General features: G+C 44.4%; 1 protein-coding gene across 3 annotated transcripts; it reads left to right on the plus strand.

Annotated features, from left to right (window-relative positions):
- Positions 1-6,560: 6,560 nt before the first annotated feature.
- mpz (myelin protein zero) lies at positions 6,561-59,143 on the plus strand. 3 transcript variants are annotated; one of them, XM_034183188.1, is made up of 6 exons: positions 6,561-6,712; positions 8,835-9,001; positions 25,638-25,851; positions 26,336-26,465; positions 26,860-26,902; positions 55,444-55,513. In XM_034183188.1, the coding sequence occupies exons 1-6, from the start codon at positions 6,667-6,669 to the stop codon at positions 55,483-55,485; spliced, it is 642 nt and encodes a 213-aa protein (XP_034039079.1). In that variant the 5' UTR covers positions 6,561-6,666; the 3' UTR covers positions 55,486-55,513. The 3 variants fall into 3 exon arrangements, with proteins under 3 accessions (XP_034039079.1, XP_034039080.1, XP_034039078.1); XM_034183189.1 differs by lacking the exon at positions 55,444-55,513 and adding an exon at positions 58,884-59,143 and having other exon boundaries at positions 6,562-6,712; XM_034183187.1 differs by lacking the exon at positions 55,444-55,513 and adding an exon at positions 55,760-55,854 and having other exon boundaries at positions 6,562-6,712.
- Positions 59,144-72,089: the final 12,946 nt, after the last annotated feature.

Raw genomic sequence — 72,089 nt, forward strand, 5'->3', positions numbered from 1 at the left:
CACCCCCCTCCAGGTCTCACTGTCGCCACCCACGTGAGCATAGAAATCCCCCAGGAGAACAATGGAGTCGTCATACATGTCGGAGCACTATCTAGTACCCCTCCCAGGGACTCCAAGAAGGTTGGGTACTCTGCACTGCCGCTCGGCCCGTAGACCGAGACAACAGTGAGAGACCTGTCCCCGACACAAAGGCGTAGGGACGCAACCCTCTCGTTCACTGGAGTGAACTCCAACACATGGCGACTGAGCTGGGGAGCAATAAGCAATGCGACCCCTGCTTTCCACCTCTCCCCGTCGGCAACGCCAGAAAAATGAAGCGTCCAGCCCCTTTCCAGGAGTTGGGTACCAGAACCCAAGCTGTGCGTGGAGGTGAGCCCGACTATTTCTAGTCGGTATCGCTCAACCTCCCGCACAAGCTCAGGCTCCTTCCCCCCCCCCCAGCGAGGTGACATTCCACGTCCCAACAGCCAGGGGCTGTGAGCATGGACCGGGCCGCCGGGCCACCCGCCCTCGACCGCCACCCAGTCCTCTCTGCACCTGACCCCCATGGCCCCCTTTGCAGGTGGTGAACCCACAGGAGGCTTTTAAGGTTTTAGTGTTGTGGCTGGGGTGCCTGGCTGGCTTTTGTTTCTGTCTTCTGTTTTCTGTCTTTTGTTTTTCCTTCCAGGTGGCATGCGTTCAGGACTGAGTGGCTGTGTGGCTGAGTTATTAGGACCTCACCCTGATCACCTGAGGCTGGTCATGTGCAGCTCGTCAGGACTCACAGCTGTGGTGCATTTATATGGATTGGGGCATGGTTGCATTTAAGTCTGGAGTACACAGTGTGTATTTGCCAGAGACTCGACCTTGTGACCAGATGGGTGAGATCGATGTTTAGAGAACCATCTCATCATCATGGACGCAGAGACCGTACCAGGTTTGATGCCATGGTCTGTGAAAGAGGAGGGGGTGAGGTCTCATGCTCGTCAGCACACTTCCTGAGGTACTTTAGGTTTTGTGACTAACATGAGTACAGTCAGTAGATGTGGTGTCCCTCACACCTTATTATATTGAGCTGTTATGTTAGTCGTTTAATCAGCTTCCACTGCAGTGGAGAATTGAACTGGGTGTTCCATGCCTGCAGGGTGGGAAGCTGATTGGTGATTAAGCCAGGAAGTGTTTGCTGTTTATGTACACCTTTGAGTGGTCTCTCTGTGTGTGGAGTGGTGGACTCACATGATGGTTTCTTCTTTCACAGACTCGGTTGGTCGCGGCCACCTGGGGGGTGTCGGCGGGGTCCTTGGGTACGAACTGTTCTGGCTCCGGACCGTTTGTGCTGCTGGGAGTGCACCGTTCTTCCACCTCGCCAGACCGCGCACTTATTTGTTTAGCACTCACTGTTATGTCATTAAATTCTGTTATCCTTTGAACCGTGCTCTGTTTCCTTTATGCTGGGTCCTACTTCAAACTCTGGTCGGTTCTCCGACTGCGTCCGACACATAACATTTAGTGTGGACATGCTGTGTCCAGGTGCATTATGGGTGATGGGGGGGTGTGTGATTGTTTTGGCAAGTCTTCCAGGTCTCTACTGCCATCTACTGGCCAATAGTGTTCATGGCAGTATTGGCTCTGAAGCTGGGCTGATATTTTCAATCACTGTACTCTGTTCCAGCTCAAACTGTACCACAGAACTGCATGGTGTAAAAGTTCAGAGTGCACGACTTATGTTCTCACACACATTGTATGTTCAAAAACCACATGTCGGATTTGTGTTTCCAGAAGCAAAACGTAAACAGAAGCTTTTTTTTCAAACTTAATTTACAAAAACTCTCGATGGGAGACATCAAAGTTTAAAAAAAAAACATTACAAGACAGGTCTGCGGTTTTTGCACAGGGACAGTGTGAGAGTTTGGGCGCTTGTAGCTCTACAGCAGCAGGATACCCTCACGACATCCGACCAGAATATCAAACAGGTTTGATTTTCATGTGACCATACGATCGCCGATCAGGAGGTGGTCGCGAGATGTTAAACTCGTTACTCCATGTATACTAAACGATGCAGGACATGCGATTAACCTGAAACCCAAAACTAAACCCAAAACTCACACAGGCACCAGTAGATCATGGCAGTGTTCTATTTATTTTGACACCGGTTATATCAGACGGTTATCTAATTACAACTTGGCTTTTTTTTTTTAGAAAATGCCTTTTTTTACAACTAAAAAATGGCATATTTTACAAAAGCACATTTATCTGTAAACACCAACACACGACACACCTCACATTAATGTATTGGTTTACATAGAATGAATCATCCAATCAGTGTTACCGGTGGCACATTTTACCCAGAATGCAATCTGTCTGTGTTTGTTACAAAACTTCAGAATTAGTGCATTATTCAACATTTAAAGATATATGTTATATTTTAAGTTTGTACAAATGACAGAATTGACATTAATGGAGTTATTCTATCAGTATTTATTTTATTTATACACCAAACCATAACTCAGCACTGCTTTATTTTCCAAGACCTCCGCCTGATGGCAGCACTGTGATTGAGTAGAGTTGAGCTTTGTGGCTTCTCCCAGTTGCGTTTCTGCTGGAAGCCATGTAGTAAACTGGAGCTTCCAGCAGGGGGCAGGATGCTCAAAGACAGAAGTGCTGACTCGTTGTTTGGGTCTGTTGTTGCTTTTGATGCTTCCAAAAGCGATCGCGGTGTTAAAACTCAAAATCAGCTTGTTAGTAGTTGCAAGTGTACCGGAGACAATACTGGAGATGATCGGTTATCTGTAACTTCTGTTACATTTTTGGGTGGTTTATCGTTTTATCTTTATCGAAGATAACTTTTCAGTTATCTGATTATCTGTTATCGAAGTTAATTTTTTGGTTATCTGTGCCCACCACTGCCTAGATTTGAGGTTTTGGTGAAAGAAACTTTTGTATTTCTTCATAACTGATGTAAATAAAATCCAAGACATATTGTTCATGTTTCCATCCCCTGACTTGTGTAAAGAAAACCAGCAATAAAACTGATTATTATTTACAGGTTTTATCAAGTTTTAGAGATTTGCTTTCAGCTTGATTTTGAGGAAGATAATTTTAGAAATTTTTATTCTTTATATTTTTGTATTTCTTGTATTTAAAATGGCATAAACAAATTAAAATGTGTCCCAATACTTTTGGAGGGCACAGTATCCTAACCTTCTGATGAGTGCCAAATGAGTGTGGTATTATTACTGTTTAGTTTAAGAAGGTTTAAATTTCACTGTTGCTGCACTTTGTGTCAAATCATAGTCATATTGTATATACTGATATGACAATATTGCGATATGATAATTTGACCATATTGTGCAGCCCGACTGTCAACTAGGTAAAAATGTTAAATATTAATTTACATCTACGTTAAAAAAAATGCTTCAATTGGAAGGGGGTTAAGAGGGCTTGCTCCCCCCCAGAAGCTGGAAGGTTTTAGTCATGCTAATGCTCCTCTGAAGCATTTGCTCAAAAAAAGTCTGAAGGACCTAAACAAGGTGGTGTGATGCTGAAGAGCTTCACTCGTTCATGTCTGTAACATATACATGTTAATAATAACAATGATGCATTTTATTTATATAGCACTTTACACAGTGCTAAACGACACTTTACAGAAGAGAGAAAATAAAGAACAAATCAATTGTGTTTATAGAAGACTCAAAAAAAAAAAAAAATGAACAAGAATATAAACTCAAACCTTCACTGTGCCTTGTGACTGGTCCAAGATGGTGGCCGCATTTCTTGCACCTCAGCAACCAATGCAGCATCTACGCTTTATAATGTCTATGGTTACAGCCATCAATGAAACCACGCCCACTACACAAAAATCACAATCAGTATCATCACCTAAGGTTTAAAACACATACGGAATTCCTCCTGAATTTTAATTTTCTCTTTGTCTCACTGTATAAAGCTGTAATCAGCCAATAAAAACAGGGAACTCGTTCCGTGTGCAGCTGATCAGTGATACACACAAAAAACAATGCAAACAAACAGTCGTTCAACTCATTGCTTGTATGCCTGAGCAGCCCATACTGCAATTAAGGGTGATGGGGGGCTGGAGCCTATCCCAGCAGTCACAGGATGTGAGGCAGGTTCACCCTGGACAGGACGCCAGTCTGTCACAGGGTCACATACAGACAAACAAACACATTCACACCTACGGACAGTTTAAAGTTTCCAGTCCATCTAACCTGCATGTCTCTGGATGTGGGAGGAAGCCAGAGCCCCCAGAGGGAACCCACACAAACACTGTGAGAACATGCAAAGTCCACACAGAAAGGCCACAGGTGGGAATCAATCCCATGACCTTGTTGCTGTGAGGTAACAGTGCTAACCACTATTCCACTGTGCCACCTGCTGATATATATAGGACATAAATATTTCATAATCTATTGTGACAAATGTAAATGAGACTTGATAATTTACATTTGAAACATGAATTATATGACAAATAACTATAAATCAACAACCAACCAACGTACATCACACTCCCGTTATGCTACTTTCCCATGGATTGGCCATTTTTGTGTCACACCATAAATGTATCTATCTTGGCCCTGCCTAGCTGGTGGCATAGCGACCACTTGTCTCTTCTCGCTGTAAAACTCTGATTGAAAATGAATAGTTGCTTTGCTTCTGTCTCTTGTAGCTTATGGGACCAAGGGGCGATGGGGTCCCAGCCATGCTTTGCATTGTCAGCAATGTTGTCAGAGCGCCCTCTGCTGTACGAGCTATGGAATGACACTATTTCCAACTAACAAAGTGTTTTTCAGAATTGTTTAGTTGGGAGTGTAAAAGTTTTAATACCAGCAAAAATACTACTGATATTTATATGTTTGTGAAAGGCTCATATCAGCCGATATTACTGGCCAAGTGGCATATTAGTTGGGCTCTAGTTAGGTTTTTTAAACTGGCTTTCTCTCATTTGGAATGACTGGCTTTCTCTCATTTGAGATGCACTGAAAACCATTTTTCCACTTTCTGTATAAAAGTAACTAACTGTTCTTTGTCACATGTGTCACTGCAATTGAATTAAAATGATTTGTCACGTATTTCTCATCAGACCCGTTTACTCCGTTTACTCGTCTGGAAATGGACCTGCAACGGACAGAACCAAGCTGCTGTGAGGGGGCGGGTCTCAGATATGGATGTTGTTAACATATGTCACAGAAGTCTAAAACGAGCTGTTGCAGGTCTGTTTTCGTCAAAATAGAGGGTTTTGCACAGCCAAAAAATGTGAAGCTTTGAGGCTGTTTAACATGAAATGACAAATCTGTTTCAAAAGAAAAGGTAAATAAAAAACATTTTGTGCTCTTGGACCCCTTTCAACATGTAGTTCATACCTGAAAACCCTCTGAGTGTGACCGAATTCTGCACCAACACAGTGATGTGAAGAAGTTCTGGGTCACATTTAGCGTATTAAACCTGCACTTTCTGTTTCGACAGACTGTTGTTGACTCGTGTTCAGTTCAGTGTGAACATCATGAATCATGCAGGAACATTTTCACATTGCTGTACTTTGGATTCCCCGGAGGATCTGCATCGTGACGGATGTTTCACATGATGAGCTGAAAAACTGATTCCAGCTTGTGTGTTTTGCAAAAGCTGGCAGAGCGCCGCACGCCATTAATTTGTGCACGTATTCGCAGCTCTGCTGCCAGCGGCTAAATGGATGCATATTTATGTCGTATGACGGGTGACAAAATGATGGAATGAGGCCTCCGGACGCTTTTTGCCCGTCTGCTCGCTCTCTGCTCGTGTCTGTCCTCATATCAACTCGTCTACGTGCTGCAGGTCTCTCCCTAGTCCTCTCGCTGTCCGTGCTGGCGGGTGGCGAGGAGTGGGTGCTGCACGCTCAATATGCAGCTTTGTTTGGGAAGGTGGAGAAAGAACCGCGGAGGAAGAAAGCGCCATTGACAGACGAGCGAACAGCAGTCAGCCCCGTCCCCCTCGCTCTCCTTTGTCTCTGAGTCCTCGTCGTCAGCAAATGACAGGAATCTGGACAGAGGGAGGACTCAGAGAAAGAGAGAGTGAGAGAGAATAGTCGGGCCTTTGTTTCAACCGCTGACCTCTGACCTTGAGCGAAGGTGCAGAGTGAGGAGGAGACGGCCTGATCTCGCTGTCCCCCACCTGCTCCCTCACCATATTTCCACATAATCAGCGATAACGCGCAGATGGTCATGATTCCTGTCACACATCTTCACGTGCGTCCACACGCCAAGTGTTCATTAGCATTTTCTCTCAGCTCGCGTTGTGCGATCTGACGCATCCGTTGCGGGATGCACTTTGCAAATTTGCCCCAAGTCGCCTGTTGTTTCGCTAAATTAATTTGTTGTCTCCTGTACAGTGCAGGTGTCCCTCTCCTGCTTCCACTTCAGAAGATAATGTGTGTCATTTATTTAAATGAGCAGAGAGGAGAGGAGAGGAGGGGACAGGAGAGGAGAGGAGAGGAGGAATGGGCTGAGCCGGGGGGCCTGGGGCGAGGGGTGTGGTCGGGTATAAACCAGTGGACAGAGGCTGTCCTCTTGTTGTCCTGTCCTGAAGCCGTCTGTCCCGGTGTCCTGCAGCCTCCAGTCTTTCTTTCTGCTCGGTCCAGAGTGGCACTCCGGCGCTCCGGCAGCATCACTCACTGGGAGCTCTGTGAAAGAAACCATGCTGATGTTTTTGGTGCTGGCATCGGTCGTCCTCCTGGGAATAGGTAAAAAAAAAACAACCATCCAGCCAACTGAACTAAACGCTCTTTGAACTGGTCTCGGTGTTTGTCTTGATGAGGTCTGAATAAAAGCCGTTCTGGTGTCTTCGCACTGATGTGGCGTTAAACAAGGACAGGAAGTGATGGACCTGATAATTAAAGGGGTCAGTCGGCTTAGTGCTGAATTAATCGCTTTATCATTACATTACTACACTTTCTTCTACTTCTCTCCACTAAATTGCAGTTTTTAGCTGTTGCTGCACTAACGGTGTCTTAATTAATCCAAAAAAACAATAACACTCCTGCAGGGAAACACTTCATCTTTACTTCCACCTCAGGCAGACAACAGGTGACCAAAGCTCCGCCTCTCGTCCCCTCAGTCGACATTTACAGTTCTGTCAGATTTTTAATTAAAAATGTCCAACGTGATTGCATTGACAGTTTTTTTTTTTTTTTTTCTTTGCGCGGGCTGGCGGTAAGGCCCTGAAACTAACCAAACCTTCTTCCACACCTGGACCTCTCAAGTGCATTTCTACAAAGTAAATATTGATTAGATTTTTGAAATTTATTTATTCAGATTTTTTCTGTTGATCATTAAATATTTTTCAAGCATAAACTGCACACACGATTAAGCCAGCGAAATCCATATTAATGGAGAAAACTGTGTTCCCCTTTGACTCTGAGAAGCTGAGCATTGTGACTTCCGTATTAACCCCAACATTTTCCTGTGCGCACGTCTGAATCGATCACACTAAATGTGCACGTGGGTGCACAGATGAAGTGTTTCTGTTGCACTTTAAAGGGATGAACCTGAAACAGAGATGACACTGGTGCTTTGTGGACCTTCTGACTGCAGATGGGAAGCGTTTGTGACTTGACTTCTGCAGACTGACGGTGGAGGTCAAAAGTCATGTGACCTGCCTGGTGTGGCTGTGTTTAATTTATCTAAAAAAGCAGAAGATGGATTTGGATGAGACTTTGTGGACAGATGGTCATGAAAGAGATGATTTAATGTTGATATTTCTCAGAATGTGTGTCAGTTTTATTTCCCTTCTCTTTTTTTTTAACATTGAGATTTTCCTTTGATGCCTTTTGTTTTTTTTTTAAATGTGCTTGCTTTATGACATCACAAAACTGTGCTGAATAAAGTAAGTCAGGCTGCATTTTGAAGTAGTAATGTCTTTGGACATCCTGCGTGCATGGGCCTGTGTGTGTGTGTGTGTGTGTGTGTGTGTGTGTGTGTGTGTGTGTGTGTGTGTGTGTGTGTGTGTGTGTGTGTGTGTGTGTGTGTGTGTGCGTGCGCTCGCTTTGTGTGCCCCTCGAGTTTCCACACCAGTTTGCAACAGTGTGTTTGTGTCCGTCTGTCTGGAGCTAGATCTCAACCAGTATGATGTTAGTACTGAACCCTGACTTGATGTCAGTCATATCATCATATGGTAACGTCAAAACTGAAACGGCTTTTTTAAAGAAGAGTTTGGTTTTTCTGTCAAATCTCAGCAGTAATTTGATGGATTCCTTCACATTTGTTGTGATATTCTCTCTGCTGTCATTATCATACGTATGACAGTGAACACATGGTCCTAAAACATTTAAATGTTTCACAGTGAAAATTATAAGGTTGTGGGATCACTTCCCACCTGGTCCTTTCTGTGTGGAGTTTGCCTGTTCTCCCCGTGTTTGTGTGCGTTCCCTCCGGTGCTCCAACTTCCTTCCACATCCAAAGACATTCGGGTTAGATGGACTGGACACTTTAAATTGTCTGTGAGTGAGCGTGTGAATGTGTTTGTTTGTCTGTGTGTGTCCCTGTGATGGACAGGCGTCCTGTCCAGAGTCAGCCCTGCCTCTCACCCAGTGACAGCTGGGAAAGGTTCCAGCGCCCTGTGACCTTTAACTGGAATAAGCCGGGATAGAAAATGGATGGATGGGTTTGCTGCGCCCTACTGGTTCTATGGGGCACGACATTTGGCACCCCTTACTGGATGTTTGATTCAGCTTCATAGTTCATGGCCCTCAAATATTTAGGCTTTTAAAAAGTTTGAAACACAAAATATTCTCGGTAACAATCACAGACTGATTGTGGACCGATACTGATTATATCTAACCTTCTTCTTCTTCTTTTTAATCTCAGTGTCTGAGCGTTCCCAGGCCATTGTGATTTACACCGGCTGGGAACGCCACGCCCTGGTGGGCTCTGATGTCCGGCTGTCCTGCTCATTCTTCTCTTGGCGTTGGACCTCAGAGGATGTGACCTTCTCCTGGACATACAGGCCTGATGGCTCCCGGGACACCATCTCTGTAATACAAACACACACAACTCAAAGGACTTCAAGAACTCAAGAATCTCTGATTGTACACACACACACACACACACACACACACACACACACACACACACACACACACACACACACACACACACACACACACACACACACACACACACACACACACACATATATATACAACCCCAATTCCAATGAAGCTGGGACACAGAATATGATTAGCAAATCCTCTTCAACCTATATTCAGTTGAATACACCACAAAGACAAGATATTTAATGTTCAAACTGATAAACTTTATTGTTTTTGTGCAAATATTTGCTCATTTTGAAATGGATGCCTGCAACACGTTTCAAAAAAGCTGGGACGGGGCAACAAAAAACTGGGAAAGTTGATGAATGCTCAAAGAACACCTGTTTGGAACATTCCACAAGTGAACAGGTTAATTGGAAAGAGGCGAGTGTCATGATTTGGTATAAAAGAAGCATCACCAAAAGGCTCAGCCATTCACGAGGAAAGATGGGGTGAGGATCAGCACTTTGTGAACAACTGCGTGAAAAAAAATAGTCCAACAGTTTAAGAACAATGTTTCTCAATGTTCAATTACAAGCAATTTAGGGATTCCATCATCTACAGTCCATAATATAATCAGAAGATTCAGAGAATCTGGAGAACTTTCTACACGTAAGCGGCAAGGCCGAAAACCAACATTGAATGTCCGTGACCTTCGATCCCTCAGGGGGCACTGCATTAAATACTGACATCATTGTGTAAAGGATCTTACCGCATGGCTCAGGAACACTGCAGAAAACCATTGTCAGTTAACACATTTCATCGCTACATCTACAAGTACAAGTTAAAACTCTACCATGAAAAGTGAAAGTCAAACATCAACAACATCAAGAAACACCGCCGCCTTCTCTGGGCCCGAGCTCGTTTGAAATGGACAGACACAAAGTGGAAAAGTGTGCTGTGGTCTGATGAGTCCACATTTCAAATTGTTTTTGGAAATCATGGATGTCGTGTCCTCTGGACAAAAGAGGAAAAAGACCATCCAGATTGTTACCAGCGCAAAGTTCAAAAGCCAGCATCTGTGATGGTGTGGGGGTGTGTTAGTGCCCATGGCATGGACAACTTACACACCTGTGATGGTATGGGGGTGTGTTAGTGCCCATGACATGGACAACTTACACACCTGTGATGGTGTGGGGGTGTGTTAGTGCCCATGACATGGACAACTTACACACCTGTGATGGTATGGGGGTGTGTTAGTGCCCATGACATGGACAACTTACACATCTGTGATGGTATGGGGGTGTGTTAGTGCCCATGGCATGGACAACTTACACACCTGTGATGGTATGGGGGTGTGTTAGTGCCCATGACATGGACAACTTACACACCTGTGATGGTATGGGGGTGTGTTAGTGCCCATGGCATGGACAACTTACACATCTGTGATGGCACCATCAATGCTGAAAGGTACATCCAGGTTTTGGAGCAACACATGCTGCCATCCAAGCAACGTCTTTTTCAGGGACGTCCCTGCTTATTTCAACAAGACGATGCCAAGCCACATTCTGCACGTGTTCCAACAGCGTGACTTCGTAGTAAAAGAGTGCGGGTACTAGACTGGCCTGCTTGCAGTCCAGACCTGTCGCCCATTGAAAATGTGTGGCGCATTATGAAGCCCAAAATACGACAACAGAGACCCCGGACTGTTGAACAACTGAAGTCATACATCAAGCAAGAATGGGAAAGAATTCCACCTACAAAGCTTCAACAATTAGTGTCCTCAGTTCCCAAACGCTTATTGAGTGTTGTTAGAAGGAAAGGTGATGTAACACAGTGGGAAACATACCACTGTCCCAGTTTTTTGAAACATGTTGCAGGCATCCATTTCAAAATGAGCAAATATTTGCACAAAAACAATAACGTTTATCAGTTTGAACATTAAATATCTTGTCTTTGTGGTGTATTCAATTGAATATAGGTTGAAGAGGATTTGAAAATCATTGTATTCTGTTTTTATTTACATTTTACACAACGTCCCAACTTCACTGGAATTGGGGTTGTAAGTATATATATATATATATATATATATATATATATATATATATATATATATATATATATATATCTCCATCCATTTTCTTCCGCTTTATCCAGAGTCGGGTCGCGGGGGCAGCAGCTCAAGCAAAGCCGCCCAGACCTCCCAATCCACACACACCTCCCCCAGCTCCTCCGGCGGAACCCCAAGGAGTTCCCAAGCCAGCCAAGAGACGTAGTCCCTCCAGCATGTCCTGGGTCTTCCCCGGGGCCTCCTCCCGATGGGACATGCCCAGAACACCTCTCCAGCGATGCGTCCAGGGGGCATCCGGAAAAGATGCCCGAGCCACCTCAACTGGCTCCTTTCGATGTGGAGGAGCAGCGGCTCGACTCTGAGCTCCTCCCGAGTGACTGAGCTCCTCACCCTATCTCTAAGGGAGTGCCCAGCCACCCTGCGGAGGAAACTCATCTCGGCCGCTTGTACTCGCGATCTCGTTCTTTCGGTCATGAGCCAAATCTCATGACCATAGGTGAGGATCGGAACGTAGATCGATCGGTAAATCGAGAGCTTTGCCCCCCTACTCAGCTCTCTCTTCACCACAACGGTCCGATACAGCGACCGCATCACTGCAGACACTGCACCGATCCGTCTGTCGATCTCACGCTCCATCTGTCCCTCACTCGTAAACAAGACCCCGAGATACTTAAACTCCTCCACTTGAGGCAAGGACACTCCACCAACCTGAACAGGGTATATCAATCAATCAACTTTTTTCTTATATAGCGCCAAATCACAACAAACAGTTGCCCCAAGGCGCTCCATATTGCAAGGCAAGGCCATACAATAACCATGAAAAACCCCAACGGTCAAAACGACCCCCTATGAGCAAGCACTTGGCCACAGTGGGAAGGAAAAACTCCCTTTTAACAGGAAGAAACCTCCAGCAGAACCAGGCTCAGGGAGGGGCAGTCTTCTGCTGAGACTGGTTGGGGCTGAGGGAGAGAACCAGGAAAAAGACATGCTGTGGAGGGGAGCAGAGATCAATCACTAATGATTAAATGCAGAGTGATGCATACGGAGCAAAAAAGAAAGAAACAGTGCATCATGGGAACCCCCCCACAGTCTACGTCTAAAGCAACATAACCAAGGGATGGTCCAGGGTCACCCGATCCAGCCCTAACTATAAGCCTTAGCGAAAAGGAAAGTTTTAAGCCTAATCTTAAAAGTAGAGAGGGTATCTGTCTCCCTGATCTGAATTGGGAGCTGGTTCCACATATATATATATATATATATATATATATATATATATATATACACACATACATACAGTAGTGTTCAGAATAATAGTAGTGCTATGTGACTAAAAAGATTAATCCAGGTTTTGAGTATATTTCTTATTGTTACATGGGAAACAAGGTACCAGTAGATTCAGTAGATTCTCACAAATCCAACAAGACCAAGCATTCATGATATGCACATTCTTAAGGCTATGAAATTGGGCTATTAGTTAAAAAAAAAGTAGAAAAGGGGGTGTTCACAATAATAGTAGCATCTGCTGTTGATGCTACAAACTCAAAACTATTATGTTCAAACTGCTTTTTTTAGCAATCCTGTGAATCACTAAACTAGTATTTAGTTGTATAACCACAGTTTTTCATGATTTCTTCACATCTGCGAGGCATTAATTTTGTTGGTTTGGAACCAAGATTTTGCTGGTTTACTAGTGTGCTTGGGGTCATTGTCTTGTTGAAACACCCATTTCAAGGGCATGTCCTCTTCATCATAAGGCAACATGACCTCTTCAAGTATTTTGACATATCCAAACTGATCCATGATACCTGGTATGTGATATATAGGCCCAACACCATAGTAGGAGAAACATGCCCATATCATGATGCTTGCACCACCATGCTTCACTGTCTTCACTGTGAACTGTGGCTTGAATTCAGAGTTTGGGGGTCGTCTCACAAACTGTCTGCGGCCCTTGGACCCAAAAAGAACAATTTTACTCTCATCAGTCCACAAAATATTCCTCCATTTCTCTTTAGGCCAGTTGATGTGTTCTTTGGCAAATTGTAACCTCTTCTGCACGTGTTTTATTTAACAGAGGGACTTTGCGGGGGATTCTTGCAAATAAATTAGCTTCACACAGGCGTCTTCTAACTGTCACAGCACTTACAGGTAACTCCAGACTGTCTTTGATCATCCTGGAGCTGATCAATGGCTGAGCCTTTGCCATTCTGGTTATTCTTCTGTCCATTTTGATGGTTGTTTTCCATTTTCTTCCACGCGTCTGTTTTTTTTTTGTTTTGTTTTTTTGTCCATTTTAAAGCATTGGAGATCATTGTAGATGAACAGCCTATAATTTTTTGTTTTCCTCAGGCTTTCAAAGAGAAAAGCATGTTCAACAGGTGCTGGCTTCATCCTTAAATAGGGGACACCTGATTCACACCTGTTTGTTCCACAAAATTGACGAACTCACTGACTGAATGCCACACTACTATTATTGTGAACACCCCCTTTTCTACTTTTTTTTTTTTTTACTAATAGTCCAATTTCATAGCCTTAAGAGTGTGCATATCATGAATGCTTGGTCTTGTTGGATTTGTGAGAATCTACTAAATCTACTGGTACCTTGTTTCCCATGTAACAATAAGAAATATACTCAAAACCTGGATTAATCTTTTTAGTCACATAGCACTACTATTATTCTGAACACTACTGTATGTACACACATATACACATACGTGTGTGTGTGTGTATATATATTTGATATTTGTGAGTCGGCTCGATCTTTTTCCCACTTGTCACGTGTCTGCTCGCCCTGCGAGCTGCGCTGAAGTCCATGCCGACCTCCGAGGTGCTTCTCGTGTGCGACCACTAGCTGGGCGCTTTGGATTGAAACCCACACTCACTGACAGTGGTGCCACCTGCTGTCACAAAATACTGATTTCACCATCATCACACTCCAGCAGATAGAAGTAATGTAAAACCCTGGTTGGTAGCAGACCAGGCAGATGCAGTTGTCCACTTTCATTTTGAATTTTTAATGTATGGACGCATTAAGAAATGAAGCATAACCCACTGAGAGCTCGGTTCTTAATTTTCCACTTGAACTGAATCTATGTAAATCACTGACATTTAATCTGACAAATGCAGAGCCCAGATTATCGCCCACGGTGATGATACTTGGAGTTTGCCCTCAGAAAGTTTCTCTTCGTCTGCTGCTCTTTCATTTCACTCTCCCTGCCCCTATCGTTCCTCCGATCTCTCTAATCTCTCCATCTTCCCATCCTGACTGCGCCTCCCTCCTTCCACCTCCTTTAATCTCCTCCTCTCCAGCCTCCTTTGTCCCTCCCCTCCGTTCTCATTATCTCCTCCCTTCACCTCCAGCTCTGCCCTCAGTTTCAAACCAGATTTCTCATCTTATCTTCTGTGCCCACTTTCTTTGCCCACATCGACAGATTTCCACTTTCACACCTAAATCTTTTTCATCGAGCAGTTGTCATTTAAAATCTCACCTTTGATTTCAGAGACGTTGGCAGTGTGTCAAAGGTCACGTGTGATTTCATTGCTCGTTCTGAAGCGCAAAAATCTACACTTGGATCTGAAAGTTTAGATAGAAGTTTTTAATAACATTTTAAGTCATTTTCGTTCCTTTCACTTCCTCCTCTTTGCTGGATTTGACCCCAGATCATCTCTGTTGGTGCTGAACGTGCCATCTGTTCAGCCGGTGTCCTCTCCTTCAGTCGCGTACGCTCCACACACTGACGGCTGCTTCATGAATTTGACTTCTTTTTTTGGGGGGGCTTGTGTATATTTTCAAAATATTGATGTTTGAGCCTCTCAAGGCAGCTCATAAAGAAGTCATTAAAAAAAAAAAAAAAAAAAAAAGACTTCAATGAAAAGTTTGAATTTACACCAAGCTGCTACATTTTAAAGTGAAATGAGGATTTGATTTGACTCTTGTAAATTGGAGCTTTACTATGCAAGCTGGAGATCTCAAATCAGACATCTTCAGCTGAGGAAGATTATTTTTCTCCACACCAAATTATTTATGGTCCTTCTTAAATTTGCAAGTTGAGTCATAGCTACCATATAATTCAGAGTATAAACTGCATTTGTCAAAAATGCATCATGAAGCAGAAACTGCACCGGAGTCAAAGCTGCATTTATTTTTGAAACATATATGTTGGACGAATTCAAGAAGAAACATTATGTAACAATCTGGGAAGACCAGTGAATCACATGCTAACCTGAGGAACACAGGCGAAATATCTTTAACACTGTGTTTCTGTGACTTCTGTACACAGAATGACAGAAACATCCCTATGATATATACGTTATAAGTCTTAGCACCTCCCAAAGTAGCTAAAACAAGAAAAGCAAGTTATTGTCTGGAAAATAGAAGCTGGAATATAGAATGTAAAAACATGGCAAATCACTGAAAATGACAAACTGAAAAATAATTTCACACACAACTGCTATACAAGATCACACTTTTCCCAAATCACAGTCAGTATCTCAAAACCTATAAAAGCTAGCAAATGATGTTTCAGGTGTAACTTATCTAAACAGCCACATGGTGGCACTATACAAACTCATACCATGTCATCCTTACACAGGAAGTTATTTTTGATGTTTGACGTGTAAATCAAATCAAATCAATTTTATTTATATAGCGCCAAATCACAACAAACAGTTGCCCAAGGCGCTTTATATTGTAAGGCAAGGCCATACAATAATTACGGAAAAACCCCAACGGTCAAAACGACCCCCTGTGAGCAAGCACTTGCCAACAGTGTGAAGGAAAAACTCCCTTTTAACAGGAAGAAACCTACAGCAGAACCAGGCTCAGGGAGGGGCAGACTTCTGCTGGGACTGGTTGGGGCTGAGGGAGAGAACCAGGAAAAAGACATGCTGTGGAGGGGAGCAGAGATCGATCACTAATGATTAAATGCAGAGTGGTGCATACAGAGCAAAAAGAGAAAGAAACACTCAGTGCATCATGGGAACCCCCCATCAGTCTAAGTCTATAGCAGCATAACTAAGGGATGGTTCAGGGTCACCTGATCCAGCCCTAACTATAAGCTTTAGCAAAAAGGAAAGTTTTAAGCCTAATCTTAAAAGTAGAGAGGGTGTCTGTCTCCCTGATCTGAATTGGGAGCTGGTTCCACAGGAGAGGAGCCTGAAAGCTGAAGGCTCTGCCTCCCATTCTACTCTTACAAACCCTAGGAACTACAAGTAAGCCTGCAGTCTGAGAGCGAAGCGCTCTATTGGGGTGATATGGTACTACGAGGTCCCTAAGATAAGATGGGACCTGATTATTCAAAACCTTATAAGTAAGAAGAAGAATTTTAAATTCTATTCTAGAATTAACAGGAAGCCAATGAAGAGAGGCCAATATGGGTGAGATATGCTCTCTCCTTCTAGTCCCCGTCAGTACTCTAGCTGCAGCATTTTGAATTAACTGAAGGCTTTTCAGGGAACTTTTAGGACAACCTGATAATAATGAATTACAATAGTCCAGCCTAGAGGAAATAAATGCATGAATTAGTTTTTCAGCATCACTCTGAGACAAGACATTTCTAATTTTAGAGATATTGCGCAAATGCAAAAAAGCAGTCCTACATATTTGTTTAATATGTGCATTGAATGACATATCCTGATCAAAAATGACTCCAAGATTTCTCACAGTATTACTAGAGGTCAGGGTAATGCCATCCAGAGTAAGGATCTGGTTAGACACCATGTTTCTAAGATTTGTGGGGCCAAGTACAATAACTTCAGTTTTATCTGAGTTTAAAAGCAGGAAATTAGAGGTCATCCATGTCTTTATGTCTGTAAGACAACCCTGCAGTTTAACTAATTTTAGTGCAGTTTAGTTAATTGGTGTGTGTCCTCTGGCTTCATGGATAGATAAAGCTGGGTATCATCTGCGTAACAATGAAAATTTAAGCAATGGCGTCTAATAATACTGCCTAAGGGAAGCATGTATAAAGTGAATAAAATTGGTCCTAGCACAGAACCTTGTGGAACTCCATAATTAACCTTAGTCTGAAGAAGATTCCCCATTTACATGAACAAACTGTAATCTATTAGATAAATATGATTCAAACCACCGCAGCGCAGTGCCTTTAATACGTATGGCATGCTCTAATCTCTGTAATAAAATTTTATGGTCAACAGTATCAAAAGCAGCACTGAGGTCTAACAGAACAAGCACAGAGATGAGTCCACTGTCTGAGGCCATAAGAAGATCATTTGTAACCTTCACTAATGCTGTTTCTGTACTATGATGAATTCTGAAATCTGACTGAAACTCTTCAAATCGACCATTCCTCTGCAGATGATCAGTTAGCTGTTTTACAACTACCCTTTCAAGAATCTTTGAGAGAAAAGGAAGGTTGGAGATTGGCCTATAATTAGCTAAGATAGCTGGGTCAAGTGATGGCTTTTTAAGTAATGGTTTAATTACTGCCACCTTAAAAGCCTGTGGTACATAGCCAACTAATAAAGATAGATTGATCATATTTAAGATTGAAGCATTAATTAATGGTAGGGCTTCCTTGAGCAGCCTGGTAGGAATGGGGTCTAATAGACATGTTGATGGTTTGGAGGAAGTAACTAATGAAAATAACTCAGACAGAACAATCGGAGAGAAAGAGTCTAACCAAATACCGGCATCACTGAAAGCAGCCAAAGATAACGATATGTCTTTGGGATGGTTATGAGTAATTTTTTCTCTAATAGTTAGAATTTTATTAGCAAAGAAAGTCATGAAGTCATTACTAGTTAAAGTTAAAAGAATACTCGGCTCAATAGAGCTCTGACTCTTTGTCAGCCTGGCTACAGTGCTGAAAAGAAACCTGGGGTTGTTATTATTTTCTTCAATTAGTGATGAGTAGTAAGATGTCCTAGCTTTACGGAGGGCTTTTTTTTTATAGAGCAACAGACTCTTTTTCCAGGCTAAATGAAGATCTTATAAATTAGTGAGACGCCATTTCCTCTCCAACTTACGGGTTATCTGCTTTAAGCTGCGAGTTTGTGAGTTATACCATGGAGTCAGGCACTTCTGATTTAAGGCTCTCTTTTTCAGAGGAGCTACAGCATCCAAAGTTGTTCTCAATGAGGATATAAAACTATTGACGAGATAATCTATCTCACTCACAGAATTTAGGTAGCTACTCTGCACTGTGTTGGTACATGCCATTAGAGAACATAAAGAAGGAATCATATCCTTAAACCTAGTCACAGCGCTTTCTGAAAGACTTCTACTGTAATGAAACTTATTCCCCACTACTGGGTAGTCCATCAGAGTAAATGTAAATGTTATTAAGAAATGATCAGACAGAAGGGGGTTTTCAGGGAATACTGTTAAGTCTTCAATTTCCATACCATAAGCCAGAACAAGATCTAAGGTATGATTAAAGTGGTGGGTGGACTCATTTACATTTTGAGCAAAGCCAATTGAGTCTAATAATAGATTAAATGCAGCCACATGGGGTGTGCAGCCAGTACATTCTGAGTGCCGGTCCCAAGCCCGGATAAATGAGGAGGGTTGCGTCAGGAAGGGCATCCGGCGTAAAACAAGCCAACCCAACTATGCAGACTCAGAATCGAATTCCCATACCGGATCGGTCGCGGCCCGGGTTAACAACGTCCGCCACCGGTGCTATTGCCCAACAGGGTGCCGGTGGAAATTGGGCTACCGCTGGGTGAAGACGACGAAGAAGAGGAGGAAAACGTTGCCACGAACAGCGGGAGAAGAAGAAAACTAGAAGGGTGGAAATGAGAGTAGGGACTTTGAATGTTGGTAGTATGACTGGTAAAGGGAGAGAGCTGGCTGATATGATGGACAGGAGAAAGGTAGACATATTGTGTGTGCAAGAGACCAAGTGGAAGGGAAGTAAGAGCAGGAGCATCGGCGGTGGGTACAAGTTGTTGTACCATGGTGAGGACAGGAAGAGAAATGGTGTTGGGGTCATTTGGCTGCTCAAGGAAGCCCTACCATTATTTAATGCTTCGATCTTAAATATGATCAATCTATCTTTGTTAGTTGGCTATGTACCACAGGCTTTTAAGGTGGCAGTAATTAAACCATTACTTAAAAAGCCATCACTTGACCCAGCTATCTTAGCTAATTATAGGCCAATCTCCAACCTTCCTTTTCTCTCAAAAATTCTTGAAAGGGTAGTTGTAAAACAGCTAACTGATCATCTGCAGAGGAATGGTCTATTTGAAGAGTTTCAGTCAGGTTTTAGAATTCATCATAGTACAGAAACAGCATTAGTGAAGGTTACAAATGATCTTCTTATGGCCTCGGACAGTGGACTCATCTCTGTGCTTGTTCTGTTGGACCTCAGTGCTGCTTTTGATACTGTTGATCATAAAATTTTATTACAGAGATTAGAGCATGCCGTAGGTATTAAAGGCACTGCGCTGCGGTGGTTTGAATCATATTTGTCTAATAGATTACAGTTTGTTCATGTAAATGGGGAATCTTCTTCACAGACTAAAGTTAATTATGGAGTTCCACAGGGTTCTGTGCTAGGACCAATTTTATTCACTTTATACATGCTTCCCTTAGGCAGTATTATTAGACGGTATTGCTTAAATTTTCATTGTTACGCAGATGATACCCAGCTTTATCTATCCATGAAGCCAGAGGACACACACCAATTAGCTAAACTGCAGGATTGTCTTACAGACATAAAGACATGGATGACCTCTAATTTCCTGCTTTTAAACTCAGATAAAACTGAAGTTATTGTACTTGGCCCCACAAATCTTAGAAACATGGTGTCTAACCAGATCCTTACTCTGGATGGCATTACCCTGACCTCTAGTAATACTGTGAGAAATCTTGGAGTCATTTTTGATCAGGATATGTCATTCAAAGCGCATATTAAACAAATATGTAGGACTGCTTTTTTGCATTTACGCAATATCTCTAAAATTAGAAAGGTCTTGTCTCAGAGTGATGCTGAAAAACTAATTCATGCATTTATTTCCTCTAGGCTGGACTATTGTAATTCATTATTATCAGGTTGTCCTAAAAGTTCCCTAAAAAGCCTTCAGTTAATTCAAAATGTTGCAGCTAGAGTACTGACGGGGACTAGAAGGAGAGAGCATATCTCACCCATATTGGCCTCTCTTCATTGGCTTCCTGTTAATTCTAGAATAGAATTTAAAATTCTTCTTCTTACTTATAAGGTTTTGAATAATCAGGTCCCATCTTATCTTAGGGACCTCGTAGTACCATATCACCCCATTAGAGCGCTTCGCTCTCAGACTGCAGGCTTACTTGTAGTTCCTAGGGTTTGTAAGAGTAGAATGGGAGGCAGAGCCTTCAGCTTTCAGGCTCCTCTCCTGTGGAACCAGCTCCCAATTCAGATCAGGGAGACAGACACCCTCTCTACTTTTAAGATTAGGCTTAAAACTTTCCTTTTTGCTAAAGCTTATAGTTAGGGCTGGATCAGGTGACCCTGAACCATCCCTTAGTTATGCTGCTATAGACGTAGACTGCTGGGGGGTTCCCATGATGCACTGTTTCTTTCTCTTTTTGCTCTGTATGCACCACTCTGCATTTAATCATTAGTGATCGATCTCTGCTCCCCTCCACAGCATGTCTTTTTCCCGTTTTTTTTTTTTTTTTTTTCCCTCAGCCCCAACCAGTCCCAGCAGAAGACTGCCCCTCCCTGAGCCTGGTTCTGCTGGAGGTTTCTTCCTGTTAAAAGGGAGTTTTTCCTTCCCACTGTAGCCAAGTGCTTGGTCACAGGGGGTCATTTTGACCGTTGGGGTTTTACATAATTGTTGTATGGCCTTGCCTTACAATATAAAGCGCCTTGGGGCAACTGTTTGTTGTGATTTGGCGCTATATAAAAAAAAAATTGATTGATTGATTGATTGATTGATTGATTGATTTTAAAGGAAGAGTATGTTAAAAGTGTGTTGGAGGTTAAGCGAGTGTCTGACAGGGTGATGAGTGTGAAGTTGGAAATTGAAGGGGTGATGATGAATATCATCAGTGCATATGCCCCACAGGTAGGTTGTGAGATGAAGGACAAAGAAGATTTCTGGAGTGTGTTAGATGAGGTGGTGGAGAGTGAACCCAAGCATGAAAGAGTGGTGATAGGAGCAGACTTCAATGGGCATGTTGGTGAAGGGAACAGAGGTGATGAGGAAGTAATGGGTAGATATGGTATCAAGGATAGGAATGTGGAAGGACAGATGATAGTTGATTTTGCAAAAAGGATGGAAATGGCTGTGGTGAATACCTACTTTAAGAAAAGGGAGGAGCACAGGGTAACATATAAGAGTGGAGGAAGGTGCACACAGGTGGACTACATTCTTTATAGGAGATGCAAGCTAAAAGAAATCACAGACTGTAAGGTGGTAGCAGGAGAGAGTGTCACTAGACAGCATAGGATGGTTGTTTGTAGGATGACTTTAGAGGTAAAGAAGAAGAAGAGAGTGAGAGCTCAACAAAGGATCAGATCGTGGAAGCTGAAGGAGGAAGACTGTTGTGGGAAATTTAGCGAACAGGTGAGAGAAGCACTAGTTGGAGGGGAAGCAATTTTGGACAACTGAAAAAGTACTGCAGATGTGGTGAGGGAGACAGCTAGGGCAGTACTGGGTATGACATCTGGACAGTGGAAGGAAGACAAGGAGACTTGGTGGTGGAATGAAGAGGTCCAGGAAAGCATAAGGAGAAAGAGGTTGGCGAAAAAGTTTTGGGATAGTCGGAGAGATGAAGAAAGTAGACAGGAGTACAAGGAGATGCGGCGTCAGGCGAGAAGCGAAGTGGCAAAAGCAAAGGAAAAGGCATATTGCGAGCTGTACAAGAAGTTGAATAGTAAGGAAGGAGAAAAGGACTTGTACCGATTGGCCAGACAAAGGGACAGAGCTGGAAAGGATGTGCAGCAGGTTAGGGTGGTAAAAGATGCACATGGTAATGTGCTGACAAGAGGAGTGTGTGCTGAGAAGGTGGAGGGAATATTTTGAAGAGTTGATGAATAAAGAAAATGAGCGAGAGAAAAGGCTGGATGATGTGGTGAGAGTAAATCAGGAAGTAAAAGAGATTAGCAAGGAAGAAGTGAGGTCTGCTATGAAGAGGATGAAGAGTAGAAAGGCAGTTGGTCCAGATGACATTCCAATGGAGGCATGGAAATGTCTAGGAGAGATGGCAGTAGAGTTTCTAACCAGATTGTTTAATAAAATCTTGGAAAGTGAGAGGATGCCTGAGGAGTGGAGACAAAGTGTGCTGGTTCCTGTTTTCAAGAACAAGGGTGATGTGCAGAGCTGCAGTAACTACAGAGGCATAAAGCTGATCAGCCACAGCATGAAGTTATGGGAAAGAGTAGTAGAAGCTAGACTTAGAAAACAGGTGAAGATCTGTGAGCAGCAATATGGTTTCATGCCGAGAAAGAGCACTACAGATGCAATGTTTGCTCTGAGAATACTGTTGGAAAAGTACAGAGAAGGACAGAAAGAGTTACATTGTGTGTTTGTGGACTTAGAAAAAGCTTATGACAGGGTGCCCAGAGAAGAGTTGTGGTATTGTATGATGTAAGATGTATGTAAGATTTTTGCTGGTTATTGGTGGTCTGGGAGCAGGCACCGTCTCTACGGGGATGGGGTAATGAGGGGATGGCAGGGGGAGAGAAGCTGCAGAGAGGTGTGTAAGGCTACAACTCTGCTTCCTGGTCCCAACCCTGGATAGTCACGGTTTGGAGGATTTAAGAAAATTGGCCAGATTTCTAGAAATGAGAGCTGCTCCATCCAAAGTGGGATGGATGCCGTCTCTCCTAACAAGACCAGGTTTTCCCCAGAAGCTTTGCCAATTATCTATGAAGCCCACCTCATTTTTTTAAGTTGACCAAACGTCCAGATGGTGACACTACGCTGAATAACACTCTTCCCACATGTGTAAATTAACCAAACTACCAGATGGTGGCACAATATGAACATGAACATTACTGAAGTTTCTATGTTTGAGGTTGTAAAAGATAACTGATGTTTCAGGTGCAATTCCACCAAACTACCACATGGCGGAGGCAGACACACTCATGGGGTTTATGAGCCCCATAACCTTCATGCACCTTTTACCTTTCACAGTGGCTTTTGACATTTGAGAAAATACATTTTTCCCCCACAACAGATTCAGGTGGATTATTTACTAGCGTAATCCCCTTTGATAAATCCACTGTAATCCAGTAAAGGGTTCCCAAAATAAAAATACTTAAAACATATATTTTTAGTAAATTTATTCAGTTAAGTTAATGAAACATATAAAATTTCCAAAATAATGATAATGAACTATTTTAGTAAAGTTACAGTCAATTATATGTTGTTTAATTGGATTAGCGATAGCATGGTGGCTTGACATCAGGCTCAATGTTACCATGAGCTGAGCGGCTTCACTCTGAGGATTCACAATGTGTTTAAAACATACATAACTGTGGTGGATTAGGGTTATGGACCTGAGGGAGGGGAATGTCTTAAAGCAGTGATTCATTGTGGATTTAATCCTTCATACTGGATTCATTCATTCATGAGCCTTCCAACACTAACATCAGCATCATATAACATGGCGCTAATGGACTAACATCAGTATGAAACCTTGCTAGCATCACATAACATCAGCATAAAAGTTTGCTAATGTCCCATAAATGGTAAATGGACTGCATTTATATATAACTTTTTCATCTACATCAGATGCTCAAAGCACTTTACAATAATGCCTCACATTTACCCTGATGTCATAACATGATTTTAATTTTCTAATATTAGCATGACGGCCACTAGTGTCACATAACATGATGCTAATAGGATAACATTAGTAGTTCAATAACATCACATAACATGATGTTAACATTCTAATGTTACCATGACAGCCCACTCCCATCACATAATATGATGCTAACTGGCTAATGTTCGCATGACAGCCTACTCACATCACATTATCTGATGTTAACTGTCTAATATAAGCATGACAGCCCACTCATGTCACATAACATGATGCTAACTGGCTAATGGTAGCATGACAGCCCCCTAACATCACATAATATGATGGTAACTGACCAATGTTTGCATGACAGCCCACTCACATCATATTATAAGATGCTAACTGGCTAATGTTAGCATGACAGCCCAGTCACATCATATTATAAGATGCTAACTGGCTAATGTTAGCATTACAGCCCAGTCACATCATATTATAAGATGCTAAGTGGCTAATGTTAGCATGACAGCCCAGTCACATCATATTATAAGATGCTATTTGGCTAATATTAGCATGACAGCAAACTCACGTCATGTAATATGACGCTAACTGACTAATGTTAGCATGACAGCCCAGTCACATCATATTATAAGATGCTAACTGGCTAATGTTAGCATGAGCTGAGTGCCTCCATTGTGAGCAGTGGAATTTATCATGTGCTTTAAAAAACTTACTTAGAGTTAGAAAATTCTGACTGCATATCTTCAGGGAATTTTGTGTTGCCTGAAAAGATTGGATGATCTGTCTGTTGTTTTTGAGTTTTTCACTGGACAGACGAACACAGACAGCTTTGGGCCACAGAGAGTTCTGGTACTGAGTCCATCCAGATCATCTTTTGGGAGTCATTAGTGACCAAGTGTCTGTAGTTCTGCCAGAATACAAGGTTTTCCAAATTAGAGAGTCATTTTACTGGATACAGAAGCCAAAATGTCAAAAAATGCTCAAGGCTTCAATAATAAGCCTTGGGGGAGGTGATGGTCTAGTGGTTAAGGTGTTGGGCTTGAGTCCTGAAGATGATGGGTTCAAATCCGCGCCTGACTGGAAAATCACTAAGGGCCCTTGGGCAAGGCCTTTAATCCCCTATTGCTCCCGGTGTCTAGTGAGCACCTTGTATGGCAGCACCATGACAATGGGGCGAATGTGAGGCATAATTGTAAAGCGCTTTGAGCATCTGATGCAGATGGAAAAGTGCTATATAAATGCAGTCCATAATAATTGATTTGAACAGAATATAAGTCTAAAAGTACTTCAGAATCTACAAATGAATAGTCAAATCAAATCAATTTTATTTATATAGCGCCAAATCACAACAAACAGTTGCCCCAAGGCACTTTATATTGTAAGGCAAAAGCCATACAATAATTACAGAAAAACCCCAACAGTCAAAACGACCCCCTATGAGCAAGCACTTGGCGACAGTGGGAAGGAAAAACTCCATTTAACAGGAAGAAACCTCCAGCAGAACCAGGCTCAGGGAGGGGCAGTCTTCTGCTGGGACTGGTTGGGGCTGAGGGAGAGAACCAGGAAAAAGACATGCTGTGGAGGGGAGCAGAGATCAATCACTAATGATTAAATGCAGAGTGGTGCATACAGAGCAAAAAGAGAAAGAAACACTCAGTGCATCATGGGAACCCCCCAGCAGTCTAAGTCTATAGCAGCATAACTAAGGGATGGTTCAGGGTCATGGTGTTGTGAGTTATCCTGGTCACTGTCTGAGACTTGATTATTACTCTGTTGTTATCGTCTAGGTCTCTGTTATAGCGTGTCGTTATTATCGCCGGCTGACTGAACACTGTCGTTTGTGTCCGTCACAGATCTTCCACTACACCAGCGGCGTCGCCTACGTTGACAACAAGGGCCCGTTCAGGGACAGGCTGGAGTTTGTGGGAAACCCGGCTCGCCGCGACGGCTCCATCCTGCTGAAGAACCTGGAATTTAGTGACAACGGGACCTTCACCTGCGACGCCAAGAACCCCCCTGACATCGTGGGACGGCCGTCCAGCGTTCGACTGCTGGTCTTTGAGAAGGGTGAGATGGTCCGGCAGGACTCCTCAGGATACAGAAAGTCTTACGTCTTCTGCCATCTCCTCATTACATTTGCACTCAGTCCAGAATCCACCTGTTCTCCACCGTTATTATCGCTCAGAACTCTGAAATTAATCTCAATTTGTGCACCAAAGTAGAGCAAATAAAGCTCAGCTCTGCCTTATTAAAATTCCTTTCACCTCCTGTTAAATGAAATCAATTACAATTTTATCTCCTTCTCTATTTGAGATCGCTGTCACTCCCTCCCTCCTTTTCTCCCCCTCACTCATACCTTCACCTCCCACCTCCTACCCTCCTGACCACCTCAACCCTCCTCCACCTTCTTCTTCTTCATGTCTCTCTCCGTCTCATCACCTCATCTCTTCCTTTTCTCTTGTCTTATGCCAATACCTCCCCCCCCATCACCACCTCCTCTCGCTCTTTTGTCTTCTCTAATGGTCCTTTCTCTCTATGTCTCTGCCCACAGTGCCCATCCAGGCTGGTGTGATCACCGGAGCCATCATCGGGGTGGTGCTCGGCTTGCTGGTGCTCATTGTGGTCATCTACTACCTGATGAGATTCCTGGTGGCGCGCCGCGTCTTCAGCCTGAGTGTCAGGTCAGTGCCCGGCCTGTGGCCGGCGGCGCTCTGCCAGCCGTATCTGTGCCAGGGCCTGGAGCTGACGCCAGAGCCCATCCCTGGCACCGACACCTGTGTGGCCAAGCTGGCGTAGCGTTTGAGGAAAGATGCAGATAATATCTCCTTTTAATAAGCAAGACTGTCGAGGTTAAACGCAAGATGAATGTAAGATGAAGAGAGGATTCTGGGATTATCCATCATCTTGCTTTTATCCCAGTTACATCACGAGGTCTTAATGCATTCTTGGAGCTCGGTTTGAGGCTCCAGATGAAGCTGATGTTCTTTTGATGGCGGCTGACGGGCAGTGCTGCCCTGTGACCACTAGAGGGAGAGAGTCAACATCCTGACATTCTGTTTTTTTTGTCCCCTCCAGCAAACATGGCAAGAAAAAGAAAGAGGGATCACAGCAGAGACAGGCAAGTCCACTCCTCCTCCTCGTCCCTTCCTCCTCCTCCTTGCCCTCCTCCTCCTTGTCCTCCTCATCTCTTCCGCCTCCTCCTTGTCCTCCTCCTCTGACTCCTCTTTTTCACACTCAACCCACCTGACACCAGTGAGCAAAACACAGATCTAAAAATAAAGAAGTTCTTGTGGAAAATTTGTTTCCCCATAGGCGGTGGAAGCAGGGTTCTACAGGGAGGTGCCAGCTCCCTCCCCCCCCGGTTTCATATATTATCAGTAATTTTATACACGTTAAGTATCATAACAGGCTCACAAATCAAGTAAATGTGTGATAAAAATCAGTGTGATTTTCTGATCACTTACTTGTGCAGAGCAGCGAGCTGAGTGGGTAATGAGCTACGTGTCCACATGTGGACCTAAGTTCACATCTGGCCCATACTACCTGTCTGTGTCCTTGGACAAGACACTTAATCTGCGTTGTCTCAGTCCACTCAGCTGTGAACGGGTCCCGGCCTCAGCTGGGGGAGGAACCTGTGTCAGACTGGTGCTTTGTCCTGGGGGGGTCATGGACTCTCATCTGCTTCATGCAGTGGTATCTGAAGATAAGCATGAGCACCAAAGGGCCCCAGGGCCGATAAGGGGCCCATGAGGGCGCTCATTCCCCGGAGGTGAGCATTACTAAGCTAATGGGAGCTAATTATACAATAATGTCATTTTATGGGTGCTGGTTTTGGGCCCTACATCTATGTTTAATTTCAATTTCAAGTTATTTTCATTTATATAGCGCCAAATCACAACAGAGTTGCCTCAAAGCGCAGAAGGCAACTTTGTTGTGATTTGGCGCTATATAAATGAAAATAAATTGAACATTTCATTAGCAGGCTGATAACCACAGATGGAGGGTCAGTAACCGACCACAGCACTCTCCAAAATCATCTCATTATTAATTAAGACAGACAGATGATCAAAGCGATATTTCAGAATGTACCATTTAAGAGAGATATTTAAAAAACGTCACCCCCCCCCCCCCCCCCGGTAAAACTTGCTTCTGCCGCCGATGTTCACTCAGAAAATATGGCGTAAAGATTCATGTTCGTGTGTGCTGCTGCAGTGCTGCATCACAGTAACACACGTCCGACGTGAGTGAACATAACAACACGTGTTCTGCCGTGTGGTTCGGCTGACGCCGCCTCTGAGCCACGCGTCAACCAAATAACGTGATTCAACAGCTGCTTGGAGAAAAGCTAATAACAGTGTTCACACCTTTAACGGGTGGAGTCACGGGTTTGGTGACACTTTAATGCCCCCCCAAGTAACCAGCCACAGGGCCGAAGTGGCTGTGAATGGCTGCGGCCGGTCAGCGTGATAATAATGCTGCTGTGGTGACGGTGATGTTGATGTTGATGCTGTGGTGACGGTGATGTTGATGTTGATGTTGATGCTGTGGTGATGGTGATGGTGATGTTGATGTTGATGTTGATGTTGATGCTGTGGTGACGGTGATGTTGATGTTGATGTTGATGCTGTGGTGACGGTGATGTTGATGTTGATGTTGATGCTGTGGTGACGGTGATGTTGATGTTGATGCTGTGGTGATGGTGATGTTGATGTTGATGCTGTGGTGATGGTGATGGTGATGTTGATGTTGATGTTGATGCTGTGGTGACGGTGATGTTGATGTTGATGTTGATGCTGTGGTGACGGTGATGTTGATGTTGATGCTGTGGTGACGGTGATGTTGATGTTGATGCTGTGGTGATGGTGATGTTGATGTTGATGCTGTGGTGATGGTGATGTTGATGTTGATGCTGTGGTGATGTTGATGTTGATGCTGTGGTGACGGTGATGTTGATGTTGATGTTGATGCTGTGGTGACGGTGATGGTGATGTTGATGTTGATGCTGTGGTGACGGTGATGGTGATGTTGATGTTGATGCTGTGGTGACGGTGATGTTGATGTTGATGCTGTGGTGACGGTGATGTTGATGTTGATGCTGTGGTGACGGTGATGTTGATGTTGATGCTGTGGTGACGGTGATGTTGATGTTGATGCTGTGGTGATGGTGATGTTGATGTTGATGCTGTGGTGACGGTGATGTTGATGTTGATGCTGTGGTGACGGTGATGTTGATGTTGATGCTGTGGTGATGGTGATGTTGATGTTGATGCTGTGGTGATGGTGATGTTGATGTTGATGCTGTGGTGACGGTGATGTTGATGTTGATGCTGTGGTGATGGTGATGTTGATGTTGATGCTGTGGTGACGGTGATGTTGATGTTGATGCTGTGGTGATGGTGATGTTGATGTTGATGCTGTGGTGACGGTGATGTTGATGTTGATGCTGTGGTGATGGTGATGTTGATGTTGATGCTGTGGTGACGGTGATGTTGATGTTGATGCTGTGGTGATGGTGATGTTGATGTTGATGCTGTGGTGACGGTGATGTTGATGTTGATGCTGTGGTGACGGTGATGTTGATGTTGATGTTGATGCTGTGGTGATGGTGATGTTGATGTTGATGTTGATGCTGTGGTGACGGTGATGTTGATGTTGATGTTGATGCTGTGGTGATGGTGATGGTGATGTTGATGTTGATGTTGATGCTGTGGTGACGGTGATGTTGATGTTGATGCTGTGGTGATGGTGATGTTGATGTTGATGTTGATGCTGTGGTGACGGTGATGTTGATGTTGATGCTGTGGTGACGGTGATGTTGATGTTGATGTTGTTGCTGTGGTGATGGTGATGATGTTGATGTTGATGTTGATGCTGTGGTGATGGTGATGTTGATGTTGATGCTGTGGTGATGGTGATGTTGATGTTGATGTTGATGCTGTGGTGATGTTGATGTTGATGTTGATGTTGATGTTGATGCTGTGGTGACGGTGATGTTGATGTTGATGCTGTGGTGATGGTGATGTTGATGTTGATGTTGATGCTGTGGTGACGGTGATGTTGATGTTGATGCTGTGGTGATGGTGATGTTGATGTTGATGCTGTGGTGACGGTGATGTTGATGTTGATGCTGTGGTGACGGTGATGTTGATGTTGATGTTGATGCTGTGGTGACGGTGATGTTGATGTTGATGTTGATGCTGTGGTGACGGTGATGTTGATGTTGATGCTGTGGTGACGGTGATGTTGATGCTGTGGTGACGGTGATGTTGATGTTGATGTTGATGCTGTGGTGACGGTGACGGTGATGTTGATGTTGATGCTGTGGTGACGGTGATGTTGATGTTGATGCTGTGGTGACGGTGATGTTGATGTTGATGTTGATGCTGTGGTGACGGTGATGTTGATGTTGATGTTGATGCTGTGGTGACGGTGATGTTGATGTTGATGCTGTGGTGACGGTGATGTTGATGTTGATGTTGATGCTGTGGTGACGGTGATGTTGATGTTGATGCTGTGGTGACGGTGATGTTGATGTTGATGCTGTGGTGACGGTGATGTTGATGCTGTGTTGATGTTGATGTTGATGCTGTGGTGACGGTGATGTTGATGTTGATGCTGTGGTGACGGTGATGTTGATGTTGATGCTGTGGTGACGGTGATGTTGATGCTGTGGTGATGTTGATGTTGATGCTGTGGTGACGGTGATGTTGATGTTGATGCTGTGGTGACGGTGATGTTGATGTTGATGCTGTGGTGACGGTGATGTTGATGTTGATGCTGTGGTGACGGTGATGTTGATGCTGTGGTGATGTTGATGTTGATGCTGTGGTGACGGTGATGTTGATGTTGAGGTGACGGTGATGTTGATGTTGATGTTGATGCTGTGGTGACGGTGATGTTGATGTTGATGCTGTGGTGACGGTGATGTTGATGTTGATGCTGTGGTGACGGTGATGTTGATGTTGATGCTGTGGTGACGGTGATGTTGATGTTGATGTTGATGCTGTGGTGACGTTGATGTTGATGTTGATGCTGTGGTGACGGTGATGTTGATGTTGATGTTGATGCTGTGGTGACGGTGATGTTGATGTTGATGCTGTGGTGACGGTGATGTTGATGTTGATGTTGATGCTGTGGTGATGGTGATGGTGATGTTGATGTTGATGTTGATGTTGATGCTGTGGTGACGGTGATGTTGATGTTGATGTTGATGCTGTGGTGACGGTGATGTTGATGTTGATGTTGATGCTGTGGTGACGGTGATGTTGATGTTGATGCTGTGGTGATGGTGATGTTGATGTTGATGCTGTGGTGATGGTGATGGTGATGTTGATGTTGATGTTGATGCTGTGGTGACGGTGATGTTGATGTTGATGTTGATGCTGTGGTGACGGTGATGTTGATGTTGATGCTGTGGTGATGGTGATGTTGATGTTGATGCTGTGGTGACGGTGATGTTGATGTTGATGCTGTGGTGACGGTGATGTTGATGTTGATGCTGTGGTGATGGTGATGTTGATGTTGATGCTGTGGTGATGGTGATGTTGATGTTGATGCTGTGGTGATGTTGATGTTGATGCTGTGGTGACGGTGATGTTGATGTTGATGTTGATGCTGTGGTGACGGTGATGGTGATGTTGATGTTGATGCTGTGGTGACGGTGATGGTGATGTTGATGTTGATGCTGTGGTGACGGTGATGTTGATGTTGATGCTGTGGTGACGGTGATGTTGATGTTGATGCTGTGGTGACGGTGATGTTGATGTTGATGCTGTGGTGATGGTGATGTTGATGTTGATGCTGTGGTGACGGTGATGTTGATGTTGATGCTGTGGTGACGGTGATGTTGATGTTGATGCTGTGGTGATGGTGATGTTGATGTTGATGCTGTGGTGATGGTGATGTTGATGTTGATGCTGTGGTGACGGTGATGTTGATGTTGATGCTGTGGTGATGGTGATGTTGATGTTGATGCTGTGGTGACGGTGATGTTGATGTTGATGCTGTGGTGATGGTGATGTTGATGTTGATGCTGTGGTGACGGTGATGTTGATGTTGATGCTGTGGTGATGGTGATGTTGATGTTGATGCTGTGGTGACGGTGATGTTGATGTTGATGCTGTGGTGATGGTGATGTTGATGTTGATGCTGTGGTGACGGTGATGTTGATGTTGATGCTGTGGTGACGGTGATGTTGATGTTGATGTTGATGCTGTGGTGATGGTGATGTTGATGTTGATGTTGATGCTGTGGTGACGGTGATGTTGATGTTGATGTTGATGCTGTGGTGATGGTGATGGTGATGTTGATGTTGATGTTGATGCTGTGGTGACGGTGATGTTGATGTTGATGCTGTGGTGATGGTGATGTTGATGTTGATGTTGATGCTGTGGTGACGGTGATGTTGATGTTGATGCTGTGGTGACGGTGATGTTGATGTTGATGTTGTTGCTGTGGTGATGGTGATGATGTTGATGTTGATGTTGATGCTGTGGTGATGGTGATGTTGATGTTGATGCTGTGGTGATGGTGATGTTGATGTTGATGTTGATGCTGTGGTGATGTTGATGTTGATGTTGATGTTGATGTTGATGCTGTGGTGACGGTGATGTTGATGTTGATGCTGTGGTGATGGTGATGATGTTGATGTTGATGTTGATGCTGTGGTGACGGTGATGTTGATGTTGATGCTGTGGTGATGGTGATGTTGATGTTGATGCTGTGGTGACGGTGATGTTGATGTTGATGCTGTGGTGACGGTGATGTTGATGTTGATGTTGATGCTGTGGTGACGGTGATGTTGATGTTGATGTTGATGCTGTGGTGACGGTGATGTTGATGTTGATGCTGTGGTGACGGTGATGTTGATGCTGTGGTGACGGTGATGTTGATGTTGATGTTGATGCTGTGGTGACGGTGACGGTGATGTTGATGTTGATGCTGTGGTGACGGTGATGTTGATGTTGATGCTGTGGTGACGGTGATGTTGATGTTGATGTTGATGCTGTGGTGACGGTGATGTTGATGTTGATGTTGATGCTGTGGTGACGGTGATGTTGATGTTGATGCTGTGGTGACGGTGATGTTGATGTTGATGCTGTGGTGACGGTGATGTTGATGTTGATGTTGATGCTGTGGTGACGGTGATGTTGATGTTGATGCTGTGGTGACGGTGATGTTGATGTTGATGCTGTGGTGACGGTGATGTTGATGCTGTGTTGATGTTGATGTTGATGCTGTGGTGACGGTGATGTTGATGTTGATGCTGTGGTGACGGTGATGTTGATGTTGATGCTGTGGTGACGGTGATGTTGATGCTGTGGTGATGTTGATGTTGATGCTGTGGTGACGGTGATGTTGATGTTGATGCTGTGGTGACGGTGATGTTGATGTTGATGCTGTGGTGACGGTGATGTTGATGTTGATGCTGTGGTGACGGTGATGTTGATGCTGTGGTGATGTTGATGTTGATGCTGTGGTGACGGTGATGTTGATGTTGAGGTGACGGTGATGTTGATGTTGATGTTGATGCTGTGGTGACGGTGATGTTGATGTTGATGCTGTGGTGACGGTGATGTTGATGTTGATGCTGTGGTGACGGTGATGTTGATGTTGATGCTGTGGTGACGGTGATGTTGATGTTGATGTTGATGCTGTGGTGACGTTGATGTTGATGTTGATGCTGTGGTGACGGTGATGTTGATGTTGATGTTGATGCTGTGGTGACGGTGATGTTGATGTTGATGTTGATGCTGTGGTGACGGTGATGTTGATGTTGATGCTGTGGTGACGGTGATGTTGATGTTGATGCTGTGGTGACGGTGATGTTGATGTTGATGCTGTGGTGACGGTGATGTTGATGTTGATGTTGATGCTGTGGTGACGTTGATGTTGATGTTGATGCTGTGGTGACGGTGATGTTGATGTTGATGCTGTGGTGACGGTGATGTTGATGTTGATGTTGATGCTGTGGTGACGGTGATGTTGATGTTGATGTTGATGCTGTGGTGACGGTGATGTTGATGTTGATGCTGTGGTGACGGTGATGTTGATGCTGTGGTGACGGTGATGTTGATGTTGAGGTGACGGTGATGTTGATGTTGATGTTGATGCTGTGGTGACGGTGATGTTGATGTTGATGCTGTGGTGACGGTGATGTTGATGTTGATGCTGTGGTGACGGTGATGTTGATGTTGATGCTGTGGTGACGGTGATGTTGATGTTGATGTTGATGCTGTGGTGACGGTGATGTTGATGTTGATGCTGTGGTGACGGTGATGTTGATGTTGATGCTGTGGTGACGGTGATGTTGATGTTGATGCTGTGGTGACGGTGATGTTGATGTTGATGCTGTGGTGACGGTGATGTTGATGTTGATGCTGTGGTGACGGTGATGTTGATGTTGATGCTGTGGTGACGGTGATGTTGATGTTGATGTTGATGCTGTGGTGACGGTGATGTTGATGTTGATGCTGTGGTGACGGTGATGTTGATGTTGATGCTGTGGTGACGGTGATGTTGATGCTGTGGTGATGTTGATGTTGATGTTGATGCTGTGGTGACGGTGATGTTGATGTTGATGCTGTGGTGACGGTGATGTTGATGTTGATGCTGTGGTGACGGTGATGTTGATGTTGATGTTGATGCTGTGGTGACGGTGATGTTGATGTTGATGTTGATGCTGTGGTGACGGTGACGGTGATGTTGATGTTGATGCTGTGGTGACGGTGATGTTGATGTTGATGCTGTGGTGACGGTGATGTTGATGTTGATGCTGTGGTGACGGTGATGTTGATGTTGATGCTGTGGTGACGGTGATGTTGATGTTGATGTTGATGCTGTGGTGACGGTGATGTTGATGTTGATGCTGTGGTGACGGTGATGTTGATGTTGATGCTGTGGTGACGGTGATGTTGATGCTGTGGTGATGTTGATGTTGATGTTGATGCTGTGGTGACGGTGATGTTGATGTTGATGCTGTGGTGACGGTGATGTTGATGTTGATGTTGATGCTGTGGTGACGGTGATGTTGATGTTGATGTTGATGCTGTGGTGACGGTGATGTTGATGTTGATGCTGTGGTGACGGTGATGTTGATGTTGATGCTGTGGTGACGGTGATGTTGATGTTGATGCTGTGGTGACGGTGATGTTGATGTTGATGTTGATGCTGTGGTGACGGTGATGTTGATGTTGATGCTGTGGTGATGGTGATGTTGATGTTGATGCTGTGGTGACGGTGATGTTGATGTTGATGTTGATGCTGTGGTGACGGTGATGTTGATGTTGATGCTGTGGTGACGGTGATGTTGATGTTGATGCTGTGGTGACGGTGATGTTGATGTTGATGTTGAGGTGACGGTGATGTTGATGTTGATGTTGATGCTGTGGTGACGGTGATGTTGATGTTGATGCTGTGGTGACGGTGATGTTGATGTTGATGCTGTGGTGACGGTGATGTTGATGTTGATGTTGATGCTGTGGTGACGGTGATGTTGATGTTGATGCTGTGGTGACGATGATGTTGATGTTGATGCTGTGGTGACGGTGATGTTGATGTTGATGCTGTGGTGACGTGATGTTGATGTTGATGCTGTGGTGACGGTGATGTTGATGTTGATGCTGTGGTGACGGTGATGTTGATGTTGATGCTGTGGTGACGGTGATGTTGATGTTGATGTTGATGCTGTGGTGACGGTGATGTTGATGTTGATGCTGTGGTGACGGTGATGTTGATGTTGATGCTGTGGTGACGGTGATGTTGATGCTGTGGTGATGTTGATGTTGATGTTGATGCTGTGGTGACGGTGAATGTTGATGTTGATGCTGTGGTGATGGTGATATTGATGTTGATGTTGATGCTGTGGTGACGGTGATGTTGATGTTGATGCTGTGGTGACGGTGATGTTGATGTTGATGCTGTGGTGACGGTGATGTTGATGTTGATGCTGTGGTGACGGTGATGTTGATGTTGATGCTGTGGTGACGGTGATGTTGATGTTGATGCTGTGGTGACGGTGATGTTGATGTTGATGTTGATGCTGTGGTGACGGTGATGTTGATGTTGATGCTGTGGTGACGGTGATGTTGATGTTGATGCTGTGGTGACGGTGATGTTGATGTTGATGTTGATGCTGTGGTGACGTTGATGTTGATGTTGATGCTGTGGTGATGGTGATGTTGATGTTGATGCTGTGGTGACGGTGATGTTGATGTTGATGTTGATGCTGTGGTGACGGTGATGTTGATGTTGATGCTGTGGTGACGGTGATGTTGATGTTGATGTTGATGCTGTGGTGACGGTGATGTTGATGTTGATGCTGTGGTGACGGTGATGTTGATGTTGATGTTGATGCTGTGGTGACGGTGATGTTGATGTTGATGCTGTGGTGACGGTGATGTTGATGTTGATGCTGTGGTGACGGTGATGTTGATGTTGATGCTGTGGTGACGGTGATGTTGATGTTGATGTTGATGCTGTGGTGACGGTGATGTTGATGTTGATGCTGTGGTGACGGTGATGTTGATGTTGATGCTGTGGTGACGGTGATGTTGATGTTGATGCTGTGGTGACGGTGATGTTGATGTTGATGCTGTGGTGACGGTGATGTTGATGTTGATGCTGTGGTGACGGTGATGTTGATGTTGATGCTGTGGTGACGGTGATGTTGATGTTGATGTTGATGCTGTGGTGACGGTGATGTTGATGTTGATGCTGTGGTGACGGTGATGTTGATGTTGATGCTGTGGTGACGGTGATGTTGATGTTGATGCTGTGGTGACGGTGATGTTGATGCTGTGGTAATGTTGATGTTGATGTTGATGCTTTGGTGACGGTGATGTTGATGTTGATGCTGTGGTGATGGTGATGTTGATGTTGATGTTGATGCTGTGGTGACGGTGATGTTGATGTTGATGTTGATGCTGTGGTGACGGTGATGTTGATGTTGATGTTGATGCTGTGGTGACGGTGATGTTGATGTTGATGTTGATGCTGTGGTGACGGTGATGTTGATGTTGATGCTGTGGTGACGGTGATGTTGATGTTGATGCTGTGGTGACGGTGATGTTGATGTTGATGCTGTGGTGACGGTGATGTTGATGTTGATGCTGTGGTGACGGTGATGTTGATGTTGATGCTGTGGTGACGGTGATGTTGATGCTGTGGTGACGGTGATGTTGATGTTGATGCTGTGGTGACGGTGATGTTGATGTTGATGCTGTGGTGACGGTGATGTTGATGTTGATGCTGTGGTGATGTTGATGTTGATGTTGATGCTGTGGTGACGGTGATGTTGATGTTGATGCTGTGGTGACGGTGATGTTGATGTTGATGCTGTGGTGACGGTGATGTTGATGTTGATGCTGTGGTGACGTTGATGTTGATGTTGATGCTGTGGTGACGGTGATGTTGATGTTGATGCTGTGGTGACGGTGATGTTGATGTTGATGCTGTGGTGACGGTGATGTTGATGTTGATGCTGTGGTGACGGTGATGTTGATGTTGATGCTGTGGTGACGGTGATGTTGATGTTGATGTTGATGCTGTGGTGACGTTGATGTTGATGTTGATGCTGTGGTGATGGTGATGTTGATGTTGATGCTGTGGTGACGGTGATGTTGATGTTGATGTTGATGCTGTGGTGACGGTGATGTTGATGTTGATGCTGTGGTGACGGTGATGTTGATGTTGATGTTGATGCTGTGGTGACGGTGATGTTGATGTTGATGTTGATGCTGTGGTGACGGTGATGTTGATGTTGATGTTGATGCTGTGGTGACGGTGATGTTGATGTTGATGCTGTGGTGACGGTGATGTTGATGTTGATGCTGTGGTGACGGTGATGTTGATGTTGATGCTGTGGTGACGGTGATGTTGATGTTGATGTTGATGCTGTGGTGATGGTGATGTTGATGTTGATGTTGATGCTGTGGTGACGGTGATGTTGATGTTGATGCTGTGGTGACGGTGATGTTGATGTTGATGCTGTGGTGACGGTGATGTTGATGTTGATGCTGTGGTGACGGTGATGTTGATGTTGATGCTGTGGTGACGGTGATGTTGATGTTGATGTTGATGCTGTGGTGACGGTGATGTTGATGTTGATGCTGTGGTGACGGTGATGTTGATGTTGATGCTGTGGTGACGGTGATGTTGATGCTGTGGTAATGTTGATGTTGATGTTGATGCTTTGGTGACGGTGATGTTGATGTTGATGCTGTGGTGATGGTGATGTTGATGTTGATGTTGATGCTGTGGTGACGGTGATGTTGATGTTGATGCTGTGGTGACGGTGATGTTGATGTTGATGTTGATGCTGTGGTGACGGTGATGTTGATGTTGATGTTGATGCTGTGGTGACGGTGATGTTGATGTTGATGCTGTGGTGACGGTGATGTTGATGTTGATGCTGTGGTGACGGTGATGTTGATGTTGATGCTGTGGTGACGGTGATGTTGATGCTGTGGTGATGGTGATGTTGATGTTGATGTTGATGCTGTGGTGACGGTGATGTTGATGTTGATGCTGTGGTGACGGTGATGTTGATGTTGATGCTGTGGTGATGTTGATGTTGATGTTGATGCTGTGGTGACGGTGATGTTGATGTTGATGCTGTGGTGACGGTGATGTTGATGTTGATGCTGTGGTGACGGTGATGTTGATGTTGATGCTGTGGTGACGGTGATGTTGATGTTGATGCTGTGGTGATGTTGATGTTGATGTTGATGCTGTGGTGACGGTGATGTTGATGCTGTGGTGATGTTGATGTTGATGTTGATGCTGTGGTGACGGTGATGTTGATGTTGATGCTGTGGTGACAGTGATGTTGATGTTGATGCTGTGGTGACGGTGATGTTGATGTTGATGCTGTGGTGACGGTGATGTTGATGTTGATGCTGTGGTGACGGTGATGTTGATGTTGATGCTGTGGTGACGGTGATGTTGATGTTGATGCTGTGGTGACGGTGATGTTGATGTTGATGTTGATGCTGTGGTGACGGTGATGTTGATGTTGATGCTGTGGTGATGGTGATGTTGATGTTGATGCTGTGGTGACGGTGATGTTGATGTTGATGTTGATGCTGTGGTGACGGTGATGTTGATGTTGATGCTGTGGTGACGGTGATGTTGATGTTGATGCTGTGGTGACGGTGATGTTGATGTTGATGTTGAGGTGACGGTGATGTTGATGTTGATGTTGATGCTGTGGTGACGGTGATGTTGATGTTGATGCTGTGGTGACGGTGATGTTGATGTTGATGCTGTGGTGACGGTGATGTTGATGTTGATGTTGATGCTGTGGTGACGGTGATGTTGATGTTGATGCTGTGGTGACGATGATGTTGATGTTGATGCTGTGGTGACGGTGATGTTGATGTTGATGCTGTGGTGACGGTGATGTTGATGTTGATGCTGTGGTGACGGTGATGTTGATGTTGATGCTGTGGTGACGGTGATGTTGATGTTGATGTTGATGCTGTGGTGACGGTGATGTTGATGTTGATGCTGTGGTGACGGTGATGTTGATGTTGATGCTGTGGTGACGGTGATGTTGATGCTGTGGTGATGTTGATGTTGATGTTGATGCTGTGGTGACGGTGATGTTGATGTTGATGCTGTGGTGATGGTGATATTGATGTTGATGTTGATGCTGTGGTGACGGTGATGTTGATGTTGATGCTGTGGTGACGGTGATGTTGATGTTGATGCTGTGGTGACGGTGATGTTGATGTTGATGTTGATGCTGTGGTGACGGTGATGTTGATGTTGATGCTGTGGTGACGGTGATGTTGATGTTGATGCTGTGGTGACGGTGATGTTGATGTTGATGCTGTGGTGACGGTGATGTTGATGCTGTGGTGACGGTGATGTTGATGTTGATGTTGATGCTGTGGTGACGGTGATGTTGATGTTGATGCTGTGGTGACGGTGATGTTGATGTTGATGCTGTGGTGACGGTGATGTTGATGTTGATGCTGTGGTGACGGTGATGTTGATGTTGATGCTGTGGTGACGGTGATGTTGATGTTGATGTTGATGCTGTGGTGACGGTGATGTTGATGTTGATGCTGTGGTGACGGTGATGTTGATGTTGATGCTGTGGTGACGGTGATGTTGATGTTGATGTTGATGCTGTGGTGACGTTGATGTTGATGTTGATGCTGTGGTGATGGTGATGTTGATGTTGATGCTGTGGTGACGGTGATGTTGATGTTGATGTTGATGCTGTGGTGACGGTGATGTTGATGTTGATGCTGTGGTGACGGTGATGTTGATGTTGATGTTGATGCTGTGGTGACGGTGATGTTGATGTTGATGCTGTGGTGACGGTGATGTTGATGTTGATGTTGATGCTGTGGTGACGGTGATGTTGATGTTGATGCTGTGGTGACGGTGATGTTGATGTTGATGCTGTGGTGACGGTGATGTTGATGTTGATGTTGATGCTGTGGTGACGGTGATGTTGATGTTGATGCTGTGGTGACGGTGATGTTGATGTTGATGCTGTGGTGACGGTGATGTTGATGTTGATGCTGTGGTGACGGTGATGTTGATGTTGATGCTGTGGTGACGGTGATGTTGATGTTGATGTTGATGCTGTGGTGACGGTGATGTTGATGTTGATGCTGTGGTGACGGTGATGTTGATGTTGATGCTGTGGTGACGGTGATGTTGATGCTGTGGTAATGTTGATGTTGATGTTGATGCTTTGGTGACGGTGATGTTGATGTTGATGCTGTGGTGACGGTGATGTTGATGTTGATGTTGATGCTGTGGTGACGGTGATGTTGATGTTGATGTTGATGCTGTGGTGACGGTGATGTTGATGTTGATGTTGATGCTGTGGTGACGGTGATGTTGATGTTGATGCTGTGGTGACGGTGATGTTGATGTTGATGCTGTGGTGATGGTGATGTTGATGTTGATGCTGTGGTGACGGTGATGTTGATGTTGATGCTGTGGTGACGGTGATGTTGATGTTGATGCTGTGGTGACGGTGATGTTGATGCTGTGGTGATGGTGATGTTGATGTTGATGCTGTGGTGACGGTGATGTTGATGTTGATGCTGTGGTGACGGTGATGTTGATGTTGATGTTGATGCTGTGGTGATGTTGATGTTGATGTTGATGCTGTGGTGACGGTGATGTTGATGTTGATGCTGTGGTGACGGTGATGTTGATGTTGATGCTGTGGTGACGGTGATGTTGATGTTGATGCTGTGGTGACGGTGATGTTGATGTTGATGTTGATGCTGTGGTGATGGTGATGTTGATGTTGATGTTGATGCTGTGGTGACGGTGATGTTGATGTTGATGCTGTGGTGACGGTGATGTTGATGTTGATGCTGTGGTGACGGTGATGTTGATGTTGATGCTGTGGTGACGGTGATGTTGATGTTGATGCTGTGGTGACGGTGATGTTGATGTTGATGTTGATGCTGTGGTGACGGTGATGTTGATGTTGATGCTGTGGTGACGGTGATGTTGATGTTGATGCTGTGGTGACGGTGATGTTGATGCTGTGGTAATGTTGATGTTGATGTTGATGCTTTGGTGACGGTGATGTTGATGTTGATGCTGTGGTGATGGTGATGTTGATGTTGATGTTGATGCTGTGGTGACGGTGATGTTGATGTTGATGTTGATGCTGTGGTGACGGTGATGTTGATGTTGATGTTGATGCTGTGGTGACGGTGATGTTGATGTTGATGCTGTGGTGACGGTGATGTTGATGTTGATGCTGTGGTGACGGTGATGTTGATGTTGATGCTGTGGTGACGGTGATGTTGATGTTGATGCTGTGGTGACGGTGATGTTGATGCTGTGGTGATGGTGATGTTGATGTTGATGTTGATGCTGTGGTGACGGTGATGTTGATGTTGATGCTGTGGTGACGGTGATGTTGATGTTGATGCTGTGGTGATGTTGATGTTGATGTTGATGCTGTGGTGACGGTGATGTTGATGTTGATGCTGTGGTGACGGTGATGTTGATGTTGATGCTGTGGTGACGGTGATGTTGATGTTGATGCTGTGGTGATGTTGATGTTGATGTTGATGCTGTGGTGACGGTGATGTTGATGTTGATGCTGTGGTGATGGTGATGTTGATGTTGATGTTGATGCTGTGGTGACGGTGATGTTGATGTTGATGTTGATGCTGTGGTGACGGTGATGTTGATGTTGATGTTGATGCTGTGGTGACGGTGATGTTGATGTTGATGTTGATGCTGTGGTGACGGTGATGTTGATGTTGATGCTGTGGTGACGGTGATGTTGATGTTGATGCTGTGGTGACGGTGATGTTGATGTTGATGCTGTGGTGACGGTGATGTTGATGCTGTGGTGATGGTGATGTTGATGTTGATGTTGATGCTGTGGTGACGGTGATGTTGATGTTGATGCTGTGGTGACGGTGATGTTGATGTTGATGCTGTGGTGATGTTGATGTTGATGTTGATGCTGTGGTGACGGTGATGTTGATGTTGATGCTGTGGTGACGGTGATGTTGATGTTGATGCTGTGGTGACGGTGATGTTGATGTTGATGCTGTGGTGACGGTGATGTTGATGTTGATGCTGTGGTGATGTTGATGTTGATGTTGATGCTGTGGTGACGGTGATGTTCTTGCAGCGGCTGGTTTCGCTCGCTGCGAGTCAAACGAGCGTCACTGGGCTTTTTCTGGTCTTTGCTCTTATCAGGAGTTTTGTGCGACAGCGTGCAAAGGATTGTGTGTAGTTTTTCTCTGTTCCTCGTGGGGGTGCGATAGCCTCGAGTGGTGGATTAATCAGACATTTTTGTGCCTTGTATTTTTTTGTGAATGTGAGACGCGAGGCAGCGCTGTGGCCATTAATAACTGAGTGCAGACTGACACGTCGATTGCAAAACGAGTCATGAGGCGTTGAAATCAGAAACACCTTTGAAATACGAGATGTTAGAGCGACGGGACTGATGGCGTTAATTGTGGCGGCGAGTTGTTTGTGTGCTAACTGACTGACTGACTGAAAAGTGGCTGGATGTATTTTTTATCTGCATGGATCAGGTTGTTATTGGGCGTTCCCGCTCATGGTTCCTTCATGGAAGTTTTCTGTATCAGTTTCTTTCCGTAAACATTTGAAACTTTGTGTGAAATCCAGTTCAAAGTGCTAGAATGTGACTGTACATGTGTTTGCATCGCAGACTGCACAAACTGAAGTAGCCAGTTGGAAACGTACATTTTGAAAGAACTCTTAAATATTGCCAAAAAAAAAAAGTTTTTACACTTGCATGAGGTGTTTTTTCAGGTGATTCTAAAAAGTTTTATTTAAAAAATGGAGATATGCACACTTTTTTCTCTATTGCAAGTCACATGACTTATAGAACGCATCACATGTTCTGAAACAATGTGTTACATGCAGACTAGAGACAGAGCTCGTTTAACGTTTTGACAGATGATGCTACAGTAATGTTGGATTAAAACAACTACCTGGTTATAGTCAGTGAGACTTAGCGTTCTGTCACTGTTACTGTTGACAGACCTCGTGAGGGCCTCACAACTATTTTTTATTAATATTCTGAAAACGGTGCAAAACATTGGTGCAAATCTGTAATGGAATCCCGCGAGTGTGGTTGGATACCTTACCTGTGTGGTGTAGTGGAATGGGCGGAGCTTGGAGAGTAGTGCCATAAAGCAAATGGCGACATCACAGCTGTGAGCACATAATAAATGTGTTTTTCACTTTGTTTGCATGTAATTTGCCCAAAATCTCAGAGAAAATGCTGTGTTTCTGTCCCCGGAAATAGAGAAATTACATCATATGCGTCATATTTTAACCCTTTAGCGCCCATCCTCAAACAAGACTGTGGTGCCCAATTTTTGTGAGTTTTCAGGAGCATCCACGATCCACTAATACTGTTGAAAAGCTAGGACTTGCTGTGACTCGACGCTCTGACCATTCTGCACCCCCTAGTGGTTTGGAGTACCAAAAATTTCAATTCAGTTTCAATTTATTTCATTTGATATAGCGCCAAAAGCAAAAAGGTGCCTAAAGGCACTTCACAAGAGTAAGGTCTAACCTTACCAAGTCCCAGAGCAAGCATACAGGTGACAGTGGTAAGAAAAACTCCCTCTGATGATATTGAGGAAGAAACTTAAAGCAGACCAGACTCAAAGGGGTGACCCACTACTAAGGCCATTCTAACAGCTACAAGGTTTTTTACAAAGATTTATAAAGCTGAAGAAACAGAAACAGGAAATCAACCACTGTCACTGCGGCAAACACAGACTGGAGTGTGCTGCATCAGCTTCAGGCACAGCATCTCCTGGTCAGTCCAACACCCTGTGGTTTACAGCTGTCAATCTTGTGCGATGTCATCAGTACCTTGGACAGAGAGAAAAAGAGCAGAATCAGTTGGCCAGAAAAACTACACCTAGTCAACAGGAAAGCAAAGAGAAAACTAAGGTGGTTGCCAGCCACTATCACTAAGTTTCACTAACACACCCAGAATTTAGATGATGTGAGTTTGAGACCTGTTCCATTACTAATAAAATGAGGTAAAGTGATAAGAAGCATAGTAACATACTATGTCAGTATGCTAACCATACAAGAGGGAGAATAAATGTGTCTTAAGTCTGGACTTTTTCTACAGAATCTGACTGTTTTATTGACACAGGGAGATCATTCCACAGAACAGGGGCATGAAAAGAGAAAGTCCTGTGACCCACAGACTTTTTATTCACCCAAGGGACACATAGTAGTCCTGCACCCTGAGAACGCAGAGCTCGGGCCGGTACGTAGGGTTTAATTAGGTCAGCTAAGTAGGGAGGGGCTAGTCCATGAATACGAGGTCTGTCCATAAAGTATCGTACCTTTTTATTTTTTTCAAAAACTATATGGATTTCATTCATATGTTTTTACGTCAGACATGCTTGAACCCTCGTGCGCATGCGTGAGTTTTTCCACGCCTGTCAGTGACGTCATTCGCCTGTGAGCATGCCTTGTGGAAGGAGGACAAGTTGGGACATGTCCAGCTCTCCACAAGTTCTTTTATACTCACTCGACTGGTAAGCACTGAAAGCCGAGATAGACATGTCCCAACTTGTCCTCTAACACTCCGAAACGGAGGTGTTCCTTTGTCTCGCTTCATCAGCGAATCGGTCGTGACGCGCGAAGCCTCCGCGCGGCTTTCTATGACAAAATCTCTTGTTAAAAGTGAAATCTGCCGGAAAATGGCTGATGTCCAGGTCTTGTGATAACCAGAGAAAGAGCACACGACGGTCTCGTATCCACAGAGCCATCAGCTTAGAAATGATCCAGTGGTTTGTGCCGCATCGTCGCAGCTCGCAGCGCGGCGCACCGACCGTCCTTAAAGGGGTCCTTAACCCTGTAGTTAAAGTCCTTATTCTCTGTGAAGCCTGTAAAATTTTCACTGAAAGCCAGATAAAGTTTTCTAATAGTTTCCAGGTGCCAGTCTCTAACAGCTTCTGAAAAAATTCTGATGGAAAAAAGTCCTTTTCATTCCGCCATTTCCAGACAATGAAAATCCGACGAGGGGGCGGGACCACTCCTTCCACAAGGCGTGCTCACAGGCGAATGACGTCACCGACAGGCGTGGAAAAACTCACGCATGCACACGAAGGTTCAAGCATGTCTGACGTAAAAACATATGAATGAAATCCATACAGTTTTTGAAAAAAATAAAAAGGTACGATACTTTATGGACAGACCTCGTAATTTTTTTGGCTAATAGCAGAACCCTAATATCTGATCTCACAGAGACAGGAAGCCAGTGAAGAATATTTTGGCCCAGACACAGGCAGAAAGTTAATAATTTCCACATTTGGCCCAAGAATGGGTCTAGGCTAAGCGTTAGCTGGTCAAATTGATGCAGATGTCTCACTGGACCAAGAACCATACTAGCGGTCTGATCAGAGTTTAAAAGTAGGAAGTTGCTAGACATCCAGCTTTTCACTGATGCAAGGCAATCTTCTAAGGATTTTATGTGGATGAGATTACCAGCAGTTGTCTGCATGTATAACTGAGTTTCATCAGCATAGCAGTGAAAGGTGATCCCAAAATGGCTCAATATGTGGCCAAGGGGTGCTATATAAAGGGAGAAGAGCGGGGGCCTAAGACGGGCCCCTGTGGAACCCCGGTTTTCATGTAGCAAGGATACAGATAGTGTTGTTGTACAAGACACAGTGCAAGGGAATTCCCAGTAATCCCAAAATGATTCTCCAACCTATTGTTAGGTTCTTTTATCACGGTGAGCAATCCCCAAAAAGAAGTAGACAGGAAACGGACTTCAAAGTTTAGATGTTGTATTGTAAAGAGTTGTTACACTGATACAGGAATCATCTCAGTGCTGGGATCTTGAACAGGTCACATGCAAACACCTGGGACAAAGAAACCAGATTTCTACGCTACCTTTTTTTCCATCAGCCTAAGCCACCCCCATATGGGCGATCCTTAACCTGGCTTGAATCAGTGTGTGTGTGAGATGGCTGCAAAGTGAGGTGAATAAGCGGGTGTCTGTTCGTGGTGCGTTCATGGTTGTTATGTAAAAATCTTATAGTGTGTGTTTTATGTATGTAGTGTAGTGTCACACAATAAAGCAGAGTGTTCCATCATGCTGATTGGTTTTATCAGTTAAACATCTGTAAAAAGATCATATGTTTTATCAATTAGAGAGTTGTAAAAAGATCAGATAGTTACAAGGACATTTTGGATGTGTGTCAGCCATTTTGTGTTATGCATCATGGAACACTCTTACAGCTCCCCCTGTTGACGTGACCTTAGTCACGTCACTAAAGAAGAAAAGAAAACAGATAATTGAGGTGCAAAAAAAAAAAAAACACAACAAAAAACAAAACTAATAAAAAGAGAAAAGAAGAAAAAGAGAGAAAAAATTAAAACACTCTTGCACTATCAAGTAGAATATGATGATTCACGGTCTCAAATGCAGCACTGAGATAGCAGAAGATCATCCACCACTTTAGTGAGAAATTGTAAAAATTCATTTGTACGCTGAGAAACCTTTGTTTAGGTTTAGCCAGTGTTCTGAAAAAAGTTTACTGGTGAAGATTAAACCATTTCTTGTAAAATAAATCTGTGATTAGGTTTAGTGAATTGTACCTGGTAACACACAGCTGAACCCATGTATCAAATTTGGCTTTTTTTTTCAGATCCCAATAACTTTCAGTGTTTTGGTCTGATCACAATAATAATGAAGTATGCACTACTGAACCTCCATCTGAACCCGCGTGCAAAGTGTGGAGCAGATCAACCCAGCGACCTCTGAGACGTAGCCCGAAAACGTCCTCATGACAGACACACAGATGCATACTAGCAATTATTAGATTTTTGTCTCTGAGCTTTTAAAGTGTAGCACCTCCATAAGCAGTGAGGAGATTCCCCTGACAGTTAGTTGCATGCCGCCTGCCCCTGTGTCATCAGCCTGTAGGGGGCGAAGGGGCCAACACTTACACTGCGCTCAAAGAGAGCGCTCCTCCTCATGTCCCCGGAGAACTGCTTCCTGGCTCTTTCTCATCTCTCCTTTTTACTGTTGTATGATTGTCAGGTTGCTCTTCAGCTGCAGTCAGTCGCTCTCAAGTGCCTGCGGTGGGTGACAGTGCATATATGAATAAATAACTTGCCGCCAAAAGGACACTGAAATATTTGACAATGTTGTCATTTACAGTTACTCTCATGCAAGTCTGGCTTCGGAAAAAATATACCACAAAAGTAGCAAATGTCTGTGGAGCTTTTTTTTCCCGCCTCGAAGCGGATTCCTGTTTTAGCTACGCTACACACGACGGCCCCGTGGGATTTCACAGCGCGCACATAACTGCTTCTTTGATCAAGTAGCCCTTATTAGAAAGCTCTGCTGACACGACAAAATGTTATGTCCTACTTTGTCTTTGCTGGGCTCTCACTGCGAGCCGTGGGCGAGCGGGCGAAGGTGTGGGCGAGCGGGCAAAGGTGTGGGCGAGTGGGCGAAGGCCTGGGCGAGTGGACAAAGGTGTGGGCGAGTGGGCGAAGGCGTGGGCGAGCGGACGAAGGTATGGGCGAGTGGGCGAAGGCCTGGGCGAGCGGGCGAAGGCATGGGCGAGTGGACAAAGGTGTGGGCGAGTGGGCGAAGGCGTGGGCGAGCGGACGAAGGTATGGGCGAGTGGGCGAAGGCCTGGGCGAGCGGGGAAGGCGTGGGCGAGCGGGCGAAGGCGTGGGCGAGCGGGCGAATGCATGGGCAAGCGGGCGAAGGTGTGGGCGAGCGGGTGAAGGCATGGGCAAGTGGGCGAAGGCGTGGGCAAGTGGCTGAAGGCGTGGTAGAGCGAGGCAAAGGAGTGGGCGAGCGGACAAAAGTGTGGTCGAGCGGGCGAAGGCGTGGGCGAGTGAGTCAAGGCGTGGTCAAGCAGGAGAAGGTGTGGGTGAGCGGGTGAAGGTGTGGGCAAGTGGGAGAAGGTGTGGTCGAGCTGACAAAGGTGTGGGCGAGCGGGTGAAGGCGTGGGCAAGATGGTGAAGGTGTGGTCGAGCGGGTGAAGGTGTGGGCAAGTTGGTGAAGGTGTGGGCGAGCGGGTGAAGGCGTGGGCAAGCGGGCGAAGGTGTGTGCGAGGGGGTGAAGGCGTGGGCAAGTTGGTGAAGATGTGGTCGAGCGGGTGAAGGCGTGGGCAAGTTGGTGAAGGTGTGGGCGAGCGGGTGAAGGCGTGGGCAAGCGGGCGAAGGTGTGTGCGAGGGGTTGAAGGCGTGGGCAATTTGGTGAAGGTGTGGTCGAGCGGGTGAAGGCATGGGCAAGTTGGTGAAGGTGTGGGCGAGCGGGTGAAGGCGTGGGCAAGCGGGCGAAGGTGTGGGCGAGCGGGTGAAGGCATGGGCAAGTTGGTGAAGGTGTGGGCGAGCGGGTGAAGGCGTGGGCAAGCGGGCGAAGGTGTGGGCGAGCGGGTGAAGGCGTGGGCAAGCGGGCGAAGGTGTGGGCGAGCGGGTGAAGGCGTGGGCAAGTGGGCGAAGGCGTGGGCAAGCGGGTGAAGGCGTGGTCGAGCGAGACAAAGGAGTGGGCGAGCGGATGAAGGCGTGGGCAAGCAGGAGAAGGAGTGGGCGAGCGGGTGAAGGCGTGGGCAAGCAGGAGAAGGTGTGGGTGAGCGGACAAAGGTGTGGTCGAGCGGGTGAAGGCGTGGGCAAGTTGGTGAAGGTGTGGTCGAGCGGGTGAAGGCGTGGGCAAGCGGGCGAAGGTGTGGGCGAGCGGGTGAAGGCGTGGGCAAGTTGGTGAAGGTGTGGGCGAGCGGGTGAAGGCGTGGGCAAGCGGGCGAAGGTGTGGGCGAGCAGGTGAAGGCGTGGGCAAGCGGGCGAAGGTGTGGGCGAGCGGGTGAAGGCGTGGGCAAGTGGGCGAAGGCGTGGGCAAGCGGGTGAAGGCGTGGTCGAGCGAGACAAAGGAGTGGGCGAGCGGATGAAGGCGTGGGCAAGCAGGAGAAGGAGTGGGCGAGCGGGTGAAGGCGTGGGCAAGCAGGAGAAGGTGTGGGTGAGCGGACAAAGGTGTGGTCGAGCGGGTGAAGGCGTGGGCAAGTTGGTGAAGGTGTGGTCGAGCGGGTGAAGGCGTGGGCAAGCGGGCGAAGGTGTGGGCGAGCGGGTGAAGGTGTGGGCAAGTTGGTGAAGGTGTGGGCGAGTGGGTGAAGGTGTAGGCGAGCGGGTGAAGGCGTGGGCACGTTGGTGAAGGTGTGAACGAGCGGGCGAAGACGTGGGCGAGCGGGTGAAGGCGTGAGCAAGCGGGCGAAGGTGTGGGCGAGCGGGTGAAGGCGTGGGCAAGTGGGCGAAGGCGTGGGCAAGCGGGTGAAGGCGTGGTCGAGCGAGACAAAGGAGTGGGCGAGCGGATGAAGGCGTGGGCAAGTTGGTGAAGGTGTGGGCGAGCGGGTGAAGGCATGGGCAAGTTGGTGAAGGTGTGGGCGAGCGGGTGAAGGCGTGGGCAAGCGGGCGAAGGTGTGGGCGAGCGGGTGAAGGCATGGGCAAGTGGGCGAAGGCGTGGGCAAGTGGCTGAAGGCGTGGTAGAGCGAGGCAAAGGAGTGGGCGAGCGGACAAAGGCGTGGTCGAGCGGGCGAAGGCGTGGGCGAGCGGACGAAGGCGTGGGCGAGTGAGTCAAGGCGTGGTCAAGCAGGAGAAGGTGTGGGTGAGCGGGTGAAGGTGTGGGCAAGTGGGAGAAGGTGTGGTCGAGCTGACAAAGGTGTGGGCGAGCGGGTGAAGGCGTGGGCAAGATGGTGAAGGTGTGGTCGAGCGGGTGAAGGCGTGGGCAAGTTGGTGAAGGTGTGGGCGAGCGGGTGAAGGCGTGGGCAAGCGGGCGAAGGTGTGGGCGAGCGGGTGAAGGCGTGGGCAAGTTGGTGAAGGTGTGGGCGAGCGGGTGAAGGCGTGGGCAAGCGGGCGAAGGTGTGGGCGAGCAGGTGAAGGCGTGGGCAAGCGGGCGAAGGTGTGGGCGAGCGGGTGAAGGCGTGGGCAAGTGGGCGAAGGCGTGGGCAAGCGGGTGAAGGCGTGGTCGAGCGAGACAAAGGAGTGGGCGAGCGGATGAAGGCGTGGGCAAGCAGGAGAAGGAGTGGGCGAGCGGGTGAAGGCGTGGGCAAGCAGGAGAAGGTGTGGGCGAGCGGACAAAGGTGTGGTCGAGTGGGTGAAGGCGTGGGCACGTTGGTGAAGGTGTGGTCGAGCGGGTGAAGGCGTGGGCACGTTGGTGAAGGTGTGGTCGAGCGGGTGAAGGCGTGGGCACGTTGGTGAAGGTGTGAGCGAGCGGGCGAAGGCGTGGGTGAGCGGGTGAAGGCGTGGGCAAGCAGGAGAAGGTGTGGGCGAGTGGGTGAAGGCCTGGGCAAGTGGGCGAAGATGTGGTCGAGCGGACAAAGGTGTGGGCGAGCGGGTGAAGGTGTGGTCGAGCGGGTGAAGGCGTGGGCAAGTTGGTGAAGGTGTGGTCGAGCGAGACAAAGGAGTGGGCGAGCGGATGAAGGCCTGGGCAAGCGGGTGAAGGCGTGGTCGAGCGAGACAAAGGAGTGGGCGAGCGGATGAAGGCGTGGGCGAGCGGGTGAAGGCGTGGGCAAGCAGGAGAAGGTGTGGGCGAGCAGACAAAGGTGTGGTCGAGCGGGTGAAGGCGTGGGCAAGCGGGCGAAGGTGTGGGCGAGCGGGTGAAGGTGTGGGCAAGTTGGTGAAGGTGTGGGCGAGCGGGTGAAGGCGTGGGCAAGTTGGTGAAGGTGTAGGCGAGCGGGTGAAGGCGTGGGCACGTTGGTGAAGGTGTGAGCGAGCGGGTGAAGGCGTGGGCACGTTGGTGAAGGTGTGAGCGAGCAGGCGAAGGCGTGGGTGAGCGGGTGAAGGCGTGGGCAAGCAGGTGAAGGTGTGGTCGAGCGGGTGAAGGCGTGGGCGAGCGGACGAAGGCCTGGGCGAGCGAGTGAAGGCGTGGTCGAGCGAGACAAAGGAGTGTGCTGCTCCTCATTAGGCTGAGCAGTGGAAGAGCTGCACACAGTGCGGACACACGTACACACTGTAGCAGAATGATAATTGAGTGGACTCGCTATCGATCCATGCTAACGTACACACAACCCAATCATTCTTCTTCCCACCCCCTCCTCCCTCCCTCGTTCATTCACATTCCCTTTATCCGCTCCCCTGTCTCTCTCTCTCTCTCTCTCTCTCTGGAGTCGCTTCCTCTCCTTCCTCTTCTTCCTCCCCCACCTCCTGTCCCTCCTGCCTTTGACTTCCTCACTGACCATGAAAAGCATCCATCTATCTCAGCTTCTCTTCACCTCCACCAAATCACTCTCTTCCAGTTCCTCCTCCCTCCCTCCTCAGGTCTTCTGGGTTTTGATCAGCTTTGGTTCCAGACAGAAAATCACTACCTCTCACTCTTCATCTGCCTCTTTTCCTGTCACCGTCTCTTTTTAGCATGCAGCCAAGGAGATGCTGCCACTTACCTGCCTGCCCCCCCCCCTTTCTGTGTCACTGTACCCACATTTTCTTTCCATGTGTTTGCAGCCCCTGTAACGAGGCTGCTTCTGGGTTCTGGAGTGTGTTTACATTACAGCCCCATCATTAGCGTGGGAGCTTTCAGCTCTGCAATACTTTGCAGCACAAACTGAGCCCACCGTGGGATTCATAACGGTAAACAATGCAGTGATGTACGAGCGGCTGGAAGTGAGATCGAATATAATAAGGCCGGGCTGCGGAGCCCAGGCTGTACCTGCAGCACGTGCCCCGATTCCTGCCTTCTCAGGATGCGCGGTGCTGTTGCAGAGTGCGTAATTAAAGATGATGAATTTTCTAATGCAGTCAGTGAGGTAATATTAGCTGAAGATTGAGCAGGTTGAACCAGCCTCTGGAGTGCCTTCTGCTATCTGCTAATTTGATGTATTAGCAGATCAGTAATCCTGGCACCACGTTGCACATTCACAACTCACATTGCACATTGCATTCAAATATAGCACTTTATGATCAAAAGTCATATTGCACATTCACATTAAAATTTGAAAACATATTTCACTTTCCCATGAATTTCGGCACCACATGGCATATTGCACATTCATGTATGACACCACGTTGCACATTCACATTCAAATTTAGCACCATATTGCACATTCACATGTCACATTGCACATTCAGATTCAAATTTATCACCATATTGCACATTCACATGTCACATTGCACATTCACATTCAAATTTATCACCATATTGCACATTCACGTCACATTGCACATTCAGATTCAAATTTATCACCATATTGCACATTCACGTCACATTGCACATTCACATTCAAATTTAGCACTGGGATGCTCATTGAAATCCCAATTTGCCACTTTATTGCACAGTCACAATTCACATTGCAGTTACATTCAGATATTGCACATTATGCAGTCACAAGCTACATTGCACATTCCCATTCAACTTTGGGACCATGTTGCATATTGCACATTCACATTACAATTTGGCACCATATAGCACATTTACATTCCAGTTCAGCACTATGTTGCACATTTACATTCCAATTTGGCTTCACATAGCACATTTATAATCCACTTTGCCCCTATACTGCAAATTGCACATTTACATTCAAATTTGTCACCATATTTGCACATTGTACATTCACAAGTCATATTGCACATTTTGGCACAATATTGCACATTCACCATTCCCATTGCACATTTACTTTAAAATATATGTGGCAATGTATTGCATATTGCACATATTCACATACTATTCTGTCACAGAATGGATGCACAAAAGCTAATTTTAAGTAATAAAGTCCCCTTGTCATTCATTCATTCATTTTCTGCTGCTTATCATGCAGAGAATGTTTGCACAAGAGCGTGGTGTAAGAAATTACTCTGAGAAAGCTGTAAATCTGAATGTGCAATTGGTGCTCGGATTACCAATCTGTGTCCGTGCATCCTCTAAATCTGAGATCCAGCCTGCTCCCTCGTCACTCCGTGTGTCCCTGGATGATGCTTAACTTTACCTCCAGCATGCTGGCCTGTGAGATAACCTGTAGGAAAGTCTCCGGCGTGTGCAGCAATGCCACATCCATTAGCTTTCATTGTATTGTGATATATAATTTCCTTATCGTGCCCTTATGATGTACTGTTGGTGGGTTCACGTGCAGGTTAATGTGCTGGAATACAGATTGTGCAGTCAAGTGAACCCTTGACCACATCTCCCCTCTGTCCAGCTCTTCCTGGAAATAATTTGCACTCACTTGAGCTCCTTCTCTTTCATCCTCCTGATTCTTGCATTGATGTATAGTATTATATATATATATATATTATTGTGTAATGCCATTGGACAGATATTCTAAATAATTAGTGAATGGATTAGAAAAATACTTGAATGATGGTCATATGTGAAGCTGATAGATGACTTAAAATTCTGTCAGAGATCTCAGTTACCGTAATAACAGTCTGTAATATCTGATTTTAATTTAACAGCTTCTTTCTGTAATTTAAATACATATTCTTTAGAGGCGTGATGCACCATCCTGCCTCCAAGAACAGTTAGTCCTCAAATAATTTTTATGTTTCTGTTAATGGTTTTAACAAACCCTGATGAGTTAAAATGTGACATAGTTAGCATTAATGGATTCACATTATTGAGTCTTCATAATTAATCTGTTCATTATTTCAAAGGCTTTGTTTGCACAGTAGTCCAAAACAAAATACTTTAATTTTGCATAACAAAAAACTAAAAAAAAAAACACACACACACACAAAAAGAGCAAAAAAAAGTCAACAATTGACAAGTTATTATTATTGTTGTTGTTGTTATGTGTATAATAATAATAATAATAATAATAATAATAATAATAATAATAATAATAATAATATAATGTATAATGAGCATGTGAAGATTATATAATTATTATACAATTAGAATATGACTTTTTCTGAATTAGTTATATATTAGTAAATGAATAATAAAGGCTTTGTTTGCACAGTAGCCCCAAACACAATACTTTGTTTGGGATAACAAAAAACACAAAAAGGCAAAAATGTTCACATTATTATTGTTATTATTATTATTATTATTATTATTATTATTATTATTATTATTATTAGGGCAGCACAGTGGATTAGTGGTTAGCACTGTTGCCTCACAGCAAGAAGGTCATGGGTTTGATTCCCACCTGTGGCCTTTCTGTGTGGAGTTTGCGTGTTCTCCCCGTGTTTGTTTCCTTCCAGCTTCCTCCCACATCCAAACACATGCAGGTTAGATGGAGTGGAAACTTTAAACTGTCTGTAGGTGTGTGTGTGTGTGTGTGTGTGTGTGTGTGTGTGTGTGTGTGTGTGTGTGTGTGTGTGTGTGTGTGTGTGTGTATGTGTGTGTGTGTGTGTGTGTGTGTGTGTGTGTGTGTGTGTGTGTGTGTGTGTGACCCTGTGACAGACTGGCGTCCTGTCCAGGGTGAACCCGCCTCACACCCTGTGAGTGCTGAGATAGGCTCCAGCCCCCGCAACCCTTAGTTGGAGTAAGTGGGTGAGTGAGTGATTCGTAGTATATGTGAGAATGTATAAGGAGCATTTGAAGACTATTTAATTATTGTGCAATTATAATATAATGTATATAATTTTTATACACCTTTTCTGAATTACAGTTATACATTTATAGTAATGCCAATAATAATGATGATATTTATTGATTGATTGATTTATTAGTAACTATCAAGACAATCAGGATGCTCTTGGAATCTTCCCTAACCCTCACACAGTCATCCAGCACCTCACTCTGTCACACAGCTGCTCTACCTGCCCAGGATTTTCCCTCTGCAATATAAATAACACCATTGTTTGCACTTTGTATTTATGGTAATTGCTGGTGATTGTTGCAACATTTTAGGCTTAAATTTGTAAGACAGAATGGGAAAAAATATGACATGTCTCATATTTAATGTATTCATATGATAAGATTAGGAATGGCCATAAAGTGCTAGTTTGGGGATCTGATCTGGCCCACGGGCCGCCACTTTACGTTTGGATTATCCGGTGGCTAATATGAAATGTGCAAATCTGTCAACAGTCTTTGGTCTTTTCCAGGACGGTGAGACAGTCCACATGCTGGACCACGTTTGAATGTTTCTGTGGCTGTGTGTTGTTGATCACTGCTCGCTCAGTTAGCACAGGTGTATGCAGCGTACCTGTGTCCCATCCTAACGCATGGTTACCTGTTTTGTCACCCCCTTACAGCTCTGGACACCGCCCCCCCTCACTTGCTACCCCCTCCCTTAAAAGTACTGTCTGTCTATCTCCTCACCCGTCTCTCTCTCTCTCTCTCTCTCTCTTTCTTTCTATGCCTATCTTATCCTAAATGTGTATTTCTCTCCTCTTCACACAGCTCCGCCCCCCTCTTTAACCCATCACTCATCCTTTAACCCCTTTGTGATGACCCCCCACCCCTCCCACCACCACCACCTGCCTTACTCGCTCCCTTACGCTTCTTTCCTCCTGAAGTGACTCTCCTCCCCTGTTCTCCCCCCGACCCCCTCTCCCTCCTCCCTCACAGGGCCCTGCGCCTCCCGCCGACCCCTCCAAGGTGAAGGCGGCTGTCTCAGAAAAGAAGAAGCAGGAGTCACGCAAGGATAAGAAATAGGATACGGGGAAGGGCTGGGGCGGGCTCGCCGGCCGGCTGCTCCAGCCCATACACCAGGCGGTGGCCGAGGCCCGACCCAAGCAGCGGCAGACCGTAGTAGGAAAGACAGAGAGGGTGGGGGGAGGGGAGGAGGGCCCGGGCCGGGTGCTGATGACCATCGAGCTGGAACTGACCCGCAAAAATGGAGAGGAAGCAGTCGGCGGTGGAGGAGGGAAAGAACGAGCTAAATCGCCCGGCTTCCTCTCCCGTCTCGCTAATCAGCTCACCATCTATGGCAAACCATTTTAACACGAGAAGGTCCTCAAGATCAAACATCTACAGATGCTTTTGGATGAACTGCAGCTATAGTGCAACAAGTCCAAATGAAATGTTAATCTGACGAGTGAGAGAGTTTTGATGAGTCAAACTGATCCATTATGACGTCACAGATCTCACAGTTTGACTCCTCAAACATCTCCACTTAGAATTTCACGTCTCTGTAACTGTTTCATGACAAGTCAAAATGACCGTTTTGTGTTTCTGCATTAGAATTCTGACTGGACATGAAGGACCAGTGTGTAGACATTAGCATAAATGAGACGAGAAAACTGTAAAAAAAAAAATACCACAAACCTGATGCCAGTCAGTCAGTCAGTCAGTCAGTCAGTCAGTCAGTCAGTCAGTCAGTCAGTCAGTCAGTCAGTCAGTCAGTCAGTCAGTCTGTCTGTCTGTCTGTCTGTCTGTCTGTCTGTCTGTCAGTCAGTCCCGAGCCTGAGCTTCACACCACAGATAACTCATGAGGCAGTTTTTGCACATTTGTTATCTCTTGACACACATAATGAATTTAGCAGCAGGTTAATAGCAGTTAGCACCAAAACTGTTAGCAAAGTGATGCAATTACACGCAGATCTGAGATATTATTAAAGTGTGTTTTCGGCTGTCAGAATGATACTGCGGGATATCCACCAGAACATTCTGACTACTTAGAATGACGGAGCACTAAGACCACGCCCTTTTCACTCAACCAGACTTTTTTAATTTCCAAATCACAATCAGGATGTTTCCAAAAATTAAAACAGACCTCAAGTACCACCTGTTAAAGATGGCGTCCAAAATGCCCAACCTCACCCCCGCTGCACTGACAGTGGACTTAATTTTCAAAACTATCAAGTGAAAACAAAATTTACAAAATGTTATAATAGATTTGTGTCTCGATAATTTTATTTCATTGTTAAATTCAAGGCAGCACGGTGGCTTAGTGGTTAGCATTGTTGCATCACAGCAAGAAGGTCATGGGATTGATTCCCCCTGTGGCCTTTCTTTGTGGAGTTTACATGTTCTGTCCAGGTGCTCCGGATTCCAGAGACATGCAGGTCAGGCGGATTGGAAACTTTAAGTGGCATCCTGAATAAATCCAATAAATCTCTAATTTGATTAAAGCAGCATCTGGGATTCAGATTTTAAACACTCACTGCAAAAACCCCAAGATCTTGCCAAGCATATTTTTCTCATTTCTAGTCAAATGTCCCATCAGACTGAATATAACATTGAAGTGAGATACAGGAGCTTATTTTGACTTCATGCATCTTGAATGTCTTGTTCAGTGAAACAGTCTTCAAAACATCTTGCTTTGAATTGTATCTCAGACGAAACAAACTTTTTTTTGACATGTCATAAGGTTTTTAAACTGTTGGGTTCTTGACTTGAGACAACAGATCTGCTTGATTCAAAACTGCAGGTCATCATGTCACAAAGGCCAGTGTGGCTGTTTTCCTGATGTCTCCATCAAACCATGTCCAGGAGATACGTAAAAACACACAGAGGCTTGAGCTGGAATGATGTTCCTCCTCTGTTCTGTTGCTCTCTGGACACACGGCACCATATGATTCCAAAAGCAAGAAGTCAGAATAAATACTGTCGTCAGTTACAGTGTTCCATCAATACTGTGAAGAAACATCTTATTTTACTGCAGTGCACTTTGGACTTTTTGCTGCTTAAATGAAAGTTTGTTAGTCAGCAGTTCTGTGGGAGTCTGATGCTGTCACGGCTCAGACGCTAAGCAGTGTGGGACCTGGTTAGTACTCGGATGGGAGACCTCTGTGGGCTGGTTTGAAGAATCACACGTTTATTATGAGACACAAAACTTCACAATACGAGTGAAATAAAGCAAAGAATGACTTTTTCCCAGCTAACATCTCTTTTATGTTGTGAGGCTTAAATATGTTTTATTTCAAGAAATATTATCAAACCAATTTTTACTTGGTCAATGTTTTTGCTCATTTCAAGCAAAAACAAAACAGAAAAATCTTGTCTTAATTTGTTTTGACGTGTTTCTGATGTGGCCACTTTTGCAGTGCTCAGAAATGAATTGTTGATCTTTTAAATTTGATTGTCCACACAGTCAGCTGGATCCAGAGATACTTTTCATTTTGATTAGTCATGACTGAGTTATCGATAATGTCAGTCGTGTTCAAACGGCTTGCCGTATCACACTTTTAAATCAACCAATAAGAAGCAGACGTGGGGGGGGCATGGTGAACAGGAAGTCAGGCCACAAGCAGCTTTCCAGCGACCACAATGCCAGCCGGACTAATAAATGAGTGCAGTCATATCTGCTCTGATGACTGTCGACTCGGCGGTTCGAGCCGGGACCTAAGATGCGGCGATAATCTCTCCCGCCACCTGGCACCCGAGTGCTTTTATCAGGTCATGAGATATGCCATTTGAAGTGAGACCCTGAGACAGTTGGGTTTGATAACGGACTCTAACAGCTGCTCCTCGGCTTTTGCCTTTGTTGTTCCCTTCATTGTGATCGTATCCAGTGAAAAACCTTCCCCCAGAAATGTCCAACATGTGCAGCGACTCCGCGGCTGCGGGGACGAGCCAATTTGCTCCTCTCAGAGGCGACGTGTCTAATTCTTTCTCTTCATTCTTTCTTTTTCCTCTTTTACTGTGACTCTCTTGTTAATTCCGATGATACGAGTGCTTTTTTATGCTAACTGCTCTATCTTGTTTCTTTTCCTCTTTTGCTCCCTCCCCTCTTTTCTTTCTCCTGTAGATAAAGGTCTGACTCCTCCGCGACTGCCTCCACTCCTCTAGTCTGCTCCCTCCTTTTCTGCCCATCCTGATGCAGCCCCCATTATTTCCCATTATCTCTTCTCTTTCCAGACAGCGCAGCCTGTAAGAATAGTCCCACTATATCAGTGCCAACGCTGTCAAATAATTTTACGGCGCCTCGCGGGAGAACCTGTATGCACTCATTGGGCAAACTGTAAAAGTGTTTAAGGCCTAACTACGCACATAACTTTCTAAAGAGGGACCTGAAAAACATCCTTCCATGTTTCGAGTCCCCTGAATCTTCCCCTCTCGTTAACGTTTACGAATCACGCCGCCTGCTCTCCGGACTCCACTTTCACAAACAGACTGATAGCGAGTGAGAGGAATGATTCCTGCTCTCACCCAGTGCTGATTGAGGTTCGAGCCCCGGAGCTCAGGGTGATTCAATCCTCTCAGATTTGAGCTAATGGAGGTTGTCGCCGTGCCCTCGTCGTGGCTAAACGGGGGCTATTTCTGGCCCTATGAGAGCATGGGGGCCTTACTGTAACAGCTGCACATTTTTCAGTTGGGGTGGGGTGAGGGGGTGAAAAAGAGTTGAGCGGGGTGGGCGGGGCTGGTGGTGCCTGAATGTATGTCCGCTGTTGACTCGACGGCCAGCGACTGACGACCTGGAATGACGTCACGGCCCAGCGGGGGGTGGGGGTGGGGGGGTTACCAGGAAGAGGTGCAGCTTTTGTGCTCTCAGAGTTATTTTGGGGCTAATTATTTCAGTGCGTATTGGTAATGAGATATCTCCCTCTACATCTCTGAGTCTCGCTCCAACGCTGTCTCTGCTGCTTCATCTCAAAATTCATCTTTCACGCTCTCTCTCTCTCTCTCTCTCTCTCTCTCTCTCTCTCTCTCTCTCTCTCTCTCTCTCTCTCAGCACTGTGTTGTTCCGTCTGTCCCCACGTCTTTGGCTTTCTTTGTCTCTCCTTCCGTCTCTGCACTGCATTATTCCCCTGCAGAACAGGCCTGCACACAATCCACTCCACTCTTTAAGCCTTTCCTTATCTGTCTGCCTACAGCTCGCTGCCTCCTCTCCTCTTCTTAAAACTCTGTGACAGACATGTCCCCTCTCGCCGTCTCTCCCAGTGATGGAGAGACGCCTCTTCATGTGCCCTTCAGATGCCTCCTCCCTCAAAGGCTTTTTGTGGGCGGTGCCTACTTTGGTATTTGGATTTTCTTTTTTTTTTTTAAGGTAAATAAGCTCTTTTAAAGCTGAGAAATATATATATATATATATATATATATATATATATATATATATATATATATATATATAAAGATTAAACTAAGACACATTATTATCTTCATCATCAAATCTGACAATTACAACTGACCGACTGGCCTTGGTCACTCAAACAACCAGTAAGGGCTGCTAAATATCATATTAGTCATTGAACCAGCAGGGGTCAGCAAGTTACCACATTCATCTTAATAATATAATTATTTTTTGGTTGTTTTACTGCCATAAACTGGCAGTGTGCCTGTATTATAACTCAAGTCACAACAAATATCAAATTATTGTTGAGATATTGGTAAAATTCTATTTTATGTACATAAAATTGGTAAAGTGCCATCTAACCAATTTTTGATTGGATTCATGATGGCGTTTGATACGAACAGCATGACAGAAATCAACCAAAAACCTGCTGAGATCTTGCTCTGGACAGATTGAAGATCCCAATTTGGATAAAAAAAAAAAAAAGCTTTGATACCAAGTATTATTTTATTTTTCAGAAACTGAAGTTTTCTTAGGGTTTTTTTTTATCCGACCATGTAAAATTAGTTTGTAAAGAGAGAAAATCATGCCTGGAAATGTTATCCACAGCGTAGCCTCTGTGTGGTTTAGCACCTGAGTAAAGTCTGTCCTCAGCTAAAAAAAAAAAAAAAAAAAAAAACATTCAGTAAAATACTAATCTTAAACGTAAGGGTCTTCCAGCTTCTAAAAACAAAAAGTGCAGTTTTTAATTTTAGAGCTTGTCGTGTTTTCCACACTGGCATTCACTGTTAAATGCTTTTGTCTTATTAAAAAAACAAACAAAAAAACATCAAATATTTGGTTTGTATTTTTGCTTCTAAAAGGAAAATTCAAATACCAAAACAATAAATGGAATGCGACCTTTTACCATTTTTGCTGGTTTGAATGCTTAACTTCTCTCCTCTGCCCCCTTCTGGCAACGAAGGAAACACGTGGGCAGAAGTCCGCCAGATAGAATCTTATAATCTGTCTTCTGTTTGCCAATATGTTCTGTGTATGTGCGTTTAGTTAAGAGTGTAAAAATGAGATGGTAGAAGAAACCATGTCAGCCTAAGTAATGCAAACTACGCTTTCTGAGACTTTTTGTTTGTTTTTTTTTACATATGAATAAAACCACACATAAAACATGTTTCAGGTGACAGTATACTTCAGAAGTACTGCTTTGAGAGTTAAAAAAAAAAAAAGCTCCATAAGCAGTGTTTTAAGTTTTGTTGGAGTTCTTCATGCAGAAATGCCAAAACAGAATTTTGTCTTGTGTATTTTCTACTTGCAGTACAAGCTAATAACACGTTAGCAGTAGCTTTAGTGAAATATGCTTGTAGGGAAAGTTGCCAAATTTGCCTGCAGAATATCTGCAGACTTTCTTTAACATAAATCGATGTACAATATTGATCTCTCTTATGTTTTTTCATTGATAGGTAAATTACTGTATGTTCAGTTCCTCTCTAAGCTAACTGCTAGCTTATCCTTCTGCTGCTATTGTAGCGTGGTGTAATGTCGCTAGCCTCTCATTAACTTGAAGAGTGGTGCGATCACTGACCCGTTCTTTCGTGTTACACCTTTTGAAGTATACTGACTCCCTCAGTGTGGCGGGAAAGAAATGAAGTGCATTTGGCGCCGTGTCTCCTTGTTTTTCTCAGCTTGTGTGCTGTGGAAGGTTCTGTGTGGCTCTGACATCAGTGCATGTTTTATTCTGAGACATAAAAACAAGTTTAGGGTTTTTTTTTGTGCCTTCGGCGTGGATGGGATTGTCATGCAGTGACAGAGAGAAGATGAAGATGGATAAGGGTTTGGATAGCAATGCAGCCGGGAAGGAAAACGCGAGGAATGTGGGAGGACTTTGAGACATATCTGGCGTGTTAAACCAAGCTAAAAAATCCATATGTATCACTCCAGACAGAACCTGCTCTCCCCCAGAGCTTTGGTTTAAAGGCGCATCTTCCCCGACCCTGAGCCAGAGATGGATTGTGAACCGTGTGCTTGATACGGAGGGTGGACTTGAATGTTCCATTAAAATTCTTAACAGGAACGGAGGTGCTAAAGTCTTTCTAAGTGGAGATCTATTTCACGAGTCGCTGTTTATTATCCAGTCACATGGATTATTCAGAATGTTTCTTTTTTCTTCTTCTTCTTCTTCTGTGAGGCCACACAGACACCCACCATAAGACAAACAGTGTTAACAGTCTTACAGCAAATGTTTTTCGTGTCTCCTGTTGACGGCGTTCTCGCTGCATGATAACATTCTTTTGTTGAAATGACTGGAGCTTCTTACACTTTTTTTTATGATTTTGTTTGTGATTATTTAAAAGTACTAAGAACTTTTGGTGATACTGTGTAATATGTTGTAAAGAGGCCATAAATAAAAATTAAAGGAGACAAACCCAGATGAAAATGACTCCAGTTTTTTTTATTTTTCTTTCTGTCTTTTTGTTAAAGTTTGAAAAAGCACCACAAAGTCGTGTTGGAACAGCAGCGTGTTAACGCCGATAGCTGCACACACGCTAAAGACATTGTAGCATTTTGGTGGACACAGCTAGGGTTGCCAACCGTCCCTTAAAATACAGAATTGTCCTTTATTTGACAATTAATTGTTGCGTTTTCCATATTTTCATAAATGTCACACACACACTCACACACTCATCAAAACTGAATAATGAACAAAGTAAAACACAGGAAACATTAAGGGCTGCCAATATCATCTCAGCAGACAGACAGCAGACATTCACATCTGCATCTCCTTTCTGGTCCTCTCACAGATTGCCTGGTTGCCTGGCTGCCTGGCTGCCCAATTTCCTGGCTGCCTGGTTGCTGGTTGCCTGGCTGCCTGGTTGCCTGATTGCCTGGTTGCCTGGTTGCTGGTTACCTGATTGCCTGGCTGCCTGATTGCCTGGTTGCCTGGCTGCCTGGTTGCCTGGCTGCCTGGTTGCTGGTTGCCTGGCTGCCTGGTTACCTGATTGCCTGGCTGCCTGGTTGCCTGGCTTCCTGATTGCTGGTTGCCTGGCTGCCTGGTTGCCTGGCTGCCTGGTTGCTGGTTGCCTGGCTGCCTGGTTACCTGATTGCCTGGCTGCCTGATTGCCTGGCTGGCTGGTTGCCGGTTGCCTGGCTGCCTGGTTGCCTGGTTGCTGGTTACCTGATTGCCTGGCTGCCTGGTTGCCTGATTGCCTGGCTGCCTGATTGCCTGGTTGCCTGGCTGCCTGGTTACCTGATTGCCTGGCTGCCTGGTTGCCTGGCTGCCTGGTTGCTGGTTGCTTGGCTGCCTGGTTACCTGATTGCCTGGCTGCCTGGCTTTCTGATTGCTGGTTGCCTGGCTGCCTGGTTGCCTGGCTGCCTGGTTGCCTGATTGCCTGGCTGCCTGCTTGCCTGATTGCCTGGCACGTCTACACCCGAAACTCCACCACATTAAAAGAAGCAAAAACGTTTGCAAATGTACAGACGTGAGTGGGAAGAGTCGAACCCCTGGCTTGACAGCGTTAGTGGCAGTGGGTACAAGGCAAACTGTTGTATTTTTATTTTTTATTTCCTCTTAAAGTAAAAATGTCCTCACTTTAAAGATTAAAATTATTTGTCTGTTTTCCTTAATATTTATGTTTATTATTGCACACTTCAGTGCCTGCACAGTTTATCATTAACAGTTTTGTGTTAATAAAGCACTTAAGCTATGACTAAATGCTTTTTTCAGGATTAAATCTACCACTCCTCGGGTGGTGGTGTTGTGGCCCTCGGGTGCCGTGGTGGGCATCCTTTATTTTCATTTTTGAAAGGTGGCAACCCTAGACACAGCTAACCGAAAAGTTAGCTTAAATAACCACTAATTTGCAAACTGAAATGTTAGCTGTGATAAAGCTAAACCTATAAACCGCTAGTGACATGTACTATTAACCTGTGATGTTCAGTAGTAGTAGAGGACAATATGAGCAAGTGTCCTGTGTAAATCTGTTAGCATATCACACAGGTAACACAACTCTCTCTTAAACATCAGCTTAATATTTGGTGTTTAACAGCAAGAAACGTAGCTACAATATTCTGTCAGAACTGGTCAGTTCACAGACGTCCTTGTGGATTACTGTCCACTTAGAAAGTGATTTATGAGGCACATGGGCAGGAAGCAAAAACATGGTTAACACTAATGTTGACTAAGGCACAAGAAAAATTATCAAAAAAAAAAAAATTGCTGCAAGTGTTTACATTACAGAGAATGGAACAGCTGGAATTTACCATATGTACACTGAAAAACTTAAAGTACAGGACTGCTCCCTTATGCTAATTAAACACAGCTCAAACTGATGATGCTCACAGAGGCTAACAGGCTAGTACTGCAGGACGCCTAGCTAACCGCTACAGCAGGAACGGGCTACGGTAAGAGCAGAGGATGACTTTATATATATAAAAAATGTAAAACAAACAACTCTCTGAAATGGAAAATTTATTCATAAAATGTCCTCAGTGACTTCCGTCTAAGTGCGCTATAAGCTCCAAAAGAAACAAGTATCTGATTTTAGGATTTACAAACATTTTTGACTATTAAGCTTTATCTTTAAAATGTTAGCAAACCCAGATTTAGCAGAACTAAATTTAAAGCTAATTAGTTGACTAATGATTTTCAAAGTTAGCTGAAAAGCTAATCCTGTCATGAAAATGTTAGCATTGCTAATTTGCGCTGCCCTTCGCTGCAGGCTACAGATTTTAAAGACTGAACAGTGACAGATGCTTCATTTTGAATTATGACAAAAAAAAGAAAAAAAAAATCAATTTTGCAATCAATAGTTTGCAAATGTGGTTTCATCTGAGTGCAATGTGCTTTTTGTTACTCCGCCACCAAAAAGTAATGATAATGAACTGAAAATAACTGCTGACATTTAAAATGTGTCTCGTGGGTAAAATTTAAAACAAGGTTGTTTTTTTTTTTTGGTTTTGTTTTATTTTTTTTAAGTTGTTATTTATTTATTTTTTTAAGTTGTTATGTTTAGTAACTGGTTCTTAGAATTTTTACTGATTTATTTTATTAACTGGACAAGCTGGATTCAGCTGTGTTTTCTGAACGTTTTAGTTTAACTCAGCTGCACACAGTCTTGAGCTTCAGAGCCTGAACTGATTTTCATGGATCCTCATCACATCCACAAGGACTCGAACCAGAAACCGGAGGCAGACATACAGTACCTGCTCCAGTGGCGGTCGCAGAGTTTTCTTCAGCGGTGGGGTGACAGAATGTATCGTAAATGTACAAATGTGAATTTTAAATTTCAGCTGCCTGCTACATACATATTGCTGATTCATACATGCAACACACTAGAGATTTGTCAGCTAGCCATAATAGTCGACTACGACGAGGAGCTCGCACTTGCCCCGTCGAGCAGTTCAGTCTGCATAACTGTCCTACAATTTACTGTGTCTGGAAAATATTCATTGCGCTTCACTTTTTCCACATTTTGTTCTTTGACAGCCTTATATGTAGACGGGTGTGTCGGACTGATCTCAGAACACGCTGTCCACAGCTTCTGACTGTGTTGTGGTGTGCACTCATCACTGCAAGATGGGCTTCTGGGAAGGCTGCCAGATGTAAACAAGAAGCCGTCTTCTCTGCTTACATGTTTGAAGATTTCCGATTCTGAACACAACTCCTTACCTCAACATGCAAAACGTGTCTCTGCCTTGATAAACAGCTTCCAAAGCCTCTTCTTGTTGCTCCCACAACTGAAACTGAACATTTAGCAGCTCCTTCGTCCTAGCAAGAGCCTCTTTGAATGTAGCACCCGTTTCTACTTGACAAGATTGATGTGCAGATATACGAGAGAGAAGAATGTGGAATTGGGTGTGCGGCATTTTGTCATGAGTGCTGAAATTAATCATTTTGTGCCTCAGAAAATATTTTATGGACTTGTCCTTTGCTATATGTGATATATTTATGTATTTTAAAATCAAAATACACTTTTTGTTATGGGACTACTTTAGGTGAAGTGATTGCTTCTTGGTGATGAGGCCAGAGCGCGGATGCACACAGAAAATTAAAAGTCTTAATGGTGGTTCAGCCTAACTTCAGCTTCTGAGCAGTGGCGAGCAGTAGAGGATGATCTCAGAAGCTAAGCAGTGTGGGGCCTGGTTAGTACTTGGATGGGAGACTTCTTCAGAACACGAGGAACTGTGTGTGTTTCTCCAAGTAAAACTGAAGTTGCGTCAGGAAGGGCATCCGGTGTAAAACTTGTGCCAAATACCAAATGCAGATCTTGCAGTGGACATTGTGGCGACCCTGAACAAATGGGAGCAGCCAAAAGGACAACAACAACATGTACACAGGTGTGTGTCTTTCCAAATAATGTCCAATCAACTGAATTTACCCCAGGTGAACTCCACTTAAGCTGTACAAACATCTCAAGATGATCAGTGGAAACAGGAGGCACCTGAGCTCAATTTCAAGCTTCATGGCAAAGACTGAATCCTTATGTACATGTGATTTCTTAGTATTTTATTTTTAATCAGTGTGAAAAATAAAATAAAAAACTTTTTTCACATTGTCATTATGGGGTATTGTGTGTAGACTGTTGAGGAGGAAAAAAGAATTTCATCCATTTTGGAATAAGGCTGTAACATAACAATGTGGAAAAAGTGAAGTGCTGTGAATACTTTCCAGACGTACCGTAAGGTTAAACCTTTTACAAAAAAAAATTATTTAAGTAATATAAAACTCTGCTCTGTTCAATTAACGGAAGCAATTTAATGAATATACGTATTTACACTGAAGTTGATTTATAACCCCCCGACTGGAACAGTACTTCAGGCTTAATAAATATTTCACATATAATGGAGATCCAATTATTTCCATATAATTCACTGTTTTAATGTCATGCTTTCAACTTGTTGGAAAGAAGGGTTTTTACCTCCGCCAAGGAGGTTATGTTTTTGGTCGCGTTTGTTTGTTTGTCTGTCTGTTTGTCAGCAGGATAACTCAAAAAGTTTTGAACGGATTTTGATGAAATTTTGTGGAGTGGTTGGAAATGACAAGAGGAACAAGTGATTCAATTTTAGTGGTGATCCAGATCACGATCCGGATCCAGGAAATTTTTAAAGGATTCTTCACCATTGCGGGATAGGGGGAATTTTGACATTCTAGTTTCTAACTAAACAAAAACAAGGCAGAAAGACTTGAAAAAATTAGGGTGTAACATAGTCAAATGTTCTATCAAACAACAAAGTTTGGTGATGATCGGATCCGGATTCCGGATCTGGTGATCCAGAATATGCAAAAATATAGGGAAAATGGAAAATGTGTCAGTGTGAGGTGACAAATGAAGCTAGAGATGCACAACTAACACCAAATTGTAGCTGAATCTGTACTGATTCAGTAAGGTGTCATCAGATTTGATGTAGCTTCAAATGTTATGGAGCTAGATCCAGAAGAAAACGGCCATTACTGAAAAATCGTTTTTATACAATAATGTTTGAACTAATAAAGACATAAAAGTGATTCCAAGTTCTAGTGGTATGTTTTCACGGTCAGGGATGTCAAATATAAAGGAAAGAAAAGTGTATGTATCATAGTTTTGGTTGTAACACTGAATAGATCACTGTGCCAAGGAGGGAATCTCTTTAGGGTCAGTGACCCTATGGCCTTGTGTAGCACATGCAACACTTAAACAATAGTTCTATTTCAGAATTTACTGTTATTTATTTAGAGAAGTGTTTCATAAATGTTAAAAAATTCATATATTTGCAGTTTAGTTGAATAATAAATTGAATTTTGTCTCTTATTTGTTTTTGTCTATAAGCACATGTAATATCAATATCAGTGCTCAGATGACAGTAGCTTCTGGGAAAAGTGCAAGTTGCAATAAACTGTGATGCCAAGCGCTAAAGATACATGCTATCCAGTCACAGCAGATGAAACTGTTTTTACTACTGAGCAAACATCATTGTTAGACTTTTTTAGGTTCAATGATTCCACGGTGTGTAGATGTTATGGCGTCAGTGACCCCATGGCCTTGGCGGAGGTTTGCACTCTCTGAGTGCTTCTAGTTTTAAAAAATCTACAACCCCAATTCTAATGAAGTTTGGACGTTGTATAAAATGTAAATTAAAACAGAATCCAATGATTTTCAAATCCTCTTCAACCTATATTCAATTGAATACACCACAAAGACAAGATATTTAATGTTCAAACTGATAAACTTTGTTGTTTTTGTGCAAATATTTGCTCATTTTGAAATGGATGCCTGCAACACGTTTCAAAAAAGCTGGGACGGTGGTATGTTTCCCACTGTGTTACATCACCTTTCCTTCTTACAACACTCAGTAAGCATTTGGGAACTGAGGACACTAATTGTTGAAGCTTTGTAGGTGGAATTCTTTCCCATTCTTGCTTGATGTACGACTTCAGTTGTTCAACAGTCCGGGGTCTCTGTTGTCGTATTTTGAGCTTCATAATGCGCCACACATTTTCAATGGGCGACAGGTCTGGACTGCAGGCAGGCCAGTCTAGTACCAGCACTCTTTTACTACGAAGCCACGCTGTTGTAACACGTGCAGAATGTGGCTTGGCATTGTCTTGCTGAAATAAGCAGGGACGTCCCTGAAAAAGACGTTGCTTGGATGGCAGCATGTGTTGCTCCAAAACCTGGATGTACCTTTCAGCATTGATGGTGCCATCACAGATGTGTAAGTTGTCCATGCCATGGGCACTAACACCCCCCCATACCATCACAGATGCTGGCTTTTGAACTTTGCGCTGGTAACAATCTGGATGGTCTTTTTCCTCTTTTGTCCAGAGGACACAACATCCATGATTTCCAAAAACAATTGAAATGTGGACTCATCAGACCATAGCACACTTTTCCACTTTGCGTCTGTCCATTTCAAATGAGCTCAGGTCCAGAGAAGGCGGCAGCGTTTCTGGATGTTGTTGATGTTTGGCTTTTACTTTGCATGGTAGAGTTTTAACTTGTACTTGTAGACGTAGCGACGAACTGTGTTAACTGACAATGGTTTTCTGAAGTGTTCCTGAGCCGAGCATTATGTGAATGGTGTGAACTTGCTGAGTGCATAAGCAATATTTCATGGCCAGAGGCGTAGCACCAAATTCTGGGCCCTAGGTACTAACCATATTGAAGACCCCCCCACTGTTATGTTCTTTTTTATTAACGCAAACAGCAAATTTCTAATGTGTAGTCAAACCAGGTCTAAATCATGTATACCTTAGATCACACCTGGGAGTCAGAACCCTTTTTAAAGTTGGGGAAGCAATATTGAGTTGGGGGGTCTGGGGGACCAAACTGTACCATTTTCTAGAAGAATGGTACAATGTGGTGCATTCCTGTGCATTTTAACAGATGGGAATGCACCAAATTGTACCATTTTTCTAGAAAATGGTGTAATTTGGTCCCCCAGACCCCCCAACTCAGTATATCTATAGCTTTCAAGCTCACCTCTCTTTTCAAAGAATTTGGTTAGTAGCTACTTTCCCTCATTTAGTTTTCTTTCCCTGTCCTTTTTTCTTTTCTTTTTTGAAATCCAGACTTTGATTTTTTTAGGAAAGACATTTTATTTCAGCCTAAACACTTGGGCTGCAACTAATGATTATTTTACTAATCAGTTTATCGGTCGATTATTTTTTCAATTAATTAATTAATTGTTTTGTTTTTTTTACTTACATGTGAGTTTTGCCATTATTTCTTTAAGTGAGTTATTATTAAAAGGTCTTTATCACGCAACATCAACGTTTGAGCTTGTAACAAAGTTATGTTATATTCTCATCAAAAACATACCTGGAGTAATGTTTAGTTTTATTTTGCACATACAAACATCACCAACACACCACAAAGAGATTTCCATCAGGTTTAGATGCCGACAGCAACGATCTCAACCACTGACAACATATTTCAGCAAGAGTCCACTAAAGTATTTTAAAGGCCTGACGAAAGTGTAATATGTTATATTTAATAAGATATTTTCATGAAAAAAGACACAAATGTGCAGTTTACTGCTTTTTATTTTTTTCTTGTGTAAAAACAGCTTAGATGTGGTTTGACTGAAACAAATTGTCACTAAACTTAATAAAACAGGGATGAAGTGGAGGTTTAAGAGTCACTAGGTGTTCACAGGAAACACTTATTTCTATATTTATTTATGTTCATTGTTAGTTGGTTTAATCTTTTCTGTTTTGTTTTATCAGATTCTTTTTGTCCATTTCTCTAAAACTGTATTGTGGCATTATTAGTGATTATTACTATTATTGTTGTTGTTTCTATTATTATTAATATTGATATATAAATACAAATGAATGAATAAAATATTACAATCTGTAATACATTTGACTCTTTTACGACAACAAATGCTGAGCCATGAATTATTATACAGAAAACAAATGTGCTGACAGCTGCAACAGCTTAATGCTAACTTTAACATTGAAAACGCCATAGACATGCTAACGCATTAGCATCGGCCCCCTTTTTAAGTTATAAAATACATCTATCAACTGTTTGAGAAGACCATAACAGGTCAGTTTAACATAAAAAGGTAAATGCTACTCACAGACATATGCTCTTTGGGGTTTTAGTGGGGAAAAAGTAAGATTAAGCGAAATAAAACACTGAATCAACAAAGCACCAGATCGAAGCACTGCTTTGATCTGCGAAGCAGTGCTTCGATTGGTTCAAGTTTGAAAGCAAAGCCGAGCTGCAGAAATGGTTAATTTATATGGAAGAAAGAAGCATTTGCTGTAAAACAAAGTTATTTAACAACTAATTGATGACTAAATTAGTTGACAACTATTTTAATAATTGATTAAATTGATTAGTTGTTTCAGCACTACTAAACACCTCCTTTTTCTGTCAGTTTGGGATGTGTGTGTGTGTGTGTGTGTGTGTGTGTGTGTGTGTGTGTGTGTGTGTGTGTGTGTGTGTGTGTGGGCGGGGGGGGGGGGGGTGCCACCTGTGCGCCTGGACTAAACCATTGTAGAACTGTGCAGGGGTGGAAGGGCCCTCAGAGATCTTTCAATATTATTGTTAGAGCAGAATTATGTTTTGCGACATTTATACATTCATTCTAATTCTGTTCTTTTACAACATGAATTGTATGGACATTAATAACATGCAACACAAAAATGTATTTAATGCCAGTTTTTTGTGCACCCCCATGCTCTGGGCCCTGGGTACATAGTACCCTTTACTCCCCCAGTCCCACACCCCTGTTCATGGCTGCCATGGAAACTGAGAGTACAACAGGACTGGATGAGCCACAGAATGTGAGAAACTGAGACTGAAAGCAGGGTTTTAAATTGTAAATGTCAGTTTTTCTGCTGGAGTAATTCTTTGAAGGGGGACTAAAGCCCCATCAGCCCACACTTTGTGCCGCCTGTGTCAAGAGGGACCTGTAGTTTTTGCAGATCTGCGTTTATTTTACTGCTGTATTTAATTTAAATGAGGTTAAAGTTTGTTGCTAAAACACCATGTGTACAGGTTGTATATGAAAACTAGAATTGTGCACGTATGTGTGCACACGTGCACATGTATGCATTGATGCATGCAGCTTGAAGACGTAATGGATGCATTTTTTTTAATAATTGATTGTGTGTGTATTGATTAAGGTGCTGTGTTTGCAGTACAGTCACACACGGCAGAGCTGATCTCTTTCAGTGTCGGATCAGTGCATCAGAAACCAGACCAAAGTCTTTTCTCATTTGTAGCATTTTGGCTTCCAGCACATTAAAGGAGGAGTTCATGGTCACTCTTTAAAACTGTGATGCAGAAAACGAGCAGGTTGTGTTTGTGACGGCAGTTATTGATGGTTAATGTTCTTCGAGGAGTTAAGGTGCAGGTGGGTAATTCCACTACGAAGGATTTGTAATCAAACTACATTTTTTGAAAAATTTGCCCAGATTTTGTTGTCAGTCTGTAATTCCGTGTTTATGTGGGTGAG

This window comes from Thalassophryne amazonica, chromosome 12, assembly GCF_902500255.1.
Source record: "Thalassophryne amazonica chromosome 12, fThaAma1.1, whole genome shotgun sequence".
NCBI classification, from domain to species: Eukaryota; Metazoa; Chordata; class Actinopteri; order Batrachoidiformes; family Batrachoididae; genus Thalassophryne; species Thalassophryne amazonica.

What these genes read in the sequence shown, in the direction of transcription:
- mpz (XM_034183187.1), top strand. Translation starts at nt 6,667, where the DNA reads ATGCTGATGTTTTTGGTGCTGGCATCGGTCGTCCTCCTGGGAATAG. An exon ending in GGTCGTCCTCCTGGGAATAG is followed by an intron (nt 6,713 to 8,834) that starts GTAAAAAAAAAA and finishes TTTTAATCTCAG; the next exon opens with TGTCTGAGCGTTCCCAGGCC. An exon ending in GTCTTCAGCCTGAGTGTCAG is followed by an intron (nt 26,466 to 26,859) that starts GTCAGTGCCCGG and finishes TGTCCCCTCCAG; the next exon opens with CAAACATGGCAAGAAAAAGA.